At 41.0% G+C, this 72,089-nt stretch overlaps 1 long non-coding RNA gene across 1 annotated transcript; it reads right to left on the minus strand.

The window, feature by feature from the left end:
* Positions 1-11,541: 11,541 nt before the first annotated feature.
* LOC116410466 lies at positions 11,542-24,451 on the minus strand. Its single transcript, XR_004222432.1, has 3 exons — positions 24,367-24,451; positions 15,331-15,444; positions 11,542-13,948 (listed from the first exon to the last, which is right to left on the minus strand). It is a non-coding gene; the product is annotated as an uncharacterized LOC116410466 (long non-coding RNA).
* Between the last annotated feature and the right edge of the window lie 47,638 nt (positions 24,452-72,089).

The following is a 72,089-nucleotide window of genomic DNA, read 5'->3' on the forward strand; positions in this document are numbered from 1 at the left end:
TTTAAGGCAGATTTGAATGTCTAACTAAATCTGGGCTTATCCAATGGCTTTTCAGCTTATTCTAGCACCTTATTGGTCACTTCTAGCCAGTCACTGCATTCCATATTGATACCACTTCCTGTTCCCTGAGCATTGCCCAAGATTGGTTCTTTTACCAGTCCTTGCTGAAGAATAATATCTTTTTTGTCTCTGTTGTGCAGCAAACCTTTGTAAAACCCAGTAAAGGAGAAGTTCACTTTAAAATGAGCTTTTAGTATGGTATAGATCCATGGTTGCCCAATGGGATTCTAAAGGTCCCCATACATGGGCCGATTCTAGTTGCTGATATTGGTCCGTTAGACTGATTCGGCAGCTAATCGGCCTGTGTATGGGCACTTCCGACGGGCCTGCCTGACCGATATCTGACCTGGAATTGGCCAGATATTGATCGGGCAGGTTAAAAATCTAGTCGGATCGGGGATCGCAGCGGCTCGTTGCCTATATCCGTCATTATAATTTGATTGTTTGGCCCCAGGGCCAAACGATCAAATTAGCCTGGATTCTCCCGATATCGCCCAACTGTAGGTGGGGGATATCGGGAGAAGATCCGCTCGCTTGGCGACATCGTCAAGCGAGCGGATCTGAAGGTGTATGGGGACCTTTACACACAAGAACATGCAATAGATAGCCTTTACTGAAACTGATAAAATAAAGCTGATGATTTATGCAGGGCAGCATCTGACCACTGAATGTAAACAGGGCAAATGGCCGAAGGCAAGAAAGGGAGCAGTTATGGGACCCTGCAATAGACTTTCCCAGGCTCACAAACAGCCTCGAATCCAGGAGACTTCCTTTCCTCCTCCCTTTTGCTCATTGACTGATTTCTGTGGGTTGTTCTTTTGATAGTGGAACTGCGGCGAGCATACAATAAAAACGCATAGCACGTCAGCTATTACCTTAATCTGAAGATTAGAGTGTATAATAGAGCCAGCAAAGTTTCAATGGGTTCTTAATCGACTCATGGGAATACAGAAATGATTTCATTCATTTATAATTCATAGGGAATACTAAAGGATTCTAATAACATTTGCTAAGGACCCATTAATTCATAATTACAGAAAGCCTGTGTTTGACTGTCAGCATGAATCCCCGTCCGCTTTCTCCAGGTTATCCCTGTGACTTCCTTTGGAAAGGCAAGATTATTTCTGGCGATGTTTCAATGCGGTGACACCAGTAGGGATAGGCTAAAGGGTATTCTTTTACTGTAGGAAAAATATTGCTGCTGTTTTATCTCAGGTTTAGCTCATTTCAACTATATAAGCCACAGCCACTTGAAGAAAAGTGATTAAGTAACATTAGCCCCTGCAAACACTTATTACAGCCTTAATTACATGGAAAAGGGTAAAAAGGAGTTTTAAAACACATCCACCCACTGCCAGCAGTTTATTCAAATCCATATTAATCTTTGCTCATAACAATTTAATTATACACACAATAATTTGTCACTTACTTACACAAACCTGAGATGTAATGATATAAAACTAGAAGCACACTATTTAAACTATTGCTTAATAAACAGGTATTATTATTATTATTATTATACTATATTTATATGGAGCTGATATATACTGCAATACTATACAGAGAACCAGTCGCATCTGTCCCTGACCCAGTGGAGCTTGCAATCTAAGGTCCCTATCACATACACACTACAGTGAATTTTATTAGGAGTCACTTAATGTTCTCTAAATGGAGGGTGGAAGGGTTGTTGATAGGGATGCACCAAATCCACTATTTTGGGAGTCGGAAGAACCCCGAATCCTTCGTGAAAGATTTCTCTGAATACCAAACAGAATCGGGAGGGTTACAGGGGTTAAAGAGAACTGCACACTGTGTGTTCAGATGACAAAAAGTCAAGTGATTTTAAGTATCCTGATTGGGAACTGAATACTACTGAAAACTGCCACATCATGGCTGAATATTGAACCAAATCCTGGATTTGGTGCAGCAATAGGCATCGGAACTAGGGGGGCGCAGAAGCAGGCCTTGACCCCCCCCCAGAATATCCCCCCAGGTTTTGGAAGTTGCGGCTAAACTGGCACAGACTCGCCGCTGTTTCCATCTTTACTACTTCCGTGTAGCTACATAACAATGATGGAATCAGCGGTGGGTGGGTGGCTAGGGAAGAACAGGTGGCGCAGGGCTCTCTTTGGCCACAAAAAGTGGGCGTGACCAAAATTTGGGGCTGCAAATCCTTCCTCTCCTGGCCCCGCAACCAAAAACATCTTCTGCTGCCTCTGGGTGAATCCCTAGTTTTTTAACCCAAAACAGTTGGTACTTGGTTCCAGCTTCCTTTCTTCATATGATTTAACCAGCAGTAGAGGTGGCTTGGGTGCCCAGGATTGCAGGATGTAGGGAGATAGAAGAGAAGAGATGTAGCCCAGAGGAACAAAAGGAATCTAAAACCATGAGAAGAAATCTGTAACCAAGTCATTGCTCGATGGAAAGGATTTAAGCAACGGAGGGGTCTGTTCTTTCTGAAGGTGTGGGAAAACTGGCTAACCACAAATTGGCCTAATCCCTTAACTAAGGATAATAGTTGTTAAGATTTAACAGATTATTAATAAAAGAGCAGATTTCAATTATGAATAGAGAGTTAGGCTGTTGGCGGCATTCTAGTAGTGACATGGGTCAAGGGATACAACAATTGGAGCCACCTTTGTGGGAGAAACATTGGTAACATAGTAACATAGTAAGTTGGGTTGAAAAAAGACGTACATCCATCACGTTCAACCATAATGACTATATATAACCTGCCTAACTTCTAGTTGATCCAGTTGATGGTGTTGCTGGAGAGTAAGTAGCTTGGTACTTTAAACATACAGGACAATCGCAGTTTGTGCCTTATGGACAATTCATCAGACAGATATCTTCTAGCATGTATCCAACCATCTTAATGTACATTTATCATTTTAACCCAAGTCATTTACCATTAATCCACCTTCAGAGAAGCGACTCAGTAACTGATATCTGTCTACATGAATGCATACTAAAGAAAGAAAATTAATTCTAGATGTTACGTGAGCCAAATGCGAGGCTTCACCCACACCCCAGAGTGGGGAAATGTAATCAGTCGAGCTCCATCTCTTTCTACCCAGTGCATTTTGCTCTCAGAAAAACCTATTGATTTTTGCTTTAAGAGGAACAAGTTATAAACACCTTTAATTCACTCTTGTGCGTTTTCACATACTGACTACAGAAGCAGAGCCATTGATTTTGCCTTTTGCAGTGAATTTGTGTTTATTGGCTTTAATATCACCTCATCTGCCTCTAACAGGAAACCTGACCGACCGTGTGTTACACATTGCTGCATTTAGGTGAGTGAACGTCAAGCAATGGGATGAGTTAGATAAATTGTATTGAAGAGAGAATATCTTTATTTATATTTTATTTACATTCAATCCAGGTGAGTATTTTTCTTGGATAAAAAAACTGATTATATTTATATAGCTAGCGATGGTTTGTTTCAGAGTGAACCAGTATACATGTTTTAGGGACAATATAGTTTGCAATACACTCAGAGAAAGTTGTATCTTTATTTATACATTATTTGTATTTAGTATTTTTCCTGAATAAATAACTCAATGGCATTAAAGAAATATACAAAATAGTTGTTAGAAATTCAACAGAATATTATTACTAACTACTAAGAAGAAGAAGAGGTGGAGTATGTGAGAGAAGGAGAAAAGGTGGAGTATGTGAAAGAAGGAGAAGAGGTGGAGTATGTGAAAGAAGGAGAAGAGGTGGAGTATTTGAGAGAAGGAGAAGAGGTTGAGTATTTAAGAAAAGGAGAAGAGGTGGAGTATTTGAGGGAAGGAGAAGAAGCGGAGTATGTGAGAGAAGGAGAAGAGGTGGATTATGTGAAAGAAGCAGAAGCGGTGGAGTATGTAAAAGAAGGAGAAGAGGTGGAGTATGTGAAAGAAGAAGAGGTGGAGTATGTGAAAGAAGGAGAAGTATGTGAAAGAAAGAGAAGAGGTGGAGTATGTGAAAGAAGGAGAAGCGGTGGAGTATGTGAAAGAAGGAGAAGAGGTGGAGTATGTGAAAGAAGGAGAAGAGGTGGAGTATGTGAAAGAAGGAGAAGTATGTGAAAGAAGGAGAAGAGGTGGAGTATGTGAAAGAAGAAGAGGTGGATTGTGTGAAAGAAGGAGAAGAGGTGGATTATGTGAAAGAAGGAGAAGAGGTGGAGTATGTGAAAGAAGGAGAAGAGGTGGAGTATGTGAAAGAAGGAGAAGAGGTGGAGTATGTGAAAGAAGGAGAAGAGGTAGAGTATGTGAAAGAAGGAGAAGAGGTGGAGTATGTGAAAGAAGGAGAAGAGGTGGAGTATGTGAAAGAAGGAGAAGAGGTGGAGTATGTGAAAGAAGGAGAAGAGGTAGAGTATGTGAAAGAAGGAGAAGAGGTGGAGTATGTGAAAGAAGGAGAAGTATGTGAAAGAAGGAGAAGAGGTGGAGTATGTGAAAGAAGGAGAAGTATGTGAAAGAAGGAGAAGAGGTGGAGTATGTGAAAGAAGGAGAAGTATGTGAAAGAAGGAGAAGAGGTGGAGTATGTGAAAGAAGGAGAAGAGGTGGAGTATGTGAAAGAAGGAGAAGAGGTGGAGTATGTGAAAGAAGGAGAAGTATGTGAAAGAAGGAGAAGTATGTGAAAGAAGGAGAAGAGGTGGAGTATGTGAAAGAAGAAGAGGTGGAGTATGTGAAAGAAGGAGAAGAGGTGGAGTATGTGAAAGAAGGAGAAGAGGTGGAGTATTTGAGAGAAGGAGAAAAGGTTGAGTGTTTGAGGAAGGAGAAGAAGGAGTATTTGAGAGAAGGAAAAGAGGTGAAGTATGTGAGAGAAGGAGAAGAGGTGGAGTATGTGAGAGAAGGAGAAGAGGTGGAGTATGTGAGAGAAGGAGAAGAGGCGGAGTATGTGAGAGAAGGAGAAGAGGCGGAGTATGTGAGAGAAGGAGAAGAGGTGGAGTATGTGAAAGAAGGAGAAGAGGTAGAGTATGTGAAAGAAGGAGAAGAGGTGGATTATGTGAAAGAAGGAGAAGAGGTGGAGTATGTGAAAGAAGGAGAAGAGGTGGAGTATGTGAAAGAAGGAGAAGAGGTAGAGTATGTGAAAGAAGGAGAAGAGGTGGAGTATGTGAAAGAAGGAGAAGTATGTGAAAGAAGGAGAAGAGGTGGAGTATGTGAAAGAAGGAGAAGTATGTGAAAGAAGGAGAAGAGGTGGAGTATGTGAAAGAAGGAGAAGTATGTGAAAGAAGGAGAAGAGGTGGAGTATGTGAAAGAAGGAGAAGAGGTGGAGTATGTGAAAGAAGGAGAAGAGGTGGAGTATGTGAAAGAAGGAGAAGTATGTGAAAGAAGGAGAAGTATGTGAAAGAAGGAGAAGAGGTGGAGTATGTGAAAGAAGAAGAGGTGGAGTATGTGAAAGAAGGAGAAGAGGTGGAGTATGTGAAAGAAGGAGAAGAGGTGGAGTATTTGAGAGAAGGAGAAAAGGTTGAGTGTTTGAGGAAGGAGAAGAAGGAGTATTTGAGAGAAGGAAAAGAGGTGAAGTATGTGAGAGAAGGAGAAGAGGTGGAGTATGTGAGAGAAGGAGAAGAGGTGGAGTATGTGAGAGAAGGAGAAGAGGCGGAGTATGTGAGAGAAGGAGAAGAGGCGGAGTATGTGAGAGAAGGAGACGAGGCGGAGTATGTGAGAGAAGGAGAAGAGGCGGAGGATGTGAGAGAAGGAGAAGAAGCGGAGTATGTGAGAGAAGGAGAAGAGGTGGAGTATGTGAGAGAAGGAGAAGAGGCGGAGTATGTGAAAGAAGGAGAAGAGGCGGAGTATGTGAGAGAAGGAGAAGAGGTGGAGTATGTGAAAGAAGGAGAAGAGGTCTAGTATGTGAGAGAAGGAAAAGAGTTTTTTAGTGTATCTTGTGTATATGGAAGAGTTGGGCTCAAGTTTTTAACGTGCCATCCCTTTGAAAGCTCCTACAGTAAAGGCTGTGCCTTGGTTAATCACACCACTGTGTAACATGTCTGTTTTTTATACTTATGGCCTCTTCCAGTCTAGATATGAAAGTCCACCAGCCCCCGGTGGCCCCCGTTTCCACACCGTTTCCAAAACAGATGAGTATTAATTCTTTTAGATACTGTACTATATTGGATGCGTTATACTATAATTTTTTTAGATCCATCTTGCACTGTTAATCTCCATGTTTAACAGAATTCTGCTGTCCTGGTACATACACTAGATATGTTTAAGAAAGGGTTCAGTGCCTTATTAGCAAGTGAGAACCGGGCTTTAAGAAAGTTGATTCAGGGACTCATCCAATTGCCACATTGGGATATATATTTAAATAGAAATGTAATGTATGGAAGGTTGTTTTGTGCACTACAATAGGTGCTCCTGCAGGGGTACTATAAGGAGCTCTGGTGTCACTTGGCCCTCTGGGATAGCAGGGGCACTTGCAGCGAGCCCAGGTGTCAGTGGGCCCTCCTACTTCTAACCATTTTGCCTTATTCATGGTCATTCCCTGTGTCTCTATGGTAACAAAGAGACTAAATAAAAGATACAAAAGATAGAAGAAGAGCTATGTACAGTATGTAAAGATAAAAAAGTTAAGAAAATAAAGAGGTTGAGTAAGGAGTGCAGGAAACATAGTTTGGAGAGTGGGCCCATAATCTTAGGTTTTCTAATGGTCCCTAAAATCCCAGTCCAACACTGAGGCGGTCAATAAGCATACCTGCCTCTTTCACCAATATAAAAACAACTATAGATATAAAAACAACTATAGATATATAAATACAGATATACATTTACATAGATAGGCTGACAGACAGACAGATAGAGATAGATAAATAGCAGGATTTTGGCTAACAGAGTTTTTCCAACCAGCCCGATCCTTCAGGGTTAAATAAAAATGTTTCTCATATGGATGGCACATGTTTTCACAATATCCTGACACGATCATTGCTGAATCAATAAGTTGATAGGAATCCTGACAGAACCACATTTACTGCTAATTGATCCACATGTTCTACTGACTGATGGACCGTAGAGAGGGTAAACGAGGACAAGAATAGAAACCACTGGTCTGAGGAAAATATCTTTTCTTATGTTAACAAAAGGGGCAATTTTTGTGCAAGTATGGCTCTATCTTACAGCTTAGCTTTGATATCACATGGCAAACAGAGCACCATGGCACAACATGTCCAAATATTCCTTTTTATCTATAGAAGTGTACTAAGGATCCATGTAAATAGAGTGATATGTGATATGATTAATATGATTATTAAGTCAAAATGAAAGACAAACAATAAAAGCACTAACCCTCTGTGTCTGACCAGTTTAGGCAGGGAAGAGTAATAGACTTTATCCACAAGGTCTGTAGGGCATTCAGATATGTTCAGATATTTGTATAAACCCCTTTAATTAGCTTCAGGCACCCTTCAAATGGATTTATTGCACCTAAAATCATGTTCCATAAGATAAATTAGTCTGTAGTATAAAGTATGGATTTTACATTGAGCAGATCCAGGCAGTCAAGACAAGAATAACTGGTGCACTTAGGCTTCAGTGGTCTCTGTAGTTTATAGTACTATACTGGTTGACATAAACAGGGAGGAGAATAAGAAAGTTACATAAAAGACCATCTGTATGAAGCGCACAACAAAAGATTCAAAAGATACAAGGGAAAGTAGATGAGGAATTTAGAGAGGTAGAAAGTGGCAGGAGGTCCCTTCAACTATAGTTTTCTGGTGGACCCCAGGACCCTATTTGAACACTACATTGAGGTGGGGCTCATCTTGACCTTTTGCATTCCCCTAGATTCTTCTGCTACATTCAACAATGAGCCTATTATATATCACCAGTATATTTATAGTATTTGTCATTTCCCTATGTTTTGAATGTAAAGGTTTGAGGATTTTTTGCTGGCCTAGACCTGGAGAAATCAACAGATGAATCATAAACACCCCTGACTTTTCTTCACATCCCACACACAGAGCAAGAAGTGATGCTTCCATGGCCACTACCGGCTCTTCATGCTAGCTATTATCATTATCCACAAAGCATGGATCAGCATTGCCCACTGGGGACCTTACAAGCTAAACCAACCACATCTGCGTTTCAAAGAGGAAAGCCACCATTAAATTCATCTCTACAGCGCTGTGTCTTTTAAGGACGCTGCCATCAGATATGCTTGGGTTGCAGTCTGCAGGAACAGAAATTCCGACAGCTTTTCATTGCTCTACATATTATATCCACCAATGGCTTGTCAGGACTGAGCTACTGCTAATCTCATCTGTCTGACAAGCCGGGAGTCATATTCCCCAAACTTATTAAATACACTATTCTCCTCACATTTTATATTCAGTCAGTAATCTGGTTTCACAGTGTATGGAGCTGGATACAAACTGCATTGCTGCTCTGCTGGCATTCATCAGAACTGTGTTTGGAAAGAGGGGGATTGGCACCGGGCCCCTAGTCTCACATGAAGAACCAGAAATTAGAAAGTTTCCTTGGTAAATATACAAATATACAAATTTGTAACCCTTTGCTTTTGTTATCTTCAATGGCGGGGATATACTCTTGCTGACAGCAGTGGGTGACAAAACCTTCTACATACATATCCAGTGGCTCCGCCTGATGCATACCAAAGGACATACCTTAAAAAAAAAAACTTTATATAACAAGAAGAATACATTAGTTTAGTGCGGTCTGTTGGAATAGTTAGAAAGCACTACTTTTCATATAGTACTTTTATTCCAGGCAAGCAGCTGGTCTCAAATGACCAGTCCCCTACAAAGACCAGTTCCTTATACACTACTCTAACTCTATTCAGCTGGTACTCCCATATATATCCCCTCGCTGGTGGCTTACTCTATGGGGCACTCTCACGAGCCATCTTTCTAGTAATCACAGTATCAGGAGCATTCCAATTTTGAGAGATTCTCTTCTTTGGCAAGATGGAGGTGCCCATGGCTGCAACGTCACGGTGCAATGGCTGCGATGTCACTTGTGCGTCAGCATCAAAATTCTAAATAAATAGAAGCTGAAGACCCAGGTTTAATGTCAGAATATAGGTCTTAAACTGTAAGTACGTGTGTGTCTTTTATTTACTATTTTGGCTTGATCTCCTTGTTCCTGAATTTCTGATTTGATTCTGACTACATTCATTGCTGCCTGCCTTTTGCCCGAATACGACTTTGGGCTTTCTTAACCCCATTTATCTTCTTCTTTGGTCTAGACGGTAACCCCTATTGACATACAAACAGCTCAACACAAGCATCTGTTGCCTTCTTGGCACCTTGAAGCTTAGGCTATGGCTTCAATATATCCTTGAGGTTGGAGCTCCAGGTCTCTTCCCAATGTCAAGCTCAACCCAATTTCCTCCTTGCCTGCCATCCTGAATGGTTTGCAGAAAAGACAGTGGCTGGGGGTCTTTAAAGCTTCTTGTGACCTTACTTTTTGACTAAAGCAGGTCGTCCTCTGGCTATCTTGTGTCTCTTTACATCTCTCCAGGTGTTGTCTCATCTCCAGTGGAAATTCTGTGCCCTGTGCCACCATGAATGCTTCCTTCACTGTGCTGCCCCTCCTTACCCCTCCCTCTTAGTTCTTTTGCACTCTGACGGGGGAAAATGTTACCAGTTTTATAGCTGATATCTAATGGGCTGCAATGGCTTAATAAACCTGGAACAAACCTTGTGACTTTTATTATAGTTTTGTTTTTTCACAGCACCTGTAACATATTCAGACTTTTTTCTTCTCTTTTCCTTCCTTAAACCAATTACTCCCATCAAATGCACCTATTTACACCTTTAAACCCTTTTCTCTCTTTATCATATATTTTAAGCAGTTATCCTTTGGGCAAGATTCCGCTACTTTAGTAAATGTTAGCAATTTTGTCTAAAAAACCCTGTTATCATCTTTGTCGAAAATGGCAGATTAAATTTGTTATAAAATTAGCCTTTGGTAATAGAATCCGGCACTGCTGTTCTGCAGGAGTAAAGCTGTCCTTATAACAGAAGCGGTGCCATTCAGTGGGTAGCAGAGGCTGCGTCCAGCTGCGCATACGTGTTATTGCTGTTATTAGATGAGCTGGCAAAACCGTGCTAAATTGATTTCTCTAAAGCAGCCAAGAAGGAGAGATTAAAATAAAGACATCCAATGGCAAAAAAAATGTAATAAATAAATAAGTACATAGGAAAAATGTAAAAATAAATCTTAAAATCTCCTCTTGTTGCAGTTAAAGCTATAATCTGTTTTCTCAAGCAGGGCTTCTTTTTGCACTACTTGTCCCCAAACCCTCCCACAGCCCATTGGGACACCAGAGTCTTGTGATGAGCAAAACTGCCCCATTTCTTTGACAATATCTTAAAACTGTGAAAACATTCATTGGAGTCAATGGTTTTTTTCACTGCCCTTTTACTTGCACCAAATGTATTGGAGTCAATGGGTGTTTTTTCTTGCATTTTTCCTTGTGCCAAATGCATGGTAAAATTCTAGCACAGATTCACGAAAATGCCACTCGGATAAATGCAAATTTGATTTGTGTTCAATTGTTACACTATGTACATTGTATGGTATTTGTAAATGAGCCTTTAGTGACAGTCAAATGTGTTTATATTGGAATTAGGTTTGGATTGGGCTTCAAAATCGGACCTGGCATTTCAAGTACACAGAGGCCCAACCAGCCCAATAAATAGTGAGTGTCTATAGCATCTTACAGCAGCCCCTCTGGCATTTGCCAGAACCCACAGATTATCAGTCCAAGCCTGATTGGAATGATGTCCCAGAGTGTTAAGGTGGCCATACACGTAGCAATAACAATCTTTCAAGGGACCATTGGTCACAAGAAAGATCGTTCCCACCTTCCACTGATGTTCAGGGCTGAATCATCAGATATGGAGGTAGAAACAATAGAAATTCTACCTCCACCTGCAGATTCAGCCCTGAACGTAGATTTTGGTTGGGCGCCTTCAATGGTGCCCGATCAAAATCTTTTAACCTGCCCAATAGGCAAGCCTTTTGCAATATCGGTTGTGGGTATGGCTGGCTTTAATCTGCCTGCACCCTTCACAAATTTGCCCATTTCTTGTCCATCCCTCTTTCTCATTCTTTTTCTCTGCTTTTCCCCTTTTCTCCCCATTCTCTATTGTCTGTTGCATCTCTCACCAGTTGTGCACCTTTCTCTCCTTTGTCAGACGGCACAATATACTTTTCTAATAAGGAAGCTGTGTAATGTGATACTTAGATTGAAGATGGATTGCATTACTGATAAGTCTGATTGCCTATGTGAATGCAATTATACAGGTGCCATACATTGTGCCATATCATCAGCTGAATGCTCGGCCTGGGGGCTCCATCAGTTGTTCTCCTTGCTGCTGCAGCCAATGCCACACAGGTGAGTGACTGCATTAAAAGCAATTGGCTAAAAAAAAACCCATGATAAATTGTTCTATCATTTATTCCATTCTTATAGAGCCTTGGATCAACTGATACATCAACAGGAGTTCCATGGTTAAAATAACAGAAATAATTGCAGTCGTTAATGGCTATTTCTCCTGTTTAATGGACATATGACAACAGGAAAATACTATATATATATAAGTTGTTGCACAAACGTATTATATGCAAAATACTAGATGAGTATTACCATAATTCCAATAAAAATGCAAATAACATGCTCGATTGCAACTAGTATAACGTGTGTTATGTCTTCATTACATTTCTTCCCATAGTTCAGTACGTGCACTTGAGTTATTAAGGCACTTTTTACCATAATACAGGAATATAATATAAATAAAGACATTGCCTGCAATCACGGAAACTTCACATATTTACTCTGCCTTTTGAATATTAACATACATTTGAGATTAAATTTGAGATTTTCACTCACGTATATTAGCCACGTATGCCATATTACACAATGCTTTGTATACCACTATGTGTTTAAGACAGAAGTAGTGTGCCAACAAGTGTGAAGCATTTAGCAGCTGCAGTGCATTGTGGGTACTGTTACAAATAAAGTTGATCAGTGCAAATAGTATAGTTCAACACCAATCAGGTCTCTGGGGTCAGTGGTCAAATAATAACGGATCCATGCCATATCCAACCATAATTAAACCAAATGCCACTGGTGGACATGTGAGGTGAACCAAGAGAACTTTTTACCAATGGCAAGGACACAATTAAATACCTACACAACCTCCGTAACAATAGAAAAAAAACATACTAAATGCTTAAAAGTAATAAACAAATACAGTTGCAACAGAAATGGTGTTACAATAATGATACACTGAAGTATAATATAAGCAAAAACTCAAAATATGAAATCATGGGAGGGTTGGTGGGGGAGTTTCAACAGAGTTCCAGGTGCTCAAGGGGAAAAGGGGGCAGGTAAGGCATTCCTCTCGCTTAAATAACCACCCCTCCCGTAGGAATCATGGCCAATCCTATTAGGTACACAAATACCCAGAAATCTCCTATCCCCCTTGGTGCCATCGATAATTTCCATCTGTGTTATACCCAGGGTGCCCTTTGCATGTTCTTCTACACACACAAGAAACGTTTACCCAATGAATTACATGCTCATTCTTTTTGCAACTAATGGATCAAGCAATGTCCTTTGCCAGCAATTTACCAACATGGACACAAAGAAGTGTCTGCACAAGCTACAACTCAATGCGTATGATATGTAGAAAAACATGTGCAAGGTATGCGGGAAAACTTATTATGGTGGTCATTACTCGGGTGGATATAAGCTGCCAATTCACACACTTAAGACCAATTTGACAAGTTATCTGGCAGAAAATTGGGCAGGTTTGATTTTCCTGTTTGGGGATCATGTCGGCTCGTTGATGCAATCCTCGGTCTGATGAATTGTAATTTGATCACTTGACCCTAGGTCCAAACTATCAAATTAGCCCACCTTAGTTCGGCATATCGAGAGAAGATCCACTCGCCAGCGAATCTTAACGTACCCACCCTTAGTCGTGAAAAACACCAAGCAAATGCAAGAGCACAAAGGGCTGCCAATTCACACCTCTCCGTTTTCATTTCCTGAGCATTTTGGTTCAAGGCATTGCTGCCATCTACACAAGATTAAAAGCCCAGCACAAGGTGCAGAGCACAGTTCTGTCTTTAAATGTTGTGCAAGATAGAAGGAAAGGCAGAATTGGGGACCCCTACATGCCACCCCAACATTCCCCTGGTTAAACACAGATATTGCTGTATACGTGTAAGAAAAACATTCTGGAGCACAAAGACCTACACCCAGGGTGCAAGATTGTGGTGGTTTGCACTTTGCACTAGTGTCCCCTACTGTCTTTGTGCATATAAAATCAGCAACTGCTAAATAGTCTTACAAATATCATTCTTCTTTCTTTGTTTTCTTTCTTTTGGGAATTTATATTCTGCTTATAACTTGCATTGCATTCCCCTGTAAATGTTTCCGCAGCCCATTTATTAATTTCCACCACTATAACTAGGGGTTTTCTATTGTCTGGGAGAGCTGAATTTCGCAATAAATTGTGTTCTCCTTTTATATCAGAGCATCTTCAGGAGGTAATAACTGCTGCAAAACTTCCCGATGGAGTCCAAATCCTTCCATCGTCAGACGGGGGCTCCAATACAATCTTTCCGACACCCAAGGGTTTAAGAAGCAATGAATTTCCTCTAGTGGTGGCTGGTTATTACAAGTTGACTCATATAGATCTTGTCGTATTTTTTCAGCTATCCCTTTGTAAGATATTTTTGTGCTGATAGCGGCTCTGTGCTAAACAAAACTACTTCCTACAAGAGACGGCACAAAAGCAAAGGGGAACATGTGGCGAGGCTCAATTTGAGCTACAGCTACCAAACCGTGCCAGTCTGCTACATTTGCCTGCCAGCAGGGGATGGGATGAGCATGTTGATTGTTTGGCATCAAACTGTTCCCTCACTCTTCTGGTTCTCTAGGGGAATTTGTTAAAGGAAGGGAATGAGGAGGAGCAAAACAGCAGTACTGCAATAGACTATGTATAAACATGAGGAGATGTGCATATAAAGAATATAGAAATATTTGCTTATTTTTATGCTCTACTGTCTATATTCATATTTTAGTATTATCAAGTTATAGAGCTCTCATCATTTTTTATAGTTTCCCATTGGATCGGGCAAACAAGTTATAGAGCCCTCATCATTTTATTTATTTTCCCATTGGATGGACAATATATATCTATATATATCCCTTATGAAAGTACAGGTATGGGTCCCATTATCCAGAATGCTCAGGACCTGGGGTTTTCCAGATAAGGGGTCTTTCCGTAATTCAGATCTCCTTCAGTCAACTAAAAAAATTATTTAAACAGTAATTAAACCCAATAGGATTGTTTTGGCTCCAATAAGGATTAATTATATCTTAGTTGGGATCAAGTACAATCTACTGTTTTATTATTACAGAGAAAAGGGGATCATTTAACCATTAAATAAACCCAATAGGGCTGTTCTGCCCCCAATAAGGGGTAATTATATCTTAGTTGGGATCAAGTACAGGTACTGTTTTATTATTACAGAGAAAAGGGAATCATTTAACCATTAAATAAACCCAATAGGGCTGTTCTGCCCCCAATAAGGGGTAATTATATCTTAGTTGGGATCAAGTACAGGTACTGTTTTATTATTACAGAGAAAAGGGAATCATTTAACCATTAAATAAACCCAATAGGGCTGTTCTGCCTCCAATAAGGATTAATTATATCTTAGTTGGGATCAAGTACAGGTACTGTTTTATTATTACAGAGAAAAGGGAATCATTTAACCATTAAATAAACCCAATAGGGCTGTTCTGCCCCCAATAAGGGGTAATTATATCTTAGTTAGGATCAAGTACAAGGTACTGTTTTATTATTACAGAGAAAAAAGGAAATCATTTATAAAAATGTAAATTATTTGATTAAAATGGAGTCTATGGGAGATGGCCTTTCCGTAATTTGGAACTTTCTGGAAAATGGGTTTCCGGATAAGGGGTTCGATACCTGTACTGGTAAGCTAGGTATGAGTGTGGATATACAGCAAGAATAATTGCAGGCATCTCAAAAGAGCTTTGCATTCTTGTGGCTCATACACAATTATATTTCTCCATGGATTTTTTTTTAGAATTTCCAGAGAGATCGAGAAGTATTAGTAGCGGGTAGTGTTTTTTGGCTTTAGCCGATAGGAGATCATTTGTTAGTCTTGTTAGAGCAGTTGTAGACATAATTGTAGATACCTGTATAACTGTAGACATAGAAGAATAAAATATCTTAACAATGTGCCCATTAGTTTTCCCTTATGGGCAATACCAAATACTCCTTACCTAGGAGGTAGGTAGAACAAAGTGAGGAGGCATTCAGTTCCCAACAGTTGCCATTATTCTACAACCTCAAAGTTTGCCTGTAGGTTGCAGGTTGCTGGGGAGGTGGGATAATCACTACAGTTCAGACAGAAAAGAAGAGCACAGAGTTAGACACAAATATCAGCACATAATTGTGCCATTCTAACACATTCAATTAATTAACTGGACTACTAGACTATGAGCCAATATGCCAACTGCACTTGCAAAATAGGACCTGCCTCAAGCAAGTGCTAATTCCAGGGCTCCCTATGTGTGTTGCAACCACGCAGGCCTCATTTATAAAGTGCAAGTGCAGTTGTGCAATGCTGCCACGCTGATTTGCATGAAGAAAATCTGATTCATTGAGTGTCCTTGCATCAAGAGGTGCTCATTGCATTTATTTAGAGTTGTGCTTGGCTGCAGTTGGTCCATCCCGTCACATTTTAAAATTGCGCATTTTGATTATTGATGCAGGGGAACCCTGGAGTTACCATGACCACTAAAGGGGCCTGTGTCTCTAATGTTTACAAGTGTCCTGCAATAATAGATACAGCACACTTACATCTAAAGAGTCACTGGAGATGTCATTTTGTACCAGAAGTAAAAGCACAATTTTGCCCACAATTGTATTGCCCTCTCGTGACTGCAGTTATACTTGAATAAAACAAGAGCAGCATTGTGGGAGAAAAACATGGCGCCTGACACTGGAAATTGCACACTGTAGTTAGTGCCCTTCTATAACACATCTATGGTGCTGCATAAACTAGAACCATATCTACTAAACAGGTACATGTTTTGCACCTGCACTAAGGAATCCAATGCAAGTTGCATAATAAAAGCCAAGGAACTGAATCCTGCCCATTGTGTTTGTCCTTTGAGAAGTGCCCTAGTTATAAACGACAAGCTCTCAGCATATGGAACTCTTAAGTGAGAGCGCCTGCTGAATGTGCCGGTAATGTATGCTATCATAAATGCTTTCCTCTCTGCATTAAAACACTTTCTCCTTTCTTTCCTCTGTTCTGATGAAGTGACCCGGTGCCATCTGCACAGCTTTAGGCAGGAAACTTCCTCGGCAAGTGCTTTGTGTTCTACTTGAATAAATTTGTTTAGTGTAATAATATCTTCTCACTGGTACCTTGGCTTTATGTAAGCAAACACAATTTTCTTACTTTGTTCACATAAATGCAGTCTTTCTTTATTAATTTTGTTGACTGTCTCTGAACTCCTTCCAGTACAATAATGTCTTTTAAATGAAGTGCACCTAAGCCCCTACAGAACACTTATTAATAGGTGCAATGGATCTTCTTTTTCAGCGATTCTGATGCTTTTTTTTCATGTAAGAACCAACAATATTTGTTGGAAGTCTTCTATGACAGAGGAAAGAGGGTGCATTTTGGTTTTGGGAGGCTACCTATAGAAGCCTTTCAACTGGAGAACTTATATATAAATATATGGCATTTTGCCCCTAGTTGGAGAGGCTAAGGCTTCTTAAATCTTTATTCCAATCTATGGTTGGCAGGCATCTCCAACAAACCCAACAGGTGGGCTTAACCAACTGTCCGTAACCATAGGATACAAAATGTGTAAGGAAAATGGAAATGTTATCCTTTTAATGTAGTTTTGAATAAACACTTGTTTATTCTACTTTTTGTTACCCTTGTGGTTTCTTTTGAGTGCCTATAAACTCCTGTTGTTGCTTTTTACATTTAATCTGCTTTCCATGCTGAGGGTCCTGGGTTGGTGCACCTGGACCACTGTTTTGAATGCATCTTCATCTTGGTCTCTTAAGTGCTCATCCTCTCTTCGGTTGATATGGCTACCAATACAAAATTTCAAGTGGGGAATTCATATATGAATGTATGGAAGTTGGTCCCTAGTTGAAGGACCCTAATCTTCTTTATTCCCACCTATGTGTGGAAGGCATCTCCAACAAACCTAGTAAGTGGGCTAAATCCTCTGTCGGAGGGGCACAGGTTCATAGCAGAGCAACGTTTCTCTGAACCAAGTGGGTCATTTGTCTTAACCAGGCAATGAGACACTCTGGGACACATCTTCAGCCTCATGCGATTTCATTACTTTACTTTCAATTAAGCTGAGACAGAATCCTATTTGTTTTAGACAATGGAATGAGATCTGATAGAATGACATTTAATAACATTTCCATTTTCTGTCTTTCTAAATATATATGTTTTTGTTCACTCTTTTGACTTTTTTTCAAAAAAGTTTAACCTTTCAAATAGACTATCTACACCTGTACAGAATGAGCTCAATAAAAACCCCATGTATTCGTGCAATATCACAGTATTTATATTTATCTCTTAATCCTGTCTCATTGTGTCTTTAGGAATAGAATATATAAATTTAATTTTATTTTGCATTTGTACTGTGTATATGATAAACTTAATCTGGCCTGGACACAAACAGGTTTTATCACACAAGGGGGGTCATTTACTATAACCCGGGGCACAAGGGGTGCAAGTATACCTACTTCTTGCCCCATTCCTTGCCCCATCTGCCCCTCTTGGATCTGTTCCAGGCAGAGTTCAATAAAAGGGCATTCCGAAGGTCTAAAAAGGAGAACTGTGGCGATACAGGTAAAGCAAAATACAGTGTGCAAAGTGCAAAAGCACACTGTACAGTGCCTGGTAAATGTTTCCTAAACTCTTTTGTATCTCCTGTAAAACTTACAGCTATGAAGGTACATAATGTCCAAGTGCCCCATCTTAATGCCAGTAATCAGCCAGAAACATGAGCCTCCTTGTTGACCCCAAGACCAGTGATCCCCAACCAGTGGCTTGGGAACAACATGTTGCTCACCAACCCCTTGGATGTTGCTCCCAGTGGCCTCAAAGCAGCTCCTTGTTTTTGGCTTGGAGGCAAGTTTTGGTTGCATAAAAACCAGACATACTGACAAACAGAACCTCCTGTTGGCTGCCAGTCCACATAAGGACTGGCAAATAACCCAAATAGCCCTTATCTTGTATCCCCAGGAACTTTTCTCATGATTGTGGTGCTCCCGAACTCTATTTACATCTGTGGCTTATGGGTAAAAAAAGGTTGGGGACCCATGACCTAGACACTGCAAGAGTTTTAACGGTGGACCACCTGTCCAAATACAAATTAGTGCTCTCCTGGAAGACAAAATGCCATTGACCCCACTCACCCAACACTCTTGAACCCTACACAAGCACTATGTTAATGGTCACCATTATTTATTGGTAACTTTTATCTTTTGAGACTCAAGGGATGATATTCCAGGTCTGCTCCTTGAAACTCTCTTATAGGTGTTCATATGGAACCTATACATATGATGTAGGAAACTATAGGTAGAAACCTATACACAGAATCTCAGAGGGTGGAAATCTAAAAATAGGTAGGCAAGAGAAAAAAACATGAAAACACATGAATGAATAAAAAAAAGAGGGGATGACGGAAGAAGAAAAGACAATAGGAAGGGGGTTAGGAGAGAGGAATTATGATAAAAATATAAGGGATAAAAAGCAAAGTTAAGGGAAGTGTAAGAAAGCAAAAATACAAATTTAAGGATGGACTGATGGGTGAAGGAGCAATGACCAAATAGAAGTGCAGCGAAGAAAGAAGCAAAGAACAGAAAAATGGAGGAGAGAAGTGAAATTAAGACAGAATGAAGCTGATTAGCCGTAATTAGCTGGCCATTAGGCCTCCAAGTCTTTCTCAGAGCAGCAATTGGAAACAAAAACACAAATGACCAACGTGCCTGGCATTTCTGCACTGCTACCTGTCTCTCTGTGTCATTAAATCAGTGTGGGTTGGAGTGATACCCAGGATTCCCCCGCCCATTATGTGCACTGATTGGTTTGCAGCTGTCAGCCATGGCTCTGTACATACATGGCAGGGATTGGGATACTCGTGTGCAGGGAAATACATTAATCCTTCTTTTATTCAATGCAGCAATAGATAGCAAGGTTAGAGTACGGCCATGTCAATGTAACTTGTAGACTGTAAGTTAATACGACGCAATCTAACAGCTTATATCTTTGTGTTCAGCAGGTCATCAGCATCATGAGTCCGGAATGGGTTCTCTGACCCCGCCCCCCTTACCCGTAACTAATTGCTGTGGGTAAGTACCTATAGGGTAAAGATATATTAACTTATTCTTAGTTTTAAACATTTTAGAACATTACTAGGATACAGCATGTCAATAAACATGAAAGGATCGATCAGGTTGGAAAATGCTGATGCTCCATGTCTGCAGGAGCCTCAGCAGGAGGGTATCCATCTTGTAGTCAGATACTGTATAATATCATCCAGTGTATGGCCACCCAGTCTAACAAGGTCAGAATGTTCTACAGAAGGTGCAGCTCCCTAAAGTCCCTACTTTCCAATCGGAAGTCCACAGGCAGAATGTGGCCCTCCATGAGATTTTTTTGGCCTCCAGACCGGTCAATAAATCGCCCCTTTTTGGATGACATCATCACTTAATATCACACCACATGTGAAATTAGCCTTATCTCATTGGCTCTGTTTCTCACTGTGACAGGAATTAGCCATTGCTGTGGAAATTGAGATTTTGGTGTTCTACTCATGCCTCACACAGCAGGGGAGGGGGGATTAATAATACCCTTTATAATATGTTCATAGTTAGAACCGTTAATATCATCAAAAGTGCACATAAGCAATTCTACGTTGAGATCTACTTAAGCTATATGTCCCCTTTTACATTAGCACGCCATCTTTCACTCCTCCCTAACAATTATCTCCTCTTTCCCTCCATCTGCCATTTTATTCTTTCTTCAATACGTCCATGTGCCATTCTCTCCTCTACACAACACGTGCCATTTTTCTCTCCTTAGTTGCACAGGTTCCATTCTTTTCAGCTTTTCCCACTCTCATTCCTCTCATATGCCCATATGCCACTCTTTCCCCTTTCTTGTCTCATCTACCTCAATTTTTGCATTTCAGAAATGCCCCCAAAGTGCTTAGATATCCCATTCTATTTCTAACTGCCAATGAAAAAGTGCCCCCTCATTCCCTTTGGCAGCCTCGCCTGTAGCACACTCCATACTACGGGAGGCACAGTACTCAGTCTATCACTGTAGAAGTAATCCCCATAACTGCACCTTTAGTGGTAAGTATCCAATGCACTAGTCTGCCTACCCCTGTGCCAGCCCTGGCCCAATATATGGAAGGAGATAGACAACACTGCCCCTCAGAGACAGCATAAAAAACAACCAAAAATACTGTACAGCGCTGTGTACATAAGTAGCGCTTTATAAATAAAGATATACATACAAAAAAGTGAAGGTATAGCAGCCCTTTAATCAACAGAAACAAACAGAAAGGGTAAAAATAACTACACTTGCACATTTATATTTTCAATCAGGAAAGAAACACCTGTAAGCTGTCTTGTAAGTATGGACTAAAAATGAACCTTGGAAGCCTTAAATAAAACATCAGGTGCCTTTCTTTGCTGACCACAGGTTCACTGGCAGCTCTATAAGCTGCATTTCTTTTCCCTTTAGCAGAATCAATGGCCAAAATGACTATTTAGCACTGACATAAACACCTCTCTGGCTGGATCTGAAAGTCATTTCACAACAAACCTGGCTTTCCTTGCATCCCCCAGAGCTCTCTGAGTCACATGGTTCCCCATGGCTGTCAGATAATTCTTTATGAAGCTGTTTAAAGGTTCTTTTCCCCTGCATACCCAATGTAATGGAAACCATTGATTTGTGCCGTTAGCTAGGCAGAACGGTCGGAGCAGAGGAGTGGGCATTGCTCCTCCCTTCTCCATTCACAACTGCCCCTAGCATCTGAGAGACAGACGGGAGTAGAAATTCAATGTGACTAAGAGGAATGAGTGTGAGATTGGCTTGGATATGGAGAAAGGTGCAGTGCCTGCTGGGGTGGAAAGCAGCGGCACCTGGATAATAGAAATGGCAGATAAAGAAAGGACTGAATGTAGGAAGAGAATAACAGAGAGAACTGATGGATAGAGCACTGCAGCAGTGCAACAGCGGGCAGACTGCATGTAGGCACAGGGCAGAATCGCACAGGATGGTGCTGTAAGACAAGAGCTACGGGATGGCACAGCTCTGAGCATAAATGAGAAAAAAAGCAAGAGAATATTAGAGAGCGCTGCCAATGCATGAACAGTAATCCAATAGAAGAAATTGCTGACAGTAGGAGACGGCAGCACAGAAATAGCAGAGAGGGCTGGAAATGAGAGAAGCAACAATATAGAAAATCTAACATATAAAGTGGCAATGGAATAGGACAGAAAAGCAGTAGTACTTAAATACTACACAGGGTATAGTGGGCAGTCAATATGAGATATAAGAGCTCATTTGTGTCAGATACCACAGTTGTGTTTGTGCAAATTTCCCCGCACGTTGCATGTAAAACCGCATTCATTATAGGTATTTGCATCAAAGGGAGCTCTTTGCACTTCCATATAGTTCACTCTGTGCCGCTCAGTCCTTCTATCCCCATTGATGCAGGGAAACTCTGGCGCTATCACCACCTCCTGACCAGGCGGTAGCTCCAGGGTTCCTCTCAGCACCCTGTATCAATTGGTGCACTTGCTTCTAAAGAATCAGGTTTGTCACTCTTGGGGCAAATGCTGGAAGTGATGCAAACTGGGTTTGGGAAACTTTTACCACAATTGTGTAAAATTGCATAATTGTGGCACAACTCCCCCTTGCAACCGCAATTACATGGGGATTCTGGGAGAAAAAAAGCTGCATTGTGGGGAAAAAAACATGGCAATTGCACGTGAATTTGCACTGTACTTCTTACTGCACTCACTGAGCCCTATAGTAGTGAGCAGAAGTTGTTGGTAAATAGCACTAATCTTTACACATATTTTGCCCACTGTTAGTAAATGAGGTTTATTGTCTCCACTGCCAAATGCCATGGCATATCCAGATTACAACTACGCAAAAGAAAATAGTTTGTTGAGAAGGAAAATCATAAACACAGTCCCCACAAAGGTCCCCAAATGCAACACAAGGCGCACTTCATAGGTCTGCTTTCTTGGCCATTAATACAGCACTGCCTGCATTTTGCAGCACTATATATTCTATAGTACAGGTATGGGACCTGTTATCCAGAATGCTTAGGACCTGGAGTTTCCGGATAAGGGGTCTTTCTATAATTTGAATGTCCATACCTTAAAAATCATTTAAACAATTGTTAAATACAATAGGATTGATTTGTCCCCAATAAGGATTAATTATATCTTAGTTGGAATCAAGTACAGGTACTGTTTTATTATTACAGAGAAAAGGGAATCATTTAACCATTAAATAAACCCAATAGGGCTGTTCTGCCCCCAATAAGGGGTAATTATATCTTAGTTGGGATCAAGTACAGGTACTGTTTTATTATTACAGAGAAAAGGGAATCATTTAGCCATTAAATAAACCCAATAGGGCTGTTCTGCCCCCAATAAGGGGTAATTATATCTTAGTTGGAATCAAGTACAGGTACTGTTTTATTATTACAGAGAAAAGGGAATCATTTAACCATTAAATAAACCCAATAGGGCTGTTCTGCCCCCAATAAGGGGTAATTATATCTTAGTTGGGATCAAGTACAGGTACTGTTTTATTATTACAGAGAAAAGGGAATCATTTAGCCATTAAATAAACCCAATAGGGCTGTTCTGCCCCCAATAAGGGGTAATTATATCTTAGTTGGGATCAAGTACAAGGTACTGTTTTATTTTACAGTGAATTATGGAAAGGCCATCTCCCATAGACTCCATTGTAAGCAAATCATCCTAATTTTTAAAAATTAGGATGATTTGCTTATAATGGATAATTCTGAGCTTTCTGCATAATGGGTTTCTGGATAACGGATCCCATACCTGTACTGCAAACAGGGGTGGGCCAAGCCACGCCCCCCGTGCTTTGCCGTGCATGCGCAGTTCGTGGGGGAGGGGTGCGCAATGCGATGGGTCATTGCCCCCGCCGCTAATGACAAGCGGCGGGGGCAATGACAAAGAAGGAGGACTAGGGGTAGGCAGGAGGGGCTCCTGCCTGGCACCCCCAATCATTGCGCCCTAGGCAGCTGCCTCTTCTGCCTACCCCTAGTTCGGGCCCTGACTGCAAATAATGTATATTATTATTATTATTATATATGAATTATTATATAGTAATTAATATTATATTAATAATTTATATTATGCCGGGCCCCCTGCAGAAAATCTTTGGAGGGGCCTGGTAGACAGGCACTCTTATCCCACCCCCGTCCGCATTTTACCCTTGTGTCCTCTCATCCCTGCCCACAGGCAGGAAAGTCACTGGAGAGAGGTATTTATATACGACTATAGAGGAAAGCGGACCCTGTGGTCCAGGCACCCCATGCCCCCCCTGTGGTGTCTGCTTCCTCCAGGCCTGGACTGGGATACAAAATAGCCCCTGGCATTCCAAGTACACAGAGGCCCAAACAGCCCCCACCATCCAAATAAATAGTGACTGTCTATGGCATCTTACAGCAGCCCCTCTGGCATTTGCCAGAACCCACAGATTGCCAGCCCACACCGGGCTTCTCCTATAGTTACGCCAGTGGCTGGGGAAGCTACATAAGTGTCCCACCTTCTAGCCCCCTACCTGTCCATTAACTTGCACTTCATATAGGGCCAGGCAAGTTAACACAATTATATTACAGTAAATAGTTCTACTGGCATCAGTTTCCATGAACTTCAATGTGGTATTTTTGGACATTTTATCGCCCATGCTGGAGACGCAGGCAGCAGTGCCTTATGTGCCGGAGACAGAACAGAAAGAACAGGAGGGATGCAGTTACTCTGCCCCTAAGCACATATCATTACATACGTAATTCTCATTGCTTAGAATATACCCACATACAATTCTAGTGGCTGTAATTGCCTTTAATCTAAGTCTGGCTGTGCTGGTCTATACGCCTTCCCCTGGCGGCTGAAGGGAAATTCTTCCAAAAATACCTTTCCCTTTTCTGCAAGTACAAAAGTGTTTATGTTGTTCCTAATGAGTTAATGAGCTTCCTTCTCGTTACCTGGATCCTGACAGACATCATGATCAAAGGCTTTCTCCCTTGAAGAAGTCGCACAAATCGCCCGCGTTTGTTGTTGTGTTGGAATCCCACGCACTGCTTTCAAATTTTCACTTTGTATCTTTATGGTGGGTGTATTGTTCAGGTTTAAATGAACGCTACCCAGAAGCCCGCGCAGGAGATAGTTGCCATGGCAACTGCAGAGGGGACCGAGCTTTGGAATGAACATTTGTGCAAAAACCCACAAGGGCACGGGCTGGTCTGTACGGGGCATAGAACCGACGCCCGAGGGGGAGAGGGAAAATGAATCAGCAGCAGAGCCTGAGAAAACAATAAAGGGACACTAAAGAGAAAGGGATATCTCCAGTTTATCTTCATTAACCCTTCAGTTACAAATAAGGGAGATATACAAATAGATCAGTCTGAAGGTTTTGCAATCCTAGAAAATATGATTTAAATATTTTAGTAAAAAAACGAATTTTCCTTATTTAATTATTCCTGTCATTGCTTTTCTAACTGGCCACACTGCAATACAGTTATGGGACTTGTTATCCAGAATGCTTTGGACCTGGGGTTTTCCTGATAAGGGATCTTTAAGTCATTTGGATCTCCATTCCTTAAGGCTACTAAATAATAATGTAATTATAAAATAAACCCAAAAGGTTTATTATTACTAGCTCCAGTAATAATATTCCTCTGGCTCCCTCATACTGATGCACTGACAGGCCATCGATGCAATGAAAAGGTGCCCTGTAATTGGGTGGTGTGGTTTGCAAAGCGCAGTTTTCTGATGTGTTCTACCCACAATGCAGCATTTTTTCCCCAGATGTCCAGTGTGGGCATGCAGGGAGTTGCACCCTGCAAAACAATTTCAATCATTTTGCAGGGTGCAGGATGCTAAATTGCCTTTTCCCTCACATCATGGGCACCTGGAGCGCTGTGCATACACCTGGCAGTGTGTCTGGCACCCAGTAATGGCGACTGATCATCCCACTCACCCACTTTTTTCCTTTCTGGTTTCTGGTTGAAAAGTACATGTATCTTGTTTTTTATACTATTTGTTTATGGATACTGTGTCACAGATGCAGGCAGGTATTTTTTTGAATTTGGTCCTTGCCCTTTCGGGTATGTTGTAAGAGTACTTTTATAATTGTACTTTACATGCCCACTGCGGTTGCGCTGGCTGGCATCTGGGCGTATACTATTTTGGTTATAAAAGGGCAAGGACGTTTACTGGTTTAATATCATTCAATAAAGCTGTGGCCGACCTCCACCTACTAAAAGGAAAACTGAGGTTTGGTGTTTTCTTTTAATCTATTTGGTATGATCAATTATACACGCGACTACCTCTCCCAGTCAGTAAGCTGTTACGCAAGGTGTAAAACAACCTTAGCCAGCGCTAACAGTTTTGGATAATGCCCTTAAGTTGGGCTTTTGTACTGAGAAGTTGCACTAAGATACCTTAGTGTAAGGCAGTGTTGGGCCAATCTCGCCCCCCCAGTGATTACCTGACACCCCTGTGTTGTCAATCAATATGCTCGCTTGTAGTCTGCACGCACTGTCTACATGGGGGGGTAGGTAATGGATGAGTGGGTGGCGTGGGGACAAGGGCCGGGACTAGGGGTACGTGCTAAGCTCCCAATACCATTGTGCCCTTCTGCCTACCCCTAGCTGTGGGCCTGGTGTAAGAAGATTAATGAAATAAGAAGCAAGTTTCTCTAACAATTTGACATATTGTCCTCAGTGCATTTTTTTAACAGCTCTGTTCAATATCAGGAATCCTAGAGGGTACTATTATTAATCTTCAGCGACAAGCCTTTCCTTTAAGGGCTTTACATTTAAAGATGGAACAGTGGAGATGGTTTATTGATTATTAATCTTTTCATTAAAAAAAGGTGCCCTGGGAATTTAGGATTTTACGCAGATTACAAGCAAAGCGTTAGAGTGACTGCGGTAATGATATATATGGCCTTTTCTATGCTGCGGATGGAAAGCTGCATTGTTTATTTATGTGCAGTTAATTTTCCCTCGATGATGAAGTTACAAGTGCGAGCAGACTACATTTAAAGAAAATATTGATAGTCAAATTGCCTGAAAGGGAGGGGAACCCATGCCTCTGCTCTACAAAAACATAAAGGGGTGGAACAGCATGAAAATTAATAAAGTGGAACATCCGATATAGGCGCCCGTTGGTTTGGGGAGCGCATTAAGTCCCAACCCTAGCCCTAGCAACCCAGCTTCTCCCCTTAATTTATAGACCCGCAATGACATCACAAAAGGGGGCGTGTCGGGCTTGTGCCTATGAATTCCCAGGCCGGAACCGGAAAACTGGCAGTGTTAGGTCTCAGGCGGGTAGGAAGCACTCAACCCGAACCCGCCCATGACCCACAGGTGATGTACCTGCCCATGACCCACAGGTGATGTACCCGCGCATGACCCACAGGTGATGTACCCGCGCATGACCCACAGGTGATGTACCCGCGCATGACCCACAGGTGATGTACCCGTCCATGACCCACAGGTGATGTACCCGTCCATGACCCACAGGTGATGTACCCGTCCATGACCCACAGGTGATGTACCCGCCCATGACCCAGAGGTGATGTGCCGAGGCCGGCCTGCACATGGCTACTGTGCACTGGAGCTAAAATTAAAAATTTGCCAGGAAGTTTAATTTCCTCCTTATAAAACTTAATGGCTAAAACTCATGTTGTTCTGTGTTCATCAAATGAGAAATTAACTCAAATCTTAAGTAAAAAAAAAACCATGTATTAACCCATATTGGCCTTAGAAAGAGGCAGGGAATCTCTTCTCTGACAGGCACAATCATTAGTACAAGGCACAAATACAGCTGAGAGTCTCTTCATGGCAGACTGACAGGTTTAGGAAGAGCTAAAGACAAATTCAGAAACAGTGTTAAAATGTAATTTAAAATGTCCTGTAACAGACAAAATCTGGAAACTGTTTAGAAGTCAGATTCATAGAAGTGGAGACAAATGTGGAAAAAATGCAGAAAGTAAAGCCCTAGATGGAAAAGCTCAGGGGCTGCATGACAAGGGATCCCAATGACCAGCAGCCAGATTACTCTGGTTTATGCTTAGGGATTGGCAGAATCAGATGTAGCTGTGATTGGGTGAAAAGCATTGAGTCAATGTGGGGCAAAGCTGGGCTGGGGGTGGAGAAAGAGAGGGATGTGATGCCAGGGGAGAAGCAGTTCACTTCCTTATCTCTGAGCAGGTAGAAACATCCCACCCACCATTCCCCTTTTTTTTGCATATTTTGTGAAATGTCTCTTCTTCATGCTCTCAAATTATCTATTAATAACAGAATGTGAATGTTTTCCTGAATGCACTGTTATATTGTGGTTTTGAAAATGATACACTGTATAAACGTGAGAGTCTGCATGGTATCATTCATGTTACGTATCAAATGCTTAAACCAGGGAATGTGCGATGGGGGTCAGGAAGGAATTCTTTTAACTCTTGAGGCATAATTGGCACAGGCTTCTAGTTGGGTATTTTTCCTTCCTCTGAATCAAAACAGTGGATATATGATAATGTATTTAAGTTTTTTTTTGTCACAGCAGTGGTAGGACCTTGCCAGAGTACTGCACAGGTAATTTTAGAAGAGGGAGAAATAAAGTTATCTCCTGTGATTGCACAGGATACAGATGCTACTACTGCTTGTGCTAGGTGACAGCCTGCTTGGATTTCCTATCATGGAGACTGCAGATCCAGGAGCAGCAGTAGGGCTGCTAAACTTCTCTCATGGTGGGAGATGCAGCTCCTGCTGGTAGCAGAGTTTGGGGCCAGCCTCTGTAGGTAAAGGCAGTCTAACTCAGTGACGGACAAAATTACATAGAAGTCTTCTGTGCCAAACTTCCATCTCTCAGCGAAATCCTTCATGGCACTGCACAAGCCTGCTCAGTTTGCTCCTCTTCCCCCCCCTCCCTTCTGTTCTCTCCCCCTCCCCTCTCTGCTGTAATCTAAGCTCAGACCTGTTCCCTGTCTGCTGCCTGGAAGTGAAATCAGACCAAGCGATTAGCGAATCTTTCAAAAGATCTGCGAAATGGTGAAAAATTTGTGAAATGGTGAAAATGATGTGCGGCAAAAAAAAATGGCGCCCGTGGCTATTCTATTGTCGCACGGCTATTCTTTTGTCGCCCGCGGCTATTATTTTGTTGCATGGCTATTATTTTGTCGCCAGCGGCTATTATTTTGTTGCCCACAGCTATTATTTTGTCACGCAGCTATTATTTTGTTGCCCGTGGCAATTATTTCATAGCGCGGCTATTCTTTTGACGCCCACGATTATTCTTTTTTTCCGCCGGCGACAATTTTTGGACGTGCGGCGAATTTTTCCGCTGCAAATTTTTTCATCCGTTTCGCGAAACAATCCACCAATGGCAGAAATTCACCGTGAATCCATGCCTGGCGAAACATTTTGCCCATCACTAGCAGGCATGGATTCGCGGTGAATTTCCATGTTTCTCCATTGGTTGATTTTTTTACGAAACAGGCGTCATAATTAGTTGCAGGGAAATTTGACACGCATCGAAAAATTGTCATCCGCATTCAAAAAATTTCGTCCGTGTAGAAAAAAAAGTTGTGCGCCTCATTTTTTTTAAGCTGTCTTTTTTTACGCATTTTTTTTTTTGATGTACGATATTTTTGCCGTATCGCACACTTTCCGCCATTCTTGAATCTTTTAAAAGATTCGAGAATTTTCCGGCAAAGCAAAATGGGGCAGATTCGCTCATCACTAATGATGATGATTTTCACTTTTTTAGTCCAAGCATCACCAAAACATATACAGGTATCGGACCCCTTATCCGGAAACCCATTATCCAGAAAGCTCCGAATTACGGAATGCCTGTCTCCCATAGACTCCATTTTAATCAAATAATTCAGAATTTTAAAACTGATTTCCTTTTTCTATGTAGAAATAAAACAGAACCTTGTAACTGATCCCAACTAAGATATAAATAATCCTTATTGGATGCAAAACAATCCTATTGGGTTTAATTAATGTTTTATTGATTTTTTAGTAGACTTAAGGTATTGAGATCCAAATTACGGAAAGACCCCTTATCCGGAATACCCTTGGTCCCGAGCATTCTGGATAATGGGTCCTATACCTGTACAATTAAAAATATCATTTTTAATGGAGTCTTAATGGAGATTTTAAAAACAACATGCCAGACTGGTAAACCTTTTATTTCCTCTATTCTTTAGACATTGACGGCCAAGGACTGAATATAAAGTTAACAGATTAAAAAAAAAATGGATACCATTTTTCATCCAGGGACTGATCAGACTGCCCTCTTGGGGGTCAAAACGAAGACTGGAGAAACTTCAGAGAGGTCATTTTTCCCTAGATTAACAATCTAAACTGAATTGTAAAACAAGACCAACTGTAAACTGTAATATCTGTTCATATTAATATGCATTTTTGTTTAAGCTGAAGACTAGTTTGCTCCTTTTCCCATCTGTTCTGAACCTGACAGCATATTATAAGGGGTAGATTGGTCGACAAGTCAAATGAATAGAAGAAAAAACACTCAGTATCTATAGCAGGATATGTCGTGAAAACGTTTCTTTAGGAAAATTAAAAGTTAAAGCCATAAAAGGCCTCTTTTGATTTCTTTCCTTGGACATCAAAATTTGTTGAAGGTATTCTGAATAAGTAAATTACGCTTTCTGCATTTCATGGCTGCAAGGGAAACCAATATTCTCAGCGCAATATAAAACCTCTGCAGCGTGAGGCTGTTTGCACCCGGTAATCATCATCCGACAAAGAGCCTTTAAAGAAAGTAAAAACTCAGTTAATTAAATTATAGATTCACTGTCAGTTCTCTGGGATTGTTTGCAGAGTGGGGTAATTTTAATTTGGGACAAGCAGAAATTGATTTAAGAGGTTGATTATGAGATTTCAGCAGGACATGTGATGGGAGAAATCTCCAGGTCCCTACTGTAGATATTTCCCTGCCCTTCTAATTAAGGGGGAATGGGTACTTGGTCAGCGTGCTGAAAGCCTCCAGAGGAAAGAAGATGAGACAGTAAGGAGAGATCTGGATTAGACAGAAGAGAATTAGATCCCTGCCAGAGATAGCAGGTAATCAAAATGAGTCAATTACATGGTATTCCTCTTCCACGCTCCTGGCAAGCCAAACAAAAGGTCAAGAAGTGAGTTCATTAATGCGCTTATGTATTTGTGCACTTTGCCTTGGAGCACTGCGAGAATGTTCTTTGCAGAGAGCCATGTCCAGGAAATAAATGATAGAGATCAAAAATTCATGGTTATTTGGGGGGAGAAATAAATTGTCTCATCCATTTCTACAAGGTGCCAGCGAGGCTGAAATGTAACAGATACAAGTGGACATAAATTAGTGTCTGTGCATCGGTGAGATGTGAAAGAACCTTTCTGTGCTGAACCGGGAACATTTAAGGGGCAAATAATATTGTTGTTATGACACAGAAGAGTTGTTAAAACACAGAACTAGAAAATCCATCTACCTATTCCATTATTGCATAACACCAAATACTGTACATATATGTATAGAGATGGTACTGTAGTAAGTGGTACAGTGTAGTTGCAGGTAAGACATGATTTAAATTACTGGTCCAGATCTGGCAGAGTTTATAGTTGTCCTCCCCCTCCCCTCTTCCTTCCTCCAACCTTATTTGGTCCAAGTTGGTTATGGAGTAAAGGAAAAACAAGCAAAACTTAATACAGTTATATAATAAAAAACTATACAATTTGTATATTTGCCTGAAAAGACAAGGTGTAATATATAGGCGTATGGCCCATGGGTTGACCACAGGCAATCGGAGTGTCCTTCTCCAACTGTCACTGCATTTAATGATCCAACAGGTATGTCACAAAGGTGCTTTGTGACACACCTATTGGATCATTTATCAACACTGCAGCTGGGCACTAACCCATGACAGCCAATCAAACAGTTGCTTTCATTGTTCTATCTGCAGCTGGCTGAACAAAAACTAATAACTGGTTGGTTAATATTGATTACTGCCCAGGTGCAAATTTGCCCATTATTGATTAATGAGACAGAGCACTGACAGATACACCCCCACTCGAAAGCACTCAGCTTTTCTCTGTTTGAGGGCAGTGGTGGTCAAAACATCTGTGTGCCATTTGTCTTAAGGCAAAATGTATTTTGTCTTTAAGTCTCCTTTCCACCATCAGCAATTGTGTCATGATTTATGTTTGAAATTCTATATAACTGAGTATACAGATCACAGAGGACCAATATTCTTAGCTGAAACTGTTTACAAAACTGCAGGCATTTTTAGCTATTCCCTGGATTAATTAGGCCAGTGACTAAAGTAAGAAGGCTTAGCTAGGAAATAAAAAGGGGATTGATCAGGGGAATAGCCTGAGAGGACCTATCAAAATGAAAGCACTAAAAGAACCCACCACAAACTGTCCAGGAAAGCAGAAAGGAAGGGTCAATACTGAACTTGACCCAGAAGATAGGCTTAGACCACCAACAAAGGGCCATGGGACAAATCAGCTGCCAGCAAATCTCCCAGATGCCCAGATGATGACTTAAGGACATTACAGAGATGGCCAGCACTAGAGAGAGCACCAATATGTAAGCAACCATTAGGAAGGTCTGGACATCAGTACAGGTGAGGACTATTAATGTATTAATATCTGCTGCATGAAAACTGTTGCCGTAGACCTAAACACTAAAATAACACTACCTTAGGTTTAGCATGACCTCTTGGATTTGAACATGGATATGCCTTTAAATTGCCTATTCATTGTCAATTGAGGGGACTGTGTTAGGTAGACAGGCAGTGTGCTCTGCTCACATTATCTAAGCAAGCTTGATATCTCCCAGTTATAAGTGTTTTACTGCAGAAATCACGGTCACGGATATGCGTTTATATTCCTCTCTCCAATACACTTTATTTTAGCTATAATGAGCACATGCTTTATTACCTTTTGTGGCAATGATTTTTACTGCTACTGAGTCAGATACCATGTTCCTGCCATCAAGGGTTAATCGCCCTGGAATAAAATCACCAAATATTCCGTCTGCAATTTGTGATTCATGCGCAGGATGGGGAATCATTTTTTTTCATCATTTGGAAAGAAAGAATTTCAATTAACTCTGCTGCTTTATACAATATGGGTGGGGCATGAACAGAACTGAAAATAAATAGGATTCATTTATTATTCCCTATATATATTATATTGAGCACTGTATTGTGGAAATTGACAAAGCACCATTTGCCCCCAGAATATAGCTTTATATTTTACAGCAAACTATTTGCTTTTATCCCTTGCAGACTACTAATGCATAGTACCTAGCAACATCATTCAGTCATAACCTTGGGAAAAAAAGTTCATTTTTCAGAAGCATATACTGAAGCTGCTTATCAGTCATACCTCACTGGGCCTATACGTCCAGAACTCGCTAGCAGTGACATGGTTTATTCCTCTATAGTTGCACCCTTTGTCAATAAATGTTCTGTTGCTCACTTGGTCCAATGGCGGTAGCCTGAGCAACAGAAGTGATTGTTGACCACAGAAGCTTTAGTTGATAGCTCTAATAAAACTGGATGTTGAGTCTCTTGCTCCCCTCGGGGAGCAATTGTGCAAATATATTATGTAGTGAACTCAATATAACCTTTGGTCAGTAGAAAGTGCTCTACATAGGCCGCTTGGGTAGGCTCTGCAGCAGCATGAAGGTGAATATTCTGTATGGATCTGGCAATTGGTGCGTTTCTATGGTTGTTCCATTACACGCAACATCAATCTGTCTGCCAACCAAATTACTGTGTGAGAACATTGCCTCAGTATAGGTATAAGCCTCATAGACAAGATAGAAACTAATATAGTGAACATATGGCACTGCATCAGACTGACCATTCTATAATAAAGTGTTTTAACGCTTTATTACAGAACGCTGTATAGTTCTCAGAAAGAAGAATGTACTAACAATATGATATATAGATCAGCATGAAGTAGGGCATTTCTAGATCACATATCTCAATACTCCACATTCCATTATTGTGAAAATTTGGTTACACAATGCATGCCTACATTGCAAGTTACCTCCGAAAATCTCTCCAAACTACCTCTAACCGCAAACCTGCCTAATTTCTATAAAGCCAGATTTTTAGAGACTTCATTATTTAGGACTGTCCACAAATGGAGACAGTGGTGAGGAAACCTGGACATTTCTGCCTCCTATTTCTTCTCTATCCACTGACATTACCTACCTTTGCCTTCTCTCTGTTTTGCTGCTACACCATAAAATTGAATGTAGTTCCCTACAAATCTAAAAGAATTGGCATCTATAAAATCCTATATCTTGGAATAAAGAAAGAGAAGGCCACCACTGCCCACTTCTCAGTAGCCTGTGGATTTTTAGAGACTTCGTTATTTAGGACTGTCCACAAATGGAGACAGTGGTGAGGAAACCTGGACATTTCTGCCTCATATTTCTTCTCGATCCACCGACATTACCTACCTTTGCCTTCTCTCTGTCTTGCTGATGCACCATAAAATTGAATGTTGTTCCCTATAAATATAAAATCCTATATCTTGGAATAAGGAAGAGAAGGCCACTGCTGCCCACTTCTCAGTAGCCCATGGAACATGGATTTGTAATAGCTGTATGGGTGTTCCCTCATCAGCATCCCTGACCACAGACACTACATGGAGACAATATATAGTTAAAAAGTTGCTGCAACTAATCTGCACAGTTAAAACCATGCGTGATTAGCAACTTATGCAGAAACCTATACAGCAAAGTCGCCGAGATTGACTGCTTCAGACAGGGTCACCCTATTGTCTACTATAGACAACCATCGTATTATGTATACACAAAAGGGCATTATTATTTCAATCTTCATTATTTATATTATTTAGCCACCAGTGCTTTAGTATTTATAGGAAAGAATGCTTGATAATATGCACATTATTTATTCTCAGTAAAAATGTAATAAATTTACTTTTGCATTTCATAGTCTGTACTTTTTCTGTTAAAAAGTACAAAAGTACAAAAGAAAGTGGTTGCTTTATATTTAAGAGAGCCACTGCATTGATTCTTTGGAACTGAATGTTATTCTGATCATTAATTCATTATTATGACTAGTTATATAATCACAGTCCTATCTAGGGAATAGCTATTCAGTTACTGCTTTACTTCAGCACATTCTAATAATATCCCAGGAAGAGTTAAGTGAGTGCATTAGGTATGGTGTTGCTGGGATCATTGTTAGGATGTAATAACTGTTCTCATGAAGTTATTTGATTTAATTAAGTTATCCTGTGTCATTAAGAAAATGTATTTTCACACCAGCTCAGTGAGCAAGGGAAACCATCAAGCAAAGGGAGTGAGTCACTTTATGATGATTCACCGTTGTGCGCCTTTAGTTGTGCCGTTTCAGTGGGAGAATGCAGCGGGATATTGGGACTTCTTTTCAAGTTTATCCTTGAACTGACTATAAATAAGCCACATGAGCCCGTTCCATGCCCCATTGAAAACGCACATTTGAATTAAGAGTCAGATGACAGATGCTGTGCTCATAACCATGTGGTGGGAGGGGAGGAGACAAGGGATAAAGAGTCAATGTGTGAAGGTGGAAAGTGTGGAGGTAGAACCTATGAGCTCATTTCCTCCATGCCGCTGCCTCTATCACCAAGCAATACATATTTTAAAAGGAATTATGTGTGGAGTATGTGTTATTATTTTTTTCAAACAATGTATGTGTCTATGTATTACAAATGTAGTAGGGTTAAAGTTTTGTTCACCTCTCTTGTTCAATCTCTTTAGTGCTGGGAAGGGGTTGCTGCTTCCCTTTTCCATATTAAAGTTTCCCTGGCAGTTCTATATTGGCCAGGGGTGTCAGTTGTTCCCTAGTCTTTAAAAGGGGGCCTAAATGTGTTATCTCTTTTGGACTGCACTTGCTGGAGTTGGTGGATGGTGTCTAGAGCCTAAAGTAGGAGATCTTAGTAGGAACAGCTAGCGTGATAATAAATCCTGCCATATTTCCATTAAGAGCAATCAGAGGCTCCAACAAGGAGAGCTTAAAGGGTTAGTACCCTGCTCATCACCTCACTCACCTGTAGGGACTCACCTCAACCACTGCAAGAGCCTTGTACTACTGCTGGCTGCTACAAATATCCTGCTTGTGCCTAAAGCTGTTAGCTGCATTGGAAATTGTAAACCTGTGGGATCCACAACAGACATTTTCTTTGCTTTAAGGCAGTTTATTTAACACAGGGGAGCCCATTTCAGCATACAAAACATAAATCATAAAAATAAAGCCTGCCTCCTCGGCGTTATCTTCACACATTCGATTAATTCCCTCACTGAACTGGGCCCCTTGTGGACTACCAGTGAGAAAACACAAATGTTGGGGTCACCCCTGCACTCACAACACTACTGGGGGATTTGCTCAGCCTCCTGGCTTTCCTTTCAGTTCCTTAGACACTCAGTCTCTCAGTCGGTTTCACAAGGCTCCCTCTGCTCCTTGCAGTCTCAGGCAGCACCCCAGCCCCTCTGGGAGTTCCTTACACAGACAGGTGTCCTTCCTGCTCTGTGCCCTGCTCTGAGAGACCCCCACACACCTTCCCATACAATTTAATACCTTTCCACAGGACAGTCTTCCTGTGGAAAGTGAGCTCCAATAGGTGAGCTGGACTACTGAAATGAATCACCTGGTCCGCTTGTTCTTTCCAGAACACCTTAGCTTCCAGGGCCAGACAGCAAAACCCTTTAAACGGAGAAAGCATTCTCTGTTTACCACCATTTCCCTGAAACCCTACATCTCCCACTATGGAGAACTTAAAGCGAAAGCTCACATTCTTTCTCATTTGTTGGGTTACTCTACGACAAAATCTATAGAAGATACTCTCACATAATATGGCAAAGCAGGTCCATAATAAGTACACATTTCTCCCCCATTTCCCTCTTACATATTGTTTATCAAAGCTTGCTGCTCTACTGTATGTAGAGATTCCAAAAAACAGTATGCCATTGTTACTCCTAGAATGCAGTACAGAAGAATGAAACTCTACCATCCATTACTTCTTGCTGTTTTTAAGTGTTGTCTTCATAATCAACAAAACTGAACTTTTGCCTCTTTGTAGGGCAAATGATCCTCTTTCTGGATGAGACAATGCATTGCAGAAACTAAATCAAAATGAAAGTAATTTTTCCCAACGTGATACAAAAGTTCAACCCTAAAGACAAAGTAAAAGCTGTTAGAAAACTAATGAAATATCAGAAAGTAGAGGGGACCGTGGTATTTATCTTCAATTCCACGTCAATTCAAAGTGGGTGCAGACAGTACGACATAATATGCAGGGGCTCACTTACTAAAGGAGTGAGTTAAATTGTCTCTAGTCACCGTATGTTTACCAACAATGCAAAGTTTGCAGCAGATTCCAAAAGGTGCAAAAATTTGTCACAGTTAGTGAAGTGCATAAAGATAAGCTCAATTTATGATAGTTAGATGATAGGTAAAGAGCTTCCATGCTCAGCTTGCCTTGCATCATATGCATTAAAATAAGCACAACTGACTAGTACTAGTATATACAAGTGCAAGTAGGTGTGACAGTATTGTGTATACCAATAAATGGATGCAATTCTGCACTTTATTAGCACCTCGCTTTATGTCTAGAAGGTGTAAATATTTCCTATATTGTTCTAGTTCATATTCACCATTCACTGCTTGTTACTCTGCATAATGATGTTTGTTCAATGTGTTGTTCATTTAGAAAAATTAAGTTGCAAGACTCTCTGATTCCCTTAACGAGTATAAGAGTATTTATATATGTTGAACTCATAGGTTGGTACCACTTAGTGGGTTTATAATGAGCACTCTTTATAATGTATTAATACTTAATGTACAACCATACAGTCAACACGTCCCTCCCCACTGTGCATTCCATCCCCCACCTCCCCAATCAACAAAATCCCTCATTCCCCCATACTAAACTGGCAAGTCATTGCCTCTCTGTGGACACGGCTTTCCTTGTAGCTCTGTCTGTTTCATTGCACTTTGCTAATAAGAGAATTAACACCATCTGCTTTCTGAAATGATTTCTTGTGAGTCACAGTTTAATATTTTCCTCTATGCTCACAGTTTCTGTCTGTTTATCCCTGTCCATTATCCTCCTCCATTCCTAGCTCTTTAGACTTTCCCTTCTCTTGTCACTTCTATTTTCAAGTGTCATAAGGAAAGAATGGCTGTGTTGGTGGGTAATTACTTCCAGTTAGAACACCACAGATTAGGCACACTGGGAGGCTGCCCTTCAAACTACATTAACAAAGGCTCTTGGCTGCGTCTCCCAGCACACTGGAGGAGATATAACATGGAGCAAAATCCAGATGTCATGACCATAAGTATTAAGATATATTTGCTCAATTAAAGAGATCTAAAGTTCTACGAAAATAATCAAGGGTTTTAAAGGGGTAGTTCACCTTAAATTAACTTTTAGCATGTTAAAGACGACCAGTTCTAAGCAACTGTTCAATTAGTCTTCATTAGTTAATTTTCTAGTTCTTTTTTTAATGATTTACCTTCTTCTTCCAACTCTTTCTAACTTTAGAATAGGGGTCACTGACCCCAGTAGCCAAAAAACTGTTGATTTGTGAGGCTACAAGTTTATTGTTATTTTTTATTATTTATTTTAATATTATTATTTTTTAATATTATTATTTTTATTATTATATTATTTATTCCTCTCCTATTTATACACCAGTCTATCTTCTCTACTTTTTCTCTCTTATCTTTCTCTTCTATTTTTAAGTGTATTTCTTCCATATCTTCTGGAAAACTGGAAAGTCTCTTTTAGACACTTTTCAAAAATTTCCAAAGGGGGATAAACCCCAGGGTCTGGGAACCTCTGCTCTAGATGGATTTAGGAAGAAGATGTCAATGTCCATATCCAAGAAAAAAAAATCAAAATGATTCTACCGTATTCTTGGTAATGGGTTTTCATATTGTGTCCTACATCCAGTGAGGTTAGATGTGGTTGCAGATACTATCCAGCTTCAGTTTAGCTGGTACAGTTTAGAAACTAAGGGGCCTATTTATTATGCTGTTTAAAAAAAAAAGGGCAAGAAAATTTGGCACATATCGCCAGGCTTTGCTGCGCAAAAACGGTAATTATTTTACACGTTTTTTCTTATGTCTGAACTTACGTAAAATAATTAAGCAAAATTCGCCATTAGTGATGAGCGAATCTGTCCCGAATTTCACGAAAAATTTGTGAAATGCATTTGTTGCGCCCACGTCTTTTTTGTCGCATGCGTCTATTTTTTGTCCCCCGCGCTTTTGACGCTACCGCGACCAATTTGACGCGCAACAAATTTTTCCGCTGCAAATTTTCACAGAAGTTTCACTAAACAATTCGCCAATGGAAATTCGCTGCGAATCCATGCCTGGCAAAAACATTCGCTCATCACTATTCGCCATTTATTTTACTATGCTTTTAATACTGTTTTCCGACACATTTCGTTTTGCACAGTGTATTAAATGGGCCCTTAAGAGTCAAAGTTCAGGCATTAGGAGTCAAATGTGGTAACAGATGGGTAAAGCCATCACTCTTTGTCTCAGTCTTCAATAAAGATTGTAAAAGAAAGGTTCTGGATGCAGAATGGGGCTCAGGCTTACTAAAAAGGAAGGGCCTTGACTGGGTGAGGAAGGATAGGCAGGTGTAAAGGATAGAAACGGGGGAGGGCAACAAAGGGTTAACATCAAGGCAGAAGGAGGAGACAACAAGCTATAGGAAACGCGGGAAAGGAACTTCCTACCTTTTCCGTTGGAGCAGAGGACAAGAAACATTCCACTCCCGCCCTTATGTTGTGGTAAGTGAGGGGGCATTGCAATTTGCTACGGGTGCCTTATTGTCACAGCTGCAGAGGAATGCTTGCCAGGGGTGGGGGCTTATGCCACAGTTTTAGGCACAAGTGTGCCAAGGTGGATGTGGCTTCCAGGGTCCCAGAGTGGAGTTTTTCTGGTTGCCTGCTCCCACTTGCCCACCTGTTGCTCCTGTGACAGGCGCCCGGCATGGCAGGTAGCCCAGTTGGTGGTGGTCTTCCGGTGGGCAAGCATTTCGTGTGGGGATATAATGTTGATATAACTTTGATTGTTACTGTAAAAATTTTCAAAGTAATTTGTTAATAAAGCTGTGGCCTGTTTTATCCCAACCTGGTTGTCCTTATTGTCTTTAGGGGGGCTTGAAAAAGTAGTTTGGGAATCCTTCAGGTTGTAAAGCCGACTCACTTGCCGATGCACAGTCATGTGTCCATCACAGCAAACACAGAACGGCTAGCAGTGCTGTCGGATTAAGGAGGACCAGCTGGGACTCCATAAACTGTAATGATTCTCTGCATTGAGCTCCAGGTGTTCATTCTCAATGTGCTGAATATACTGTACATCTGGCCTTTATATAAAGTGACTTAATGCGGTTAAAGGTGGTTGGAAGTCTGGAAAGTGTGGAAAAATGCTCATTGCCATATTTTTGTTTCACAAGGGAGGGGGGATTGGAAACCTGACACAACTCTACTGGAGCTAAAAACTATGCAATAATTCTTGGTAATTATTTTTTTGACTGGTATGGAATTTGGCAGGCAGTGAGTTTCCGCATTTCGCCATTGGCAAAAGTTGCAAAACTTCAGCGAAAAATTTGCACGGAAAAATTAGTCGCGCGTCAAAAAAAATTGTGGTTGCATCAAATTGGGCATGGTCCCATCAAAATGGGGTTGGTTGCGTCAAAGTACTCACAGTCACGGCAAAAAAAGACGCAATGGCAGATTCGCTCATCACTATTGGTAATGCTCTTATTAGTTTATCAATAAGCATTACAGGGAACATAAACCCTATGTAGAACACAGGGAACATAAACCCAATGTAGAACACAGGGAACATAAACCCAATGTAGAACACAGGGAACATAAACCCAATAAAGAACACAGGGAACATAAACACAATAAAGAACACAGGGAACATAAACCCTATGTAGAGGAAAGGGAACATAAACCCAATGTAGAATACAGGGAACATAAACCCAATGTAGAACCGAGGGAACATACACCCAATGTAGAACACAGGGAACATAAACCCTATGTAGGATAAAGGGAACATAAACCCAATGTAGAACACGGGGAACATGAACCCAATGTAGAACATGAGGAACATAAACCCAATGTAGAACATGGGGAACATAAACCCAACATAAACCCAACCCACATTGGGTTTATGTTCCCTGTGTTCTACATTGGGTTTAAGTTCCCTGTGTAGGATAGGATGTAGGATAAAGGGAACATACACCCAATGTAGAACACAGGGAACATAATACCAATGTAGAACACAGGGAACATAAACTCAATGTAGAACACAAGGAACATAAACTCAATGTAGAACACAGGGAACATAAACCCAATGTAGAACACAGGAAACATAAACCCTATGTAGAACAAAGGGAACATAAACCCAACATAGAACAAACAAAACATAAACCATATATATAACATAGGGAACGATATAAAATTGCCCAATTTGCTCTTCTGAGGACCTTTTCAATCTACATTAATTTTTTTAAGGTTTCCGTTTCTATACTAATATCATAATAATCAGGCAGAGCATCAAAACTTTAATTTACTAAAGCAAAAAGTATTTCCTGACACTTCCCTACAGGAGAACTTCCCTAGTTCTATCCCTTCTGTCCTGTTCTTGACTAAAGAATGACCCAGAAAGCGGTTGCTATATGTGTGCATGTGTGACTGGCAATGGTCCATTTGCATTTTGGTTATAAATATTTCTCCCCACTGAATGTGCAATCTCTACAGCTCTGAGGAACATTAAGAGAATGCTGATGCCTGAATGCATACATTTGATGGATAGTTTGAAAGCTACAAAAAGTATTACTGCATGCAGCCAAAATGATATACAATTAATAAGCAAATTCTTTTGTACTATACAATTTGATATAATTGGCTGTCACAGGGGATTCATGGAGAATCTAGAAATATACTTTAAAAGGGGCTGCTGAGTAGCGAGCTAATGTAAAATGTAATGAAAACAACAGTGATCTAAAAGTGCTTTGTACTTATAATATGCAGTTATTAACTACTGTGTGTGTTATAAGCAGTGTTTCCAAGGGTAGAATAAATAAATAGATGCCTTCAAGTCCTTATGTTACATTAAGCGCTAACAATAGCCCCCTTGGATATCATCGCCTGGCAAAGGCTTGAATTTAAACAGGTAATGAAACCATTACCATGCTGGAACAGGCTCTTGGCTTTAAATGGTAACATCACATTTTTTATTTAGGAAAAACTCACATAATGTACTTTCTGTACAGATTAATATTATTCATACTTTTGCTGAGCTGAAAATAACTCTGGCAGCTCCAAACATCCGTTAATGGGATTCTCTCCACATTGCCAATAAGAATCGTGTTGTAATGTGCACTTTATTTTGCCCTGATATTTCACCTAAAAAGTATTGCTATTTACTTTGGTTACTTCTTTTCTACATATTCCCTATAAAAATGTAATGCTACATGTATGTGATCCGTCCTGTATGTTTGGCCACTTATGAAACCAGATCCAGTAAATCAAGCTGTTTTCATGCAAACCTTTTATGCACAAGGCTATGGCTTAAGAGATGGCTGAATACCTTGGTATCTTCAACCTTGTGGCTCCTTAGATACTGAATTGTAAGCCTAGGTACGTAAGAACTAAAATGCTTTGGGCTCTTCTAGTTAACACAGTCACAGAGTGCACACAGTTGGACACAATTTCCCATTCATAATTAGTATATGCTAATTAGGATTCGGTTTGGGATTCAGCAGAATCCATCAGGGTGGGTTCGGCCGAACCCAAAAAAGTGGGTTTGGTGCATCTTGGGAAACCATCGAGGAGCCACATGATATCCTGTAACAGACCCAATCTTGGAATTACCACTTCAGGGTTCAGAGTGTAGACCTAAAAACATGTAGGGGTATAGACCCAAAAACATGTGATTCAGCTTAACTGACTTGTTTTAAAAGGGGTATAGATTCACGGGAGGAGGGGGTTATTCTTCCCCTTTACAGAGCGCTGGTAAGGCCCCATCTAGAATATGCTGTTCAGTTTTGGTCTCCAGTGCTCAAACGGGACATTATTGAGTTAGAGAGGGTCCAGAGAAGGGCAACTAAGCTGGTAAAGGGTATGGAAAGTCTCAGTTATGAAGAAAGACTGGCCAAGTTGGGTCTGTTTACACTGGAGAAGAGGCGCTTAAGAGGTGACATGATAATTATGTATAAATATATAAAGGGATCATATAATAACCTTTCTAATGTTTTATTTACCAGTAGGTCCTTCCAATGGACACGAGGGCACCCACTCCGTTTAGAAGAAGGGAGGTTCCATTTAAACATTCGGAAAGGATTTTTTACAGTGAGAGCTGTGAAGTTGTGGAATTCCCTCCCCGAATCAGTCGTGCTGGCTGATACATTATATAACTTTAAGAAGGGGCTGGATGGATTCTTAGCAAGTGAGGGAATACAGGGTTATGGGAGATAGCTCTCAGTACAAGTGAGGGAATACAGGGGTAGGGGAGATAGCTCTCAGTACAAGTGAGGGAATACAGGGGTAGGGGGATAGCTCTCAGTACAAGTGAGGGAATACAGGGTTAGGGGAGATAGCTCTTAGTACAAGTGAGGGAATACAGGGGTAGGGGGGATAGCTCTCAGTACAAGTGAGGGAATACAGGGGTATGGGAGATAGCTCTCAGTACAAGTGAGGGAATACAGGGGTATGGGGCATAGCTCTTAGTACTAGTTGATCCAGGGACTGGTCCGATTGCCATCTTGGAGTCAGGAAGGAATTTTTTCCCCTCTGCGGCAAATTAGAGAGGCTTCAGATGGGGTTTTTTGCCTTCCTCTGGATCAACTAGTAGTTAGGCAGGATATATATAGGCATTATAGTTGAACTTGATGGACGTATGTCTTTTTTCAACCCAACTTACTATGTTACTATGTTACTATGTGTTACTTGGAGCTCCATTACAACTGACCAGTCTTGATTCTTGCTGTACACATCTCCAAATCATTTACCCAAAGTAATTTTTCTGTTCTTGGGAAACCCTTGAAGGACCTCCTGTAACAGGCCTGATCTGCTCCCATTAGGATCTGGAGCTCCATTACAGCTGGCCAGCTTTGGGTTTGCAGTAGATACCTCCATTTTGTTTACCCTCAATCATCTTTCTACTGTTGGGTAAACATTTAGGAGCCAAAGGATATCCTGTAACAGACCAGAAGGTAGGAGCAAAGTGAGAGGTTGGTCGCAGGCTTTATCTTAAAAAGAAATATGTATTGTGGAACCAGTACAATATGGTGCATCACTGAAGCTTTCATTCAACAGTTGCCTCCAGTTACATCAAGCAAAAGAACAAATTAGGTCACCAAGTTCTCTGTCACCCCTTTATGTTGCATTGAGACAAGTGGGGGGACCCTGCTAGCTAGGACAAGGCTGATGACTTCTCGTGTTTAACAAAATTCATCTGTGTCCTATAAGGTTCGGATGTATGGGACCCGTATCTAGAATGCTCTGGACCTGGAGGTTTCTGGATAAGGGATCTTTCCGTAATTTGGATCTCCATAACTTGTCTGCTAAAAATCATTTAAATATTAAATAAACCCAATAGGCTTGTTTTGCCCCCAATAAAGGGTAATTATATCTTAGTTGGGATCAAGTACAGGTACTGTTTTATTATTACAGAGAAAAGGGAATCATTTAACCATTAAATAAACCCAATAGGGCTGTTCTGCCCCCAATAAGGGGTAATTATATCTTAGTTGGGATCAAGTACAGGTACTGTTTTATTATTACAGAGAAAATGGAAACCATTTTTGCTTATAATGGAGTCTATGGGAGATGGCTTTTCAGTAATTCAGAACTTTCTGGATAACAAGTTTCCAGATAAGGGATGCTATACTTGTACTGTATTCCCAAAGGTACACTAAAAAGCTGAAAATAGACAAAAGAGACCAGAATGCTTGGGACTTGGGGTTTTCCATATAAGGGATTTCCCCATAACTTGAATCTCCATACGTTTACTAATAAATAATTTAAACATTAAATACACCCAACAGGATTGTTTTGCCTCCAATAAGGATTGATTATATCTTATTTGGGATCAAGTACAGGTACTGTTTTATTATTACAGAGAAAAGGGAATCATTTAACCATTAAATAAACCCAATAGGGCTGTTCTGCCCCCAATAAGGGGTAATTATATCTTATCTGGGATCAAGTACAGGTACTGTTTTATTATTACAGAGAAAAGGGAATCATTTAACCATTAAATAAACCCAAAAGGGCTGTTTTGCCTCCAATAAGGATTGATTATATCTTATTTGGGATCAAGTACAAGGTTCTGTTTTATTATTACAAAGAAAAAGGAAATCATTTTTAAAAATATGAATTATTTGATTAAAATGGAGTCTATGGGAGATGGCCTTTCTGCAATTTGGAGCTTTCTGGATACACTGTTTCCAGATAACAGATCCTATACCTGTAAAATTTAATATTATTACGTGCCTGAGAACAACCTACAATGAACTGGACTAGTAAATGGAACACAGCGCCTAATGCAGGTACCCGGGGATTCTGCAGCACAGCTGCCGGCACAGTCTCTGTTTTCACAATTGCTGACAATTTTTAGTTCTGAGCGGTTTGCTCTGCGTGTTCTATTTTCGAGGTAATGCATCTAAATAAGACATTTTACAGATAGTTCCAGGTTGTACATATTATGTAAAACGTAGATGCATCGCTGCAAAATAAAACATCAGAGATAAGAAAAGGGTTTGAATTAGTCATGTGGTAAAACCCATTTTTCTACCTTATTTTCTTTTCTTTGTAGATCTTTCTTATGACTGCGCGTATTAATGGCCTTGGAATGGGTATTAGGGGCACATATTTAGCCACATCCATTTTTTTGAGGGTCAGAGGCCACAATTTTTGAATGGTTAATCTGATTTGTTGGAAAGCCTTGACCTCGGTGCCTTAATGCTGCAGAATATGACCAATCTTCTTTTCTTGTGATTGCCGCAGAGACACCAACTTTTATGAATGATATCTCCTTTCCTTGATGCATCTTTTTCTCTGTTTAAATCGATTGTCAGGTCCTTTGGGAAGTGTATGTAAGAGGTATATGTTGCTTGTTTCTGTGGGTGCCGGAGATGAATTTCTTTATGTTTTTCCCAATATCATTGGGGAAATGTTCAGCATGTGGGGCTCATAGTAGAGCACACAGAATTGCAGATTCAAATGAGAAACTGAAATACTATCAAATAAAAATGATATTCTATAACAGATCTTTATATAATGCTTATAATCCATACTGAAATGAAAGTCAGTAATAAATGTTCTAAATCTGTCTGAGCAGAAGGTATTCTCTCTCACCCCCTAAAATCTTCTTGTATACAATATATGATCCCCAGCCAACTCACTTGTATATACTGAACCAGATCAAGGTTACGCATGGGTGAGGGGCTCCAATTCAGTGTTACTGCTATACATCGATCAGTATTGTGCATGGTACTATTAATTATGCCACCATAGCTAATCAATATGCTTAATGTCCCATGCACATGTGCATTTTGCACTTTGTTCAGATCTGGTTCAGTTAATAATAATGAGCGAAATTTTTCGGCAGGCCCGGTTTCTCTGTGAAATTTCACATTTTGCCATTGACAGATTTTTTCAGGAAATGACTGCAAAAATTCCCTGTAGAAAAAAATTGGCAATTGAGGAAAAAGTAGCGGTAGTGTCAAAAAAAGTCATGGTCACTTCATTGACCATCGCGGTTGTGTCAAAAACATTGCAGTTGTGTTAAAAAAGCCACGGCTGCATAAAAAAAAAGTTGTAAGGTAGCCGCATTTCACCGCTTCGCAAATTTTTCGGCATTTTGCTCATCGCTATCAGTTAGATATATTCAGATAGTTTAGCTAGTCACATTATCATTACCGTTAATTCCTATGGAAAGAGGATCTATTCATGCACAACATCTATTTGCAGTCATTGGAATAAATCCAATAACTGTACCCCCACAATAACTTTACCCCCCTATTTGTAACAAAAGGCACTAAGTTTGCCCAGAAGTAGTGATGAAATATTTTGCCAGGCATAGATTTGCGGTGAATGGACGCAAAAAATTTTCGGGCAGCATATAGCAACCAAGTTTGTTTTTAAACAGGTGATCAGTACATGCTACCTGCTTATTGGTTGCTGCTCCTAGGCCAACATGGTGACTTTTACTATGTATGTCTTTTCTGACAATCTAATCCAATGGGAAAATACAAAGTGCATAATTTGCTACTGTTCTGGCAACCTATAGCAACCAATCAGCAGGTAGCATTTATTGCTCAGCTCAAAACAAAATTTCAAAGTTTAGCTGCCTTTTAATCGTGTATGTTTCCTGTCTAAATGTCTTGATATTCACACTTATGAATATGTCAGTATAAAGCAAATGATCATAATCTATTTGTTATGATAGTTTAATCTAATGATTATTAAAGATTAATGTGATGAATGGTTAATATTGACACTAGTAACCAAGCCTCCTTATAGCAAGGAACAAATTTCCATGTCAACTAGTGACAGTCCAAGAAGTAAAACTGTTCCCCTAGCACAGGGTATTGTTCAGCACTCTCAAACAAACCCAATCTTTCCATCCTAAAATAATACAGGAACTCTGTGTACTTCTTTTTAATGTTACCCTGCGTCTGTTTTTATTCCCCATTTCACAGAACCTTTCTCGACAGAAAAGATCCCTGCGTGGGGAATTATAGTTTCTAATCTTCTGTTTTATGCTCGGTTTATGTTTCTGTTGGAGTGCATGGCACGGCACAGTCAGGGGTCCACGCTTTGCTCATACATTATCGTTACACGGCACAAGGTATCATTATCTCATAGGAATGGAGTGCTCTACCACAGAGATTTTATTCTCCACTGTGTACTTTACAGTCCAACAATGGAAAAGGGGCGTCGTGAGCATAACACAAAATAGCAACGCACAGTAAAGGTATTGCACTTCATCAAGCAAAGGAGCCAGTCATTTGTCTCGGCCTGTACACTGGGGCACAGCATAATGAGACCATAAGGAATGGTTAAGCTTTGCAATCAAAGGGCAATGTTCCTTTGTGTCACTCTTGTAAGTAACAAGACAGGCGGGATTTTAAATATCCACAGCTTAAGCTAAGACTTAAATGTTATACCCTTACTTGATCCTCTACATATAATCTTCCTTAGATTCTGATTCCATTTCAAATGTTCTACATGTCCTTAAATCTACTGTAACACCTTTCTACATCAGTTTAACTTTTGCATAAATGACCTCTCCAGAAGCAGAGTTTGTTTTTATCACACATTCCCACATTATCTTCAATATTTGAGCTTGTTTCAACTTGAAAACCATCTTCCCGAGCAAAGTAACTGATATTAAAATATCTGACCTTCCCACTAAAATACACTCTAAGCTGTAGCTTGTGAACTATTTGGGGTATAAAATATCTTGTCTGTCTCTGGATATCAGGTACATACAACTGATGGATCTCCACTTTTGCAGTATTTATAGTATTTATTGCACATAATTTGTATTATTAATGTATAAGCATGTTTGCCTTGAAAGAGCATCCCATGTAACTGAATTATGACTTCTAGTGATGATCACCTGCCAGGTATTTAGTGTTTTCAGGGAAAGCTACAGCCTAAAGGTCACCATACACGGTAAGATCCGCTCGCTTGGCGAGATGGGGCAGTCGGTTCGGGGACCGCATCAACGAGCCGATGCGGCCTCCGATCCGTATGAATCTTTTAACCTGGCCAATCGATATCTGGCCAATTTCAGCTTCTATCGGCCCGTGTATGGGGGCCTTAAGGCTACTAAAACAACTCAATAGCTAAGGGGTATATTTATCATGCTGTGTAAAGCTGGAGTGAAACATTATCAGTGATGTTGCTCAGAGCAGCCAATCAGATGCTTTGCTTTGGTTTTCTAATTGTTGAAATCTAATTATTGGTTGGTTGCCCTAAGCAATATCACCAGTAATACTTCACTCCACTTTTTACACAGCATGATAAATATACCCAGAAGTGTTGTCAGTCAAGTCTGAAGGCAAAACTTGTAGCAACTAGTGTTTGGCCAGTTTTGCCCATAAAGGTACAAATCTTTCAGCAATCACTATAATGACTATATCATTTTGAAGAGCTATGCAGCCCATTTGCCTAATGACTTACATTCACTCTCAGTTGGACAATACCGACCTGTTTGTTTAATTGGAACAGAAAGTAAATTTAGCTCAACATTATCTTTCCATATGTTCCTTTCCAAAAAGGGTATATACTCAAGAGCTGTTTTGGAACTTTACAACTTCAAGGAGCATGAAGAGTTTGAAGTTGAAGTGAGATTCCAGGTGACTCAGTTGTTAAATTCTGCCCAGGTAAAGCTTCATCCATACTTTTTCCAGGCTCAAGTTTCTTCTACCTAATCCCAGATAACTGATCAGTTCCCACAACAGTTGACTGGACAGGAAAATTGCTAATTCCCATTGTTCATCATCAATACATTTAAGTAGCGATGCCTTCCACTGAGGGAACCCCCCTTCTCACCCATACTTCACACTTTCTCTTCCCCCAGCAACAAGATCCATGATGTGTTGGTCATCAAAAACAATCATCAGCCTCTGCTCCAGATACCTTCCCACATCTCAAAATGCCACCTCCCTAGGGTATACAAGCTAGAGTTAGATGTTTACATCCCTCGCCTTCTATCATGTATAATACAGCAAACACAATATGTCACAAGACAGTTTCTATCATTGGAAAGTTCACTCACGGGTCTTATTAACGTTTCACCCAATTATATATAGGCCGCAGTCTGTGACATGTCGTCAAAAGCATTCGGCGGAGTTACAAGAACACCATGATATTTAGTCTGGGGATTTATATGTTTCGGTAATACATTTTGTTACTGACAAATATAAATGAATGAAAGGCAGCTATTTTCCGACTGCATGAGGTTCTCCTGACAGTTCCTCATCTATCACTTTGCCAATGGATCCTGAACATTAAATGTTTAATGATTCTCTCTTCTGTGTTTTTACAGGTTCCATTCCACGCTGATAGCAATCTGTAATCCCCACAGAGTGGAAGGTGCATAATTTGCTCTCAAAGTTTTCAAACGACTTAAGTAATGGATTAACCAGGATGATTTACATCGGACAGTTAATTGACGGGACTAGAACTGACAAAGGTAGTAAGGGGAATTTCAGCATTAGAAGACTTTCAGTCTCTTGGGCTACTAATAAATCATTTAGAAGGCCATTTCTTAAATCTGGAACATGAATAGCTGAGCATGTGGGGTTCACATTGTATCATCTGAGCACTTATCCCATTATGGCCACAGTGGCCTTATAAATGTATTTACGTGTGCTGAGCTGCTTATCCTGTTTGGGTTGTTCTACTTATTGCTAAGCAAGAACAAAGCCAATTAAGAATACATAAAACCCAGTACATCTAAGTACATAACAAACGTCTTTTAAAGTGCCACTGTGATCAGGTAATAAGTCCCATCAATATAGCAGTTTCATTTACTGTGACTATGTATAAATATGTACAGTACTTTTGGTTTGGTAATTTTGTTTGGTTTGTTGATCCTTGTTTGCTATTAGGGTCTGGGCACAAATTCCAAAAAATTATGTTGGGTTCACCATATTTTTTTCCCCACAATGCAATTTATCTCCGAAAGGTCCCTATTTCAGAAGGACGTGGGCTCAGAGGGTACAGGGCTTACCCTAAAGTGGTTGGAGTTTGGTCAAATAAAGAACATGTTACTGGTAACTGTAACTGTACATGGCTAAAGCAGATCAAGAAAATGGCCTGAACTGTCAAATTTTTCTGAAATGTCGCGAGGTATGATGCAAAATTTATCACAGAAATCAACATGGTGACTACTACAAGTTATGGAAATGTATATATATATATGTACAAGTTGGACATTGACATCCTCTTTTATGCTCTACAATTGAAGTATATTTGCCCACTCTCATCTCTCTGTCTCTTTCCCTCCCATTCTCTCTCTTTCTCTATATTATAAATATTTTTTCCAGATAATGTTAATAGTTCCTTTGCCATAGTAAAGCTGAATGGCCCTGCCTGCCCCATGTTACTATGCAGCTGACCGAGCTATAGGAGGTAGAAAGAGTCACGGCATGTATTGTCATGCCAGAAACCCCAGCCCCTTGCTCCTCACTCCCTTTACATACACAGAATACAAACTCACAGCCTACTGCCAGCAGAGTAAAATCAATTTTATGTGAACTGACCTTCATTGTAGCCTTTTTAATAACAGACAGATTGAAAAGTAGACCTCAGAAGTTTGCACTTGTAATGTTCATATGCAACGTATTAAGGTCAGGATCAAAAGGACTGTGGGGAGATTGGAAAAGCATTTTTTAGCTGTGGTGCATCCCATCAAGATGCGATAGAACATCTTGATAAAAAGCCCCATTTGGGAATAGTTCAATCTTTTAATGTGAACAGTGGCAAAGCCCTGTTTTCAACTTTCCACATCAGCAACCCCTTTAATCCTGGCATGTCGGTAGAGATGGAAGAATATTATTACTATGGTCACATCATACAACATATTTATGAGACTAGTGTAGTTACCAACCTTCAACTATTTTGCTATATTCAACCTATGGTATACATTGCAGTATGTTCTGTTTTAAAATTAGCCACATAACTGATAAATTACTGAACATTAGTGATGAGCGAATTTTTTCGTCGGGTATGGATTTGCAGCAAATTTCCGGATTTCGCCATTGGAGAATTGTTTCGCGAAACTTCCATGAAAATTCGCACCAGAAAAATTAATTGCGCGTAATTTTGTTTTTTTGACTTGCGTCAAATTGGGCACGGTAGTGTAAAAAAAAGGGTGCGGTCACGCCAAATTTGGCGCAGGTGACAAAAAATAGATGTGGGCGACAAAAAAACCGCACAACTAATGCGTTTCGCGAATTTTTTGCTGTTTTGCTTTGCCATAAAATTTGCAGAACGGCGAAAAATTTGCGAAACGCATTAGTTGTACGTTTTTTCCGTCGCCCACGTCTATTTTTTGTCACCTGCACTTTTTTTTGCCGCGACCGCGCCCAATTTGGCGTGACCGCACCCTTTTTTTACACGACTGCTCAGCACTCAGATTCGCTCAGCACTACTGAACATACAGTAAGGCCATCATAGCATATTAGGACATTTTAAAGGTATTCTGTCATGGGAAAGTTTTTTATGATATGCATCAGGTAATAGTGCTCCTCCAGCAGAATCCTGCATTAAAATCAATTTTTCAAAAGAATTTCAAAAAAATTATATTTAATTTTGAAATCTGACATGGGGTTAGACATATTATTAGTTTCTCAGGTGCCCTCAGTCATGTGACTTCTGCTTTGATAAACTGTAGTATCTGCTGAGCTGCAAGTTGGAGTGATACCCCCTCCCTTTCCCCGCCAGCAGCCAATCAGCAAAACAATGGGAAGGGAGCAAGATAGCAGCTCCCAGTAGGTATCAGAATAGCACTCAAAAGTAAGAAATGCAAGTCAGGCTTTAGACTCCTATTACTGCTACTCAATGTGACTTGCAAGTAGTGATGAGTGAATCTGTCCCATTTCCCTTTGCTGAAAAAATCGCAAAATGGCAGGAAAATTTGCGAAGGGGCCGCTATTTGTCATGCAATTTTTTTGTTGCGTGCGTCTTTTTTTTTTTTTGCCGTGACCACGCCTATTTTTGATGCACCTGTGCCCATGTTTACGCAACAGCTACTTTTTTTGACGTGACCGCGACTCCATGCTTGGTGAAAAAAACCGCTCATCGCTACATATTAAGTTTTCCATTTGAAAAATAATCCCTAACCCCCCCCCCACACACACCCCATATGCAAGTTTAACATTTTTAAAAAGAATTTTACCTTAATGGAAGGATGACAGGAAAGCTTCTGAACATTTCCTTGTGAAGAAAGAGCTCTTTGATCTGTTTGGCTCTTTATGCTAACATTTCTGTCCCCCTTGCCGGGCTTTCTGCTAATATGTCAGAATGCAGATTACAATGCTCGGCGTCTGAAAAGGAAGATTTTCCCTGCTAAAATTTGACATTTGCTCAGATATGAGAAACACTTTCAACCTGGGCTGCCTGTAAATGGGGAGACTGCTCTGTCCATGTACGCACACAATGCCTCTTTCTATAGGGAAATGGCCAAACATCAAAATAAATCCATTTACAGTCCTGAAGCCAGATGTTATCAGACCCATGCAATGCATTGGTCTAAAGTCTAATTAACTAGTTGGTCTTACAAGCGACTACTTGTCTCTTAACTAGATAATCTGTACTCAATGATCTTCTTTTACCTGCTCTGACCTTACATATAACTAATTACCCCTTCATAAATCATAAATCAAATGTTGTTTGAAATATATACACTTGTTGGAGACCATTTGTTAACTTTACCTTTAATATATAACTGTATAAACAATGTGCTCAAAGCCCAAATGCATTTATTTCCGAGTACAACTAACACAATTTTATCTAATGTGCCTCTTTGCAGCACAAAACCCTCCTCTGTGAGCAAATGACGTGAGCGACGTCGGATCTTGACCCGCCCTTCTCCCAACCTTAACCCCTTTGCCTCTTTTACTTACCAACCCCAATAAACACACGGACACCAATTCTTGGGATAAAAATGGCCATAGAACATTTATTAATAACAATCAGAGTTTTAATTTAAAACATATCATAAGAACAAATAAGATACAAAACAACTCATGAACACAATACAAATGTTTGTATAACAAACAACCAACTTTGAATAAACATAAACCATAACATACACCATAACAAGCCAATAACTGCGCAGCGCTGCCAGCTGCCCTTCCAGCCCGGAACCCCCTACCCAACAAAACTTACCTCCTAATCCACTTACTTACCTCTGAGGTTCCAGGCATGCCATCCCCAAACAATTATCAAACTCCCTTCCTAACCCAACCATTGTTTTCCCCCAACTCAATCACCCCGCCAACACCACTCGTTGCCTCCACCTCTATAGGGAGGGAGGGTGGGCGTTTTCCTATGCTGCCTAAAATGGATGAGGAGCGGGAACGTTTTCAGCTATTTATACCCCTAATACGAAACAACCAATCAGATAAAAACTGGGAGTGGCTATGTCTGCCCTACTGCTACGTCATGCCCCTGCTTTCCTACGTTTCCCTACGGGTCATTGGGCTACTGAATTTTATGGTTGTGACCAAATGTTGTAGTCTTACTACATCTGCTACTTCCAATTATTTGTACTGTTATTTATTTGCTAGCCTTTCTATATCTAAATTAAATTTGTAGTTGTCATACAGCTTCTTTCAAGTACATACAAATAGCATGTTCAATGGTGTAGTGGTTAGAGAACACACAAATCTTTAAGGGATTCTGTCATGGGAAAACTTGTTTTTACAAAATGCATCAGTTAATAGAGCTGCGCTGCAAGAAGGAGTGATATAACCTCCCCCCCTTCCCCCCGCAGCTGATCAGCAGAACAATGTGAAGGTAACAAGATAACAGCTCCCTGACACCTGCATTGCTAAAAATGCTCACCTAGTGGTAGATATGAGAATAACACTCAATAGTAAAACACCCAAGTCCACCAATGACTCCTCCACTTACACTGAGTAGCAGAAACACTAGCTTATCTGAAAGCAGTGTCATTGTGAAGTGCTAGCTTGTTCTGAAAGGATAAGTCACATACACTGAGATGGCACCTATACACCAAAAATACAACTAATAGAATACATCTATTGGTTCAAGAATAACATTTTAAATGGTAGAATGAATTATTTGCAATGTACACATTGTAATTTAGTAATAAAAACTACACCATACAAATCCTGACAGAATCCCTTTAGTAATTTTGTGCCCCAAAAAAAAAGCAAAAAGGCCAGCATTCTTCCCATGAATATAGCTCTGGGCAGGCATAGGCATGTAGTCCCAGTGGCACTCAGTAAGGACAGAGCTGCCTTGTGCCCATTGGCACTGTGCTCTGTAGTCACCACCAGATTTCCAAAATGGCGCTAGAGCAGTCAGACCCTGGATCCAAGATACTTTTACAATGGCAGATGTACTTTGGTACCTTTTCATGCCCTTGCACTTGATTTCAGGGTTTCTATACATGACCACTCTAATCTTTACTAGGGATGCAACTGAACTGGGATTTCTTTTTGAGATTTGAACTTTTTGGGGGTTCAGGATCTGACCAAGGTCTTGGAAAAAACCCAAGGTAGTGCAACATTTCCCAAAGTACCTTACCTTTGCAAAGGCAAGGCCTACGCATACCGTATCAGGCACAAAGGCCTGATACTAGACCTTTCACACAAAAGGACCACACATTTGTACATCTGCCTACACCATTCCCTATGATATTTCCCAAGTATGTGCACTTTACTCCAGCTCCTGAACTCCCCTTCCAGTGACCCCGACAAGTGGGTGAGGTTAAGGCCCACGTTGCCCAGTAGGATTGCTGGAAGACTACAAGAAATATGGATGTATTCTCTGACCCATTACATCTTCTTATTCTGCTTTTATATCCTTATCATTCAAGAATGGTGGCTTTCTTCCTTCCTACATTATTCTTCACAGTTCATTTAGCAGTGCCGCTAAGAAACTGCTTATTTTATACCCTTTGTATTTGTACTCTTCATGTTTCTATAAGGTGCTATAAGTAAGTATAGGTAAGGTTCATTAGAAACCTAATTCTGAGGGGGCGTGGCCTGACTGCTCATGGAGTAAGACGTGCCGAGGGAGAGCTCCGTATACCCTTCATTAATCCTGGCAGAATACTCCACTGGAGGACAATAATAATAATCACAGAGGGGGCGATAAGACCCCCCAACAACTATGAAAGGTAAAAACCAGAACAATAAGCGGAAACCAGGGGCACCTACCCGTATGGAACAATTTGTACGGCAAGCTGCGCAGGTCACGGAACCTTCCAATATGGCGCCTGACCCCATACCACTCGACCCGAATGTGCAGACCGAGCCATCCCAGCCACAACCAACGCTGCACGACCTGCTCCGGGCTGTACAGCAGTGCCAACAAACCTGCCAAGCCACCATCATGTCAAAAACTGATGAACTAAAAGCGGAGCTATCACTGATCAAGCACGACATGCAACGCATAAGGGAACGCACCACCGCGGCGGAGGCCCGAATCTCAACTCTGGAAGACACGAGTCGCCCTCTACTACAAACCACCAACGACCTCCAACAACAGGTCGAAGTGTGGCGCAAAAAAGTAGATGACCTAGAAAACAGAGCGAGAAGGAGTAACATCCGACTCATAGGCCTCCCCGAACGCGAAGAAGGCGATCACCCAGAGGCCTTTGTGGAAAGACTCCTTAAGACATGGGCCGGCCCCGACAACCTTACAACCGCGTTCTCGGTAGAACGGGCCCATAGAATACCATCAAGGCCCCCCATACCGGGCGCTCCACCGAGACCGCTGATAGCGCGCATCCATAATTGCAAGGATAGAGATAAGCTTCTCACAATAGCGCGCAAAAACGGCCAAATAAAGAGCAACAACGCAACCATCTCTCTCTACCCTGACTACTCAGCAGAGCTCCAGAGACAACGAGCACGGTTTCTTGATATCAAAAAACGCCTACGGCAAAAAGAGATACCCTACTCCATGATATACCCGTCGAAACTCCGAGTGCAGACTACAGCCGGCGCCAAATTCTTCGAATCCCCAGCAGATGCCTGCAACTGGCTGGACTCACTGGGTCGGTAATGTATAAGTGCACCTACACGCTAACAGACACAGAAACCCACCGGGAAAGCAACCACTACACCTAACACCATAGCGAGTAAAACTGGACATAAATACCTATCATAGCCTGCTCATCGCACCCCATCTACAAATACCTACACCCTGCCCTAGCACCGAGACAAGGAACATAAGCATACTGGACAGAATACCAACTTCAAGATGGGCGCCAACTACCTACACAAGACCATAGACTGTCTATAATACCTCCAACACTGGAACAGAAGGGCAACGTGATACAAGAGAAGCCTTCCATAACCCCCCCAAATAGCTTGGGCGGACACTCTGGTTAAGGGTTAGTTCTACCCTGGTACAAGTTATGGTTTCGGGGAAAGTAGCCTCTGACGTTTTGAAATGGGGGCACGGGGTGGGAAGGGAAGTTGGGATCATTATAAGTTTTGTTATGTTATGTTTATATCTATGTACAAAGTCACACGGTAACAACACACAAGAGAACGCAATAAGGGTAACGCATACATTCAAACTAAGAGAGGGTATGGATAGGAATAGATACCCAAGGATATATGCTGGAGTCTCCCCTCTTAACAATGGCGGATAACCTAAAACTCATATCCTGGAACGCCAGGGGACTTAACGACCCTATTAAGAGGCGCACTGCCCTCACGTATGCCAAGAAACAAAACCCTGACATCCTATTTTTCCAAGAAACACACCTTACCGGGTCCGCAATACTGGCTCTGAAAAAGCCATGGGTGGGCTGGAGCTACCACTCCACATACTCTGTATATACGGGAGGGGTCTCTACGTTGATAAATAAGAGGGTAATATTTACGCTACTAAACCTAAAGACGGACCAAAGGGGCAGATATGTTTTTATTCATTGTAAAATTTTCTCTAGAGAATGTATACTGGCAAATATATACATCCCCCCACCATTCTCAGAAGAGGTGCTGCGTGAACTAACTAAATTCACCCTACAATACCCAAACACGACTATCTTAACAGGGGGGGATTTTAACACCACTCCCAACCCCAGTAAAGATAGATGGAAACGGGATGGCACAAGCGGAACCGGGGAAAACCATAAATTTAATGACTGGCTCAACTCCCTGGATCTTATAGATACATGGAGAGTATTTCACCCCTCCGCCCAGCAGTACTCCTGCTACTCTAAATCCCATCTAAGCCTATCCCGTATAGACCTGATCCTTACCCCCAAAACACTGCTGCCAACAATACAGTGCATAGAATTCCTGCCTAGAGGCATATCTGATCATGCACCCCTTGAAATGGTGTGGGGATGGGGGTGCGCAACAGGCACGAGAAGCTGGCGCCTTAACCCAACTTGGATAACTATAGTGGGGAAAAAGGAAGAGATAGAAGCTACACTACAGGAATACTCAGTAAATAATCCCCCATCTGAAGAAACACCTCTCAACTGGGACGCCTTCAAGGCATATCTGAGGGGGGTATATATATCCGAAATTAACATAATCAAATCCAAAACCAAAACCGCAGAAACACGCCTTAAGGCACAAATTACCCAAGCTGAACAGGCAGTGATAGCAAACCCTACCCCCCACACACACTTAAACCTACAAACGACACAAGAAGAATACCAAAAATTCCTAGAAGCCAAAACCAAAAAACAACACTTGTTCCTTAAATACAACATATTTGAACAAGGCGCCAGGACGGGGAAAATGCTTGCACGCCTTGCCAGATCCGAAACCTCCCCACCAATAATCTCATCTATCAGGAACCCCTCGGGCCAAATCATAGAAGACCCCAAAGCTATTAGCAAAATATTTGGGACCTTCTATGAACAACTATACCAGACACAACTAAACATACCAACACACCAGCTGTCCCAATACCTAGACCAAATTCAATTACCTACACTGAAAAGGGAACAGAAAGAAGCACTGGAGGCAGACATCACAATAACCGAAGTTATTTCCACCATCTCCACCCTTTCCAGCGGAAAATCGCCAGGAAAAGATGGCATACCCATAGAGATATATAAGACATATGCAGATACAATAGCCCCACAGCTACTACAAGTATATACAGCAGCTTTAGCCAAAGGGGAACTAACCCCATCGATGAGAGAAGCCTCAATAATTGTTCTTCCCAAATTGGGCAAAGATCTGCAGGAATGCGGGTCCTACAGACCGATATCACTTCTGAACTGTGACATAAAAATACTGGCCAAAATACAAGCCAGACGCCTCCAGCAGGTCATAGACAACCTAATAGCCTCAGACCAAACAGGCTTCATGCCCCACAAAAGTACAGCAATAAACCTCAGGAGACTGTACACCAACCTAGCCATTGAACATGACAACCGGGGTCAAAGAGCCTTGGCGATGACACAGTAGAATGGCCTTTCCTATGGCAAGTAATGACCAAAATGGGCTTTGGGCCCCAATACCTGGCCCGTACTAAACTGCTATACTCTAACCCCCTAGCCTCAGTAACAGTAAATGGAATACCCTCCCCACACTTCCAACTGACCCGGGGAACACGACAGGGATGCCCCCTATCCCCACTCCTATTTGCTATAGCTATCGAGCCACTAGCAGCTACAATTAGAAACGACCCCAGGATAATAGGCTGGAAAATTGGGCCCCAACAAGAGAAGATACAGCTCTACGCTGATGACTCTCTAATATACCTGGCTGACTGTACCACATCTTTGAACAAACTAGCCCACACATTGCAGGAGTTCGGAGACCACTCTGGCCTCAGGGTAAACCTCCTTAATCCACTCTATTTCTGGTAGACAAACAAAAAAGTAATCCCGAACACAACCAGCACTCACTGATAGTAACCCCAGAATTCAAATACCTAGGCATTAGGGTATCCCTACCTATCTCCACCTACTGGGAGATGAATATATTACCTTTACTGGGCATGATGGAAACAAAATTCAAACAATGGGCGGGCCTCCCCCTCAGCCCCCAAGGCCGCATCAGTCTGATAAAAATGACAATACTCCCTAAAGTATTGTACATACTAACGCAAGCTCCCATAAGGATCCCTAAATCCTTCTTCAAAAAACTTGACAAACTAATGGGCTCCTTTATATGGGGAACGGGGAGAAGGAGACTCAAACTGGATTCCCTCAAAAAAGCCACAAATAGCGGAGGAGCATCCCTACCAGACTTTGAACTATACTATCTGGCTGCCCAACTAGCACACACTAAACCCTGGTCCACCCCAAAACCCACATGCCCATCCACTAAACTGCTAATGACCCTGAACAGCCCAGAAAGGCCCGTTCTACAAACAATGCTAAAAATCCCTCCCAACAAACAACACAATACAACCCACCCCATAATATCCCTAACTCGTACCATATGGTCACGAGCTGAAGCAATATGTATACACCGCACCAAACACCCAGACACACCCATATGGAACAATAAAGCACTCAACGAGTTCACCCATATAGAAGCAAGCCGGATATGGAACAACAAAGGTGTGCAACTATTACAACACCTGATACATGATAACTCCCTCAAACCCTTTGACAGACTCCAAAGGGAATACGAAATCCCCGACACCCAATGGCTAACATATAGACAGATACAACATGCTTATCACTCTGACCCCCCCAAAATGGGGAAGTCACCCTTTTGCAAAATACTGGAGGTACAAACAAGCCAACATTTGATATCTACCCTATATAGCACACTCAGATTCTGCAAATATGAAAAAACCAACGCTGGCCTCTTTAGGGCATGGCAAACCGATATCCCCTCGCTAACTGATGATGAATGGTTGGATGCTCTGGAGGCACCCGGGTTTGTATCCCCTAATGCCAATCACAAAATGATTCAGAAACTTATCCTCCACAGAGCCTATTTTACCCCACTAAGACTACACAGGATGAACCCCCAAATATCCCCCAACTGCACCAGATGTGACCTAGCTCCAGGTACCTTTATCCACATGATGTGGGAATGCAACAAACTACAAGTATACTGGAGTAAGGTATTCACCACAATTGTAGAAACAACAAGGGTGCAACTTCAACCCTCCCCAGAACTGGCCATACTAGGAGCATGCGATGACTCCATGGGCAATAAAGGTCAGCTAACAGTTGTACGACAGGGCCTCTTCCAAGCCCGCAAGTGCATAACACATCATTGGAAAGATGTACATCCTCCAACCCACCAGACCTGGTTAAACCAAATGCAGAAATACCTTGACTGCATGCAATATCTCTATACCAAAAAAGCAACCCCCGAGATATACGAGAAAACATGGGGGACCTGGCCCCCCCTCTAGATATTACCCCAAAAGAAGCCAAAAACCCACTAAGACATGGGCAACAACAAGAAAACCTACCCACCAAGAGCCCAGGTCAAACCCCAGACCCCCAGAGTTACCCACGAAATGAATAGGCAATAACCCTGGTTATATACTATATCATATACCATGCTATGCAATCTCAATGTTCTAATATTACCCTTCGTTTATCCTCTCTTCTATACTTGCTCTCTTTTGTATGCTCCTTAAACCTTGTGTAAGATCTACAATATTGGTAAACAGTTATCCCTATACATGCACAATGCCGATACTACAGATCGTGTGAAATACAGAAACAAAAACTCAAATGTTTTTTAACTTGATATGTAATCAAAGATGTACATATGATATATGTTTAATGATCAATAAAGGTTATGATGTTAAAAAAAAAAGAAACCTAATTCTGAAGTTAATATAGACACTGCCAGTTGGGTTCCCTGGGGCCTACTTTTCTAGATTTACACAAAACCTACTTTTACTTCAAGGAAAATTGGCTCTAGACTGCAGAATATGTATTAGATAGCCTAAGTACCAAACCTCATGAATTCTCCCACATAACGCACACATAACCATGCCTTAGGATCTGCACCCAATCTTATTAAAACACCATTCCACTTCATGTAAAACACACTATTCATCCCACGCTAACCAAATCTGAGCTTTACATTCTACATTATCGACCAGAAGACCATTCTCATTGAGTTGGCAGTCTACTTTCTAAAGGGCTGATTCAGGTGCCTGTTCCCATTGAGCCCTATAAATGCACATATTGTGGCTACTCTCCCTACATTTAAACTCACAATGGGCCAAATTCAGTTCAGCGAGAAAAAGGTTTATCACGTGAAAATTCATGGACGAGATTCAATTTGAAATGCAATTCAATTCAGTAAAACTTATCTCAAAGTTTTTTCTCCTCAAATTGAATGATAACCATGAGTTTTGACATGATAAACCATAAGAAAATGTTTTCTCATTGAATTGAATCTGGCCCAATATGTTCACTGTCAGGACAAAATGAAACAACACAGAACCTTGGATCACGGTTGGAAACTGACCAGCAGGAGGCGCTGTTGTGACAAAATTCATTCTTGTAGATTGTAAGCTCTCTTGTAGATTGTAAGCTCTTTTGGGCAGGGCCCTCTTCACCTCTTGTATCGGTTATTGATTGCTTTATATGTTACTCTGTTTGTCCAATGTATGAAACCCACTTATTGTACAGCGCTGCGGAATATGTTGGCGCTTTATAAATAAATGTTAATAATAATAATAATCAAAAGGGCTTAGAATAGCACTCTCAATTAAGATTCACTCATTTTAAAGGTTTACTTATCCTTTATAGAGATCAATAAAGTAAAGTAATGTTTAGTATCAGATTATTGGGATGTGATCCCCTGTAGCAAAGGTTCTTCATCCTCTCTGTGTACAATGAAAAGGAACTAAGGGGGTAAAATAGCAAGAACCGATGGGTTAACCAGATTTAAAAAGTGAACTGTAATAGGAATCATGTGCTAAATGGCTCTCAGAATGGGACAAAGTTCATATTGCTACTTGTTTTATTGACAAACTAGATCTTCATGATAAAATGTTGACTGTGACAGGCAAGAGCCTTGATCTAGCACCACTCATTTATTGCATTATTCATTATCTCTGAGCCAGTCGGTTCTTGGAGCTGCTCATCTCACAAATACAAATTGTCCTCGATTTTGTCTGCGGCATTTTTCATACCGTATGGCCCAAATCAAACCCTGGCACTCAGAATATGTTTAATTAATTCGCTCGAACATTGGTTGCGCAGAAGGCCCGAGATTGGACATGATGTCAATATTGCTACAAGCCGTAACTAAATTACCCGCAGGATTCACATAAATAGCAGTAATCTTGTACAAAGGAATTCCGTAGCTTTCTGTTGCTTTTGTTGTTGCCATGGAAACACTCCAAGTACTTTTTTTTTTTTTAAATGTACCCATGTTTTATGAATAGTTTTTGTTAACGGCTCCACTATTTTTTGTTATATTCATTTTTCTTCCCGACATTTCCAGCTAATGTTTGTTCCACACCACAATCACCCTCTGTAAAGAATTTGTTTTATTTTGGTGTCTTTATTTTCACTCCCTGTAGGGAGTCACAATAAATTATTTATATATAGGAGAACAGCTCTCTATGCAGAGATTGGCTGGGTGTTGGCATTACAACCCCCCTACAGGACAGAAGGAAGCAGGGATATGGGTACTGGGTTAGATGGAGCTTCCATAAAGCAGTAAATGTAGTAAAAGTTGTGCAGCGCTGTCCTACAGGAGGCCAAAAGTATTTTAATGGTCCCAACTCTCCCCAAATGCTCCATAGACTTCAATATAGGACATTATTAGTCTAATTGAATATGCCCCTTGAGCACGCTATATAAGAAATAATCATCAATAATCAATCCAGTTGGACAACACTGCTGTAGTATCATTAAAGTAGGGTTCAATGAGTACCTAAGAAAGCAAATAAAGAATCTTCTCAAATTTCATGACAACTGGACTGCTCCCAGTCAAGGCTTCTAGCCCACCTAGCAAGGTTAGCCCCTAACTGCACTAGAATGTAAGTACCTACTGATATCCACCAGCTTTGGGCTGAGATGTATCTTCTTACTACAACTGCTGCTCTTATGGAGATGAACTAATGGAGCCTTCACCTTTGCATTACTGCAGTTCTGTACAATGCCATTGGGGGAATGTAGACACAGTATAGTCAGCAGCTCCATCTACAAGTAATTACTTGTAGCAAGTGAACTGAAATATGGAATTTATCCTCAAATGACTTTTTTGGAGGGTTCATAATGTTAAAGGAGACATATTGGATAAATGGGGAAAAAGTGTAGGAAATTATGAATAATATATGGTGCTGGTTTCACTTTATGCTAAACATTAACCCTATCTGTAACAATGGCCCCTTTATTGGAGCTCCCTATAGATCCTATCAGTTCTCTGTCCCTGTTTGAAATGAAGAGTGGGCGTGTCCTAATGGTCCCTGCCGGAAGCACAGTAGGAGGGGAGTAGCCAATCACAGCTCTGCACTCACACAAATAAAGGCAGGCTCCCTATCAGGTCAGCCTAGCTGCTGATTGGTTCCTATCCTACAGTGCAGGGTACGGAGGGCCGCCGGCTCACCAGCTCATCCAGAGAATTCAGCCAGCAGGAAGTGGAACAGATGGGCGGGGCTAGTGGGGTTTTGGGGGAATTTCTCAATAAATCAGTCTGAAACACATCTTTTTTAAACACAATCCTTCTATATCTAGGAGTATAATTCACTGGTACATTCATAATTTTTATAGGATATGTCTCCTTTAACAGTTACCTTATTTCAGCAAGTGCTGAAATGAGCCCCCCCCCCCCCCCAAACTGCTGGGGGAGTGTTCAGTGGTGGAGGGGTATATCACTTGGTTAGGAAAGGGGCAGCAGAAGTTGGAATTCCCATAGTGGCACAAAGTGGCACAGAGATTATGTAGCTCCAGAAGTGATGTGTCAGTGCCATTTTGCTTTGCCATCATGAAGCCCCTCCACCAACAGTTCTGGTATGGGGGTTGTTGAGGGTTTAGGAGGTTATTGCTGCCGGGAAATGCTTTCCAGTTGGAAGCTTAGGGCCAGTCAGTTAATTTATGACAAGCTATCTAATACCCTGTGGCATAGATGAGATGAAACACACTTGATTGACATTTTGGAATGTTAGAATAAAGCTGTGGCCTTTCAATCCCACAGGTAATGGGATCTAAAGATGTCCTTGCCTAGGGGCAAAGTGGGGTGCTAGGACCCTAGGAACTCTTCTGCCTTTTCCACTGGAATGTAGGGAGAGGGGGAATCAGTTTCCGAGTATCACAAATGTCCAGACAGCAATGGAAACAGTGGCTATTGGGGAAGAGGTAGGTTTGTGCAATAGATGAAGGACCAGCATGTGGGATGTAGTGAATTCGCCTTTGTTTTGCCACTGGTGGGGGCATGTTGCAGGCAGTAAATACCTTGGGGCAAATACAACTTGGCCCAGCTCTGATGCTGCATACAAAAATAAATTATGCTCCACAATTTACTGTGTGATACTGTGTGAGGCTTACAGAGATATTGACAAGTATTTTTTACATTAGTTACTCATTAAGCTTTTTGGGTTGAAAACAAATATTATGCTATTAATTAACATGGGGATGGGGCATGACAGAGTACACAATTAGTGACACATTCAGTATATATTCCGTTTGGCCATTTAATTGGACACATTTGTAGACAAACTAATACAATTTGCTTGCGCTTTACATAATGCAGTTAGAGAGGTGTAATTGTATATGATGAATCGTTATCTAATCATCTCCTAATTTGAAATGTAATTCAGTTAGAGAACCAACTAATGGAGTGAATATTTGAGATGCATTCAGAAGCTGTCAGAAAGGAAAAATTGCCTGACTTGATTGTCACAATAGAGGGTTATTTAAAAATTTATCTGCCATCTATTTTGCCATTCGTTTGGCTAATTAGCATTTTAGAGATTTGACAAAAGGCTAATGGCAGACATGGGTCCACCGGTGCCCGCCCAATAGTGCCCCTGCCTCTTGCTATTCATTTCAATTGTATCTGCCTGTCATTGCATAAACAGTGCAGATTTTGGACCAAAAATGCAGACTTGCACTTGTTCCTATTGTCTCCAGGGGAAAGAGGCTGTCTTCTATGAAGGGGCCCTAAAGACCATAAGGAAGTGAATAGACAGGGCCATGACAGGGTTAGGAAGAGGACCCCACATAGGCTGTAAGGGGTTGTGGGAGATGTTATGCAGTAAGGGATTGGCTAGAGGGCAATAGAGGGAGATAAGTGGGCACCCATTTTATCTTAGCAGCCCTATCCATTAAGTAAGAAAGGAGTAAATCAATAGTCGCATCTACATGAAGGGGAAAGTAGGGACATGGACTTGATGTGTGGGTTGGCCTGAAACCAGTGGGACCCACAGGTCGGGCAGGTTTGGCCAGGTTCAGACTGAGCTCTTTCTTCCGCTCCCCCTGAAATTACTCTGCCCAACTTTCACCACCGGCAGCCTTGATTCATAGATGTGCACCTACCCCCTTAGGGATGTCAGAGATGGGGCAGCCGTGGGTCTATAAATAGAGGTGGATTTCTGGGTCAGGTTGGGAGCGGGGGTTTAGGGTCGGGTGCATGTCAAGTTTTTGTTGACCTGCACACCACTAGCATGGAGCTATAGTACCAGAGCTGTAGCGGAAGTTGTGTAGGTCTGAGCAAACCCAAACTGGCAAATGCCAGAGGGGCTGCTGTAAGATGCCATAGACGGTCACTTGTTATTGGGCTGGTAGGGGGCTGTTTGGGCCTTTGTGTACTTGGAATGCCAGGGTTTTTGTTGCGGCGGCAATTTTTTTGTCGTCCGCGCTTTTTTGTTGCCCGCATCTTTTTTTGTCGCGGCTGCTATTTTTATGTCTCCTGCACTTTTTTGATGCGGCCGCACCCAATTTGCCGTGACCGCACCCATTTTGACGCGGCCGCGCCCATGCACTATGAGCTTTTCTGCAGCAAATTTTCACGGAAGTTTCGCGAAACAATTCATCAATGGCGAAATGCAGAAATTAGCTGCGAATCCATGCCTGGCAAAAAAAAAATTGCTCATTACTAGTTGTGGCTGTTAAAAGGGAAGGGGAAAAGACAAGGGGGCTAGCCTCAGGATTTTCAATATGGTGGATAACAGGGGATCTCCATAAGAGCATGCTTCAGCGATACCTGATTCAGAAATTAGGCAGAAAGTTACAAGGCCCTTTGGAGTCCTAGCCACCCCCCACCAGCAGCTAAGACTGAACACCGGCTCTATGGTGTAAGCACAATAAAAACCATATGAGAATGTTCAATAGCCAGCAGTGGATAGTTACTGATAATTGTGTACATTGCGGTTAGACACTTAGTTTATATTGTGTGGTTTCCTCTACACCCAGAGACATAAAGGTTGTGTGTTAACTCCGCACATGTTGGGTGCTTGCCGCTGAATAAATCATATGTCATAAATGTTCTCAATAAAAGCTGGATATATCACAAGTTACACTGTGGAAGCTGCAATAAAATGTGTCTGGGGAGCCCATACAGGACAGAACTGACAAGCGATAGAAATAGACACTCACTCATATTTATCAGTGTTCCTTCCTGTCTAATTATTGTACGTCTGGCGCTGCTGTGCTTTTTTTGCTTTTATGATAAAACATATTATTCCAGCGCTGAGAATTGGATTTGTAATTAGAATATTTAACAGCATGCCATTAAATTCTTTCTATGCCTGAGTAGGCAACACAGTTCACAGTCCCTTTTATGAGTTTTTTTGGCACTGAAGCTGAAAGGAATAGTAAATACCATTAGAATGCACTTATATTGGGCAGCGGAGAAGTAACATCCAAATGTTTATAAATGCCCCCCTTAGTGTGCAACAAATATTTCCTTTTGGGAATTGTGGGAATAAACTGTTCCAGTCCTTTACAGACAAATACTATAGGTCTCATTTACATTTAAATACACGGTGGCCAACTGCTTTTCCCTGCAGTGAGTTGTGTCCAAATGCACTCTGAGCACTTCCATATAGTTGCACTCTAAATTGCACACTGAGCTCCAATCCTAATTTAGCACTGCTGCATCTATGATCCATGGCGCTGTGCAAACCCTGGAGGTTCCACTCCTTCCTGACCAGGTGGTATCTCCAGGATTCCCTCAACACCCTGTATCAATAGATGCAGCGCTTATCTGCCTAAAGAATTGGGCACATAATTCCTTCATATGGTGAACAATGGAACTGATGTGAGCGAACACCGGCATTGAAGCCATACAGACTGTGAAAATATTTGCCGCTACTGCAAAGTGCACATGCAACTGGATTCAGTTGCAGTAGGACAGGGGTCCCCAACCTTTCTTTCTTGTGAGCCACAGTCAAACGTAAAAAGATTTGGAGAGCAACACAAACATCATAACGGAGGTGCCAAATAAAAAAAAAAATAATCTTGTTTTTATTCAACCAAAACTTGCCCCTAGTTCAGGAATTAAAAATAACTCCCTGGTTTGGGGGCACTGAGAGCAACATCCAAGGGGTTGGGGAGCAACATGTTACCCCCGAGCCACTGGTTGGGGATCACTGCAGTAGTCTGCAAGAGTGAAGTGCACTTTGCTCACTACATCAGGGTAAGTTTTCCCTTATACTGTATGTCCATCTCCAACCTAACATTAAACGATTCATTTAATGTGACCTCTGGGAGATTTATTTCTAATGATTCTTGATTATCTCTAGATTTTGTTAGTTCTCAGATGAAAAAAGGATGCTTACAGCAGCCCACATTAGGGTTTGATTTGCAGTAAAAAGTCTCCATTGACCAATCACCCAGTATGTAAAAAAATAAATAGATAAGACCACACCCGACCCCACTCTGGCCATAAGAGGTTGCACCTATAAGCATTGAGGTGCACCCATTTAATGTGCTTTATCCCACATCCAGGTATCGAACCAGGATTCTCCCTGCACTTCCTACCTACCCAGTGCCTCCCTCATCAGTGTTCCCTTTCCACATAACCAAACAGTAAACGAAGCACAAATCAGACACAGTTTAATCTTGACAAATGACCTGATTTTAATCTGGACATGAGAAAACAGGATGATCTCTTTATATAAACACACTGTGCTTTGAACATGGATTTCCAGATTCACGGATTAATGTCGGGAGATCATCGGTCAGTAACAGCCAGGGAAAAGCCTCCTTCATATAAAGTAGTAGGAATGCACCCCTGCCTTCTGCCTTGCTCATAATCAAATGGATAAAGAAGTTTATAAAGACACTTTTACCTAGACTTTTAAGGTGGTTCACGCGCAGCTTGTGGTCCAAGTTCAAGCCACCTCACCTCATAATAACATTATGATAAAGCTGTATCAGGCATAATGCTATATTTCCAAGAACAAGGCAATGAAATGTAACAGTCTCAAATCTCACCCACTTTAGGTTGGGCTTCCAGTAGGGCTTCCAGCTTTTTGGTTTTACATAGTTACATAGGGTTGAAAAAAGACCAGAGTCCATCAAGTTCAACCCATCCAAGTAAACCCAGCACACACAACCGACACCTACCAATCTATACACTCACATACATAAACTATATATACAACCACTAGTACTAACTGTAGATATTAGTATCACAATAGCCTTGGATATTCTGATTGATCAAGAACTCATCCAGGCCCCTCTTAAAGGCATTAACAGAATCTGCCATTACCACATCACTAGGAAGGGCATTCCACAACCTCACTGCCCTCACCGTGAAAAACCCCCTATGCTGCTTCAAATGGAAGCTCCATTCCTCTAATCTAAAGGGGGGGCCTCTGGTGCGCTGAATGTTTTTATGGGAAAAAAGAACATCCCCCATCTGCCTATAATCCCCTCTAATGTACTTGTACAGAGTAATCATGTCCCCTCGCAAGCGCCTCTTTTCCAGAGAAAACAACCTCAACCTCGACAGTCTCACCTCATAGTTTAACCCTTCCATCCCCTTACCCAAACAATTTCGTTTTTGTTCAGGTCTCAGCCTTGTGAAACCTGAACAATAATCTGGCCAATACATTTAAAAACATTTAAATATTAAGATAGTGTGTTGTACTTGGCTTATTATCAAGTACAGTCAATTTCTTAATTTCTCAATATTACAGAAAGGAAAAACAAATCAGTCAAAAATGTGGAATTGTTTTTATAAACTAAAGTTGAGAGAACCTGCACTATAGCTTGTTCTTTGGGTGCACTTGAATGTAGTAGAAAACTAATTTAAGTAACGAGAAAAGGCACACACTTAATAAAGGCACACCATATAAAGGATAAAATAAACTTTTCTTTATTTAAATTACATCTAAAAGGATTGTTAAAATAACATACAAGGGGAACAGGAAAGATTAAAAGAGAAAGTCCTATGTTTGTTGGAATTGGAACAGTTTCACTTTCTATATTGCAACATTGTAACCGCGTCGCAAGTAGGGATTTTTAGTGCTGTAATTGTTGCAAAGAGATGGTTAATATTGGGAGTCTGCAAACCTAGCATTAATATATCGCACTGTATCGATTGCTAAATAACAGCGTGTATTGGTGAGGAATCGAAAATTCCTAAGGTAAGTAAGGATTTCGCCACAGTAATACCTCAAAGGTCCAAATCCACCTTGCGTCATTCACATGCAGCTAAAAGTGTGTGAGAGTTATAGTTCACATTATTTCACCATACCCAAACCAACATCAAACTCTATTACTACACACGTAGGTGGAAAATAAGTGTTTTAATAAGCATACGTCAGTTGGACCTTTATTTCAGAACCAGACTACAGGAACTAAGTTAGTACTTGCCGGAAAGTCTAACTATTCACTGCGTTATGTACTTAACTCAATCCATGGGCTGCCCTTTATTTCGGCACTATAATTCAGTGCTTGGAATTAGTTCATTAGAGCACAGATATTCTTTATTCCCGACAGAGAAAGATAGTTCTTTATAATATCTGGGGATTATTCAACTACAACTGAGCAGAGTTTGAATTAACAAATCAGTTGTATTTGTCAACCAGAAGGTAAGTATCATATACGCAGGCTTAATATGCGATATGCAGAGCCGTTTAACAAGGAGAGCTGGTTATCAGTGCATAAGGCTGACGAGTACGCCCTTTTGAGTGATTTGGTACTAAATACGCTTTATTCACGACTTAGCAGAGTGGCTCTATGTACTATCCGGGAATTATATAGTAGGAGCTGAACCGAATTCAAACTAAAAGTTCAGCTAGATAAGTATCATATCCACCGGCTTGGTACACACCCCATAGGGTCCATTTGTCACTAAAGACTAGTTGCCGATACCGGGAGCTGACAAGTGCGTCCTTATTGAATTATTCAATACTATGGGCCCGATTCACTAAAGTCCGAAATAAGGAGTGCTATTTATAGCATGCGTTAAAAATCTTATCACTTCTTATTTTTCGCTCGATTCACTAAAAGGACACTTGTCATAATTAAGAAGCGATGTTCTTGGCGTTATTTATCTTGTGACGACATATTTTCAAGCAACGTGCTGCGTAATATGTTGTGCGCTGCGTAATATATTGCTTGAAAATATGTCGTTGCAAGATAAATAACGCCAAGAACATCGCTTCTTAATTATAACAAGTGAATTGGGCCCATAATTTGTGTTACTCATATACCTAAACAACCAAGGGCGATGAATTTCTTTCACTGCCAAGGACCACCAGTTTACCCAAGGATTACTGTCTAAATACTCTCTACCGCCTATACCAGTCGGCAAACGGCCTATTACGTGCGGTATCCACACCTGCTTCGCTGTTTATACTTCTAATTACGAGTACATCAATCCGATTCATCTATCATGCAGAAGTGCCGATATAGCCAGAACTCAGATGCCTAAGTATCTCGATGCAGTGTGGCGAGCTTTCTCCCATTAACAATATTCAAGCCCAATCGTATACGGGTACTATCTCTCCCATTAATACTTTAACTCTAAATGAGAATAACGGCTATTCATGTCCCTTGGCAACCATAGGCTGGTGCCGTCAACATTAGCTGTCCCTATTCGTTCTAGAGCCTGCCATTACCATTGATTAAACATAGGCACAGAAACCAACAAACATAAGACTAGAACGCCGACGCGCATATGATGCTTTATCAAGGCAAATTTCAGAGCCTCCGTGGGAGTTGTTTAAATATACTCCCCCACCAATCACAATCGTTCGTAATTTTCACGTGAGCTGCAATTGCTCTAAGAGATTACTATTACCGCAAGAACGGAGAAGGGCTTAACATCAGTATGGCTCTTACATTTTATCTTATGAGTAAATATCCCAATGGAGTTATTTATTTTTTATAAACTAGCATTGTTGTATTTAGAGCTTTCTGGATAACTGATTTCTATATAATAGATCCTATAATTTTAAATAAAGCATTGGACTTATTGATCAGGTAGATTATAGATGGACTTAGGGTTTCCGCCTGTACAGTTTTGAACTGAACATCCCAATTTCATCTAAGTGATGTCATTTCCCTATCCTGCCATTATAAACCCTCCCAGATATTATTGTCTTGCCCTGACATCATCATGCCCCACCCACAAAGCTATCAGCCCTGCCCCCTTTGTTGGGCATTAGCCTCCAGCAAATGTGGCCACCCTAGCTTCCAGGACTATCTGGAAAAATGAAAAACCTTTAACTACCTTGGGCCTACCCAAAACCTCACTCATGGGGGTATATCAAAGAGTGAAGTCAGAGCTTGTCAGAGTCCACTAGAGTGAAAAACCTGCCAACTACCATTTATTTCTATTGGATTTTTAAAAGAGTATTTATCAACGAGCTTAAGTGAAAGTTCACCCTTGGATAAATATCCCTTTGAAATCCCATAAAAATGAATAGAGAGTGTAGGCATTTTACTCAAGAGGACTGTAGTGAGCTCTTACTTCACTCTTTAATTAATATACCCCGAAGGGGATATGTAATAAAAGTTTGCATAGGAGCAGTAACCCATAGCAACTAATTA

Source organism: Xenopus tropicalis, chromosome 4, assembly GCF_000004195.4.
Source record: "Xenopus tropicalis strain Nigerian chromosome 4, UCB_Xtro_10.0, whole genome shotgun sequence".
Classification (NCBI taxonomy): Eukaryota; Metazoa; Chordata; class Amphibia; order Anura; family Pipidae; genus Xenopus; species Xenopus tropicalis.